The sequence below is a fragment of the Rutilus rutilus genome (assembly GCF_951802725.1).
Source record: "Rutilus rutilus genome assembly, chromosome: 15".
Taxonomy (NCBI): Eukaryota; Metazoa; Chordata; class Actinopteri; order Cypriniformes; family Leuciscidae; genus Rutilus; species Rutilus rutilus.
The window spans coordinates 8108140-8180228 of NC_140220.1; the positions used below are offsets into that span (position 1 = coordinate 8108140).

Genomic DNA, 72089 nt, shown 5'->3' on the forward strand with positions numbered 1-72089 from the left:
AGTATAACTATCAAACATAGGCTATCAAACAGAGCAGTTACAATGTACATAAACATGTCACACAGATTTACTTCTGCAGGAGTAGCCAACACACACCATGTTCATACATGCACACATGTGCCCTAGTCATCTTCAAGTGACTTATTGTCACAGTTTACACACTGACAGAGGTTTGTACATGGCAGCTCATGCAGTTTACATGTGCATCTACCCTTAACACAATTTGTTTTGTTTTTTTACACAAGCAGTGCACAAGTTCCAGTATGGCCTCTGGAGCTGGACGTGTAGAGATCATGGGCGTAAGACCTCAGAGCCCGTGTTTTTACTGGAGTTGCCTCACCATCCTCTGCCTCTACCACTAAAAAAAGTGCAAAACAATAGATCTAGGTTCTACACCCTTCCCCACATCACTGATTAAGGAAAAATGGTTTGCAACTTTCAGCAGGGGAAAATTCATGCTCTATATATTGGTTCCACCTGTTCCCTTAAAGGGATACTCCACTTTAAAATCATATACTCACCCTCATGTTGTTTCAAACCTGTATGAATTTCTTTCTTCTGCTGAACAGAAAGGACAGTTTTTGGTACTATTGACTTCCATAGTAGGAAAAAAAATATACTATGGAAGTCAATGGTACCAAAAACTGTCTGGTTACTGACATTCTTCTAAATATCTTCCTTTCTGTTCAGCAGAAGAAAGAAATTCATACAGGTTTGAAACAACATGAGGGTGAGTAAATGATGACAGAATTTTCATTTTAAAGTGGAGTATCCCTTAACATGGGTAATAGACCAGTTTCACAGCGTTCAGGTGATGCCATAATTGGAAGGGTACATTTTTGCAGGGTGTTTTTATTATATAACTGTTAATACACTGTGTATTATCTATATTATTTGTACTAATCTTATACTGTTACTGCTACTACACTGCACATATCTGTATATGTTGTTCATACTGCATATCCATATCTATTCTGCTCTTTTAAGGCTACTGATAATACATTGCACATTTATATTTAACTTATATTACTGCAAAACATACTATCTTAACTGTATACTACTGTCTACACTGCACTGTATGTCTTATACTGCACCGCCTGTCTATACAATATAATACCAACCTTCCTTTGCAGTTTCTTCAACTTATACTGCCTTCTCTCCTCTCCTTTGTGCTCATTTTATCTTCGTGATATATGTGAAATGGCTGTAGCACTCCCTGTGGTAGCCAGTGTTAGCTGGTTTGACTAACTGGTTTGTATGTTCCTGGCTTTGTAACTTGTATGCCTGTACTGCCTCTTCTGCTATAATACTTTCTCTGCACTCAAGGTCTTTACACAGAAACACGGATTTAATGAATTTATCCCACTTGTGTCTGTGAATGGAATGGTGGGTCCACTTCCCTCAAATATATGCATACAGAACTTCATGTTTTGCCATTTCTACCCAGTAAACATGTGCGGGGAAAAAAAGTATTGTCTGGCTCGTTTTTTATGACGTTGTGTTTCCAAGCAATACAGATCAAATGTGTGAAATCAGAACGGTGTATTTATTAAAAAACACAACTAAATGACAGGACGTCGTATGACAAAAGATGGTTACTTAAAATAAAAACAGTAAGAATGGATAACGTTACCTCTACATTCACATTTTGTGTCAAACTGAATATGTAGCATAAATGGGTAAAATGAGTTAAAGGTACACAATATGTAACGTTTTGGCCCTCTAGCAGTTAAAAAACAAAACTGCATGCATTTTGCATAAGAACATTGGTTTGGTTGTGCTTTGACTCTGCCTGACTTGTGTCTATGAATATGGTTATCTCACTGCTCATAAAACATTCACTACTACAGGGTACCCGCGGATCCTTAAAGTCTTAAATTATTATTATTATTTTTTTAAATGTCTTTTTTTACTTATGAAAGGTTTTAAATTTTAGATGACACTTTGACTTAGACTTATCTAAATGCTTTCGAAATTAAATCTCTAATTAGCGTAGGCCTACGTATTATTTTTTTTAATTCTATCTTTGTGGATTTGCTTGTGCACGTGACAATTCACGGCACTTAATGTCTCCTCTGTAGCGGTCACATATAAAAAAACTGTGTTATCCATCACCACAGATCGTCCGAAAACACAAATCTCCCCTCGGCCCACCGTCTAATGGTTTTTAAGAAATGGAAAGCTAAACACTCCATCAATTAGAGTTAGAAGAACTGTGGCCAAACATATAACATGCTAGAAACAAAATAATCACTGCAATAATGATCCAATCAATGACTCTTTAAACTATTTAAATCCAAACAGTGACTTTTTTAATTTATTTTTTGGCAGGACAGTGTATTTTACCAGAAGAAGAAAAAGTGATAGGCTATGTACATTTTTGTGAATTGTATATGCAGTTCCGACTATGACCACCAGGGGACACACACTCACCATAATCCAAAGCTTCTGTGGAAAAAGCTGTCTAAAGTTTGGGTAGTTCATTTTCTTCCGTCTTTAAAGCAAAATGCAAAGCTACACTTACACAACAGGCAGAGGAAGACCTAAACGTTTGCCGTGTCAGTCTCACTCTCTGCTCTGCCAGTAAATGCAAAGGAGGAGCACAAAAAAGTGTCAGAGGCTTCTTTCAGAGGCTTACCATCTGATTAGCCTTTAGCTTCATTTATTTCGCTGCTTTGCCGATCAATGGGAGATTGATTGAGCTTTTTGTGCTCTTCGTGTTACAATTATCTGAAATTGGAGCCAGACAGGTTAATACCAGGAAATAAAAGACTTCAGACAGTTCGGGGATTGAAAATGGACCGCTTTTTACCCTAATCTCATCATTACAGCTTCTTACTGGTATTGTTTAGAACTTTTCATTTACTTTGCATAGCCTACATTATCAGATAGTAGACTGCATTCAGTTTACTGCACACCGAGACCAAAAGCTCCATATACACCACTATTATAATTGTTTTATATCAGTAACACTTTACAATAAATGTAGAAATTAAATTGAATTGTGATTCAGAAATGCTATAGTCTATAATATTGTTCATTGAGAGTTCATGTTATCTTGTAGTTAACTAATATCAACAAATGAAACCTTAATTGCAATGTGTTCGCCTTGCATTGATAAGATCAGTTATATTAATATAATTTGCTATTTACAAGTTGGCACAGTCTAGCCTACACATTGTGAAAGAAAATGATATCAGCCTCCTAACCATTTCCCTTCAGGTCTCAGTTCAGTTCTAACCACCACAGTCCCTCAGTAGCAGTAAATCTGAGATGCAGTAGGCCCTACGCTGGTTCTGCCTCACTGGGAATCTGATGGATCACCTCCACCCTGCATATAAGCCATGATCAAGAACACTAGCCCACACAACTCCCTGGAATACTGATAGGATTACATTCAGATTTCAAAACTTTAGTTTCTGCAAAACTTCTTACACTTTATTCACTTGCAAAAAGCACCAAAACATGGTAGGGCTCCTATTGTAAACTTGCATACATAATAATAATAATACCAAAAAAATGTTTCAAAACATTTTAGAATAGGCTACTGTAAGACTGTTTAGACGACATGACATGTAAAGGGTTGGAATCTGATAATGTCTGTTTCTTTTTGTGTTTTATGTAACAAAATGTTGTATTTCTATTTGGATTTAAATAGGCAAATGCTTAAGAGTTTATGACTGGATCATTATTGCAGTGATTGTTTCTATCATGTTATATGTTCTGCAACAGTTCTTCTAACCATAACTGCAGCTTTTCATTTCTTAAACAACCATGTAGGAAGACACATTATGCTCATATTCCAGGATGAAAATGTCAAGATTCATCAGGCTCAAATTGTGAAAGAATGGTTGGGAGGGAACATGAATAATAATTTTCTCTCATGAATTGTCACCAGACCTTAAACTCATTGAAAGTCTTTGGGATGTGCTGGAGTAGACAGTTTGTATGTCCGCTGAGGAAAGTGATATCTTTGTCCTTTAAACACTTAAGGGGATTTCCCATGACAGCGCTTTTCAATGCATTGTCAACTGTAAGTTGCATCTTATTGTTTACAAGTCCCCCTTGTTTCAGTCCATTTCAATATAAAAGTCTTCGCTACTGACTCACTCATAAAGACAGTCTTTGCTGCCATCTAATGGTGTAATAATGTAGCTAACTTTCACTGAAGTCGAAATCACAATCACTCACCAACCAATACCAATTACTCAATACCAAATGAAATGGTGATACTGGTAGATTATCGCATGGCTGGAAAAGGCTGTCAGCCAATCAGATTCGAGAACCAGAAAGAACTGTTGTATACATATTTTATATCAATTATTAAAGACAAATGTGAGTGAGTCAAAAATGTGAAAAGGATAGACATTGATCGAGTGGAGAATGTGTGTGTGTGTGTTGGCATGGTTAGTGGGAGGATGGGAATCCAAGGCTATTTTGCGAGTGGAGAGATTCTGTATTAATAATGCAATGTTGTGATTGGATGCACTCAAGCCCCATTACTCATCGCTGAGCTGATATAACTCGCCAGTAGTGTGAAGGTCACTTCACATAATGTGCTGGCTACTTTTGGTGATAAAATGTGCTGTTTTGTCACCTATGGCCAAACTGCATCTTCTTTTTCTCCTGGGGCCTATACCAAGAAACCGGTTTAGGTGGATGATAGATAGCTATGTGTCAGTTTAGTTTGCGCCAACCCTGGTTTTCATGTACCAGGAAATTGGCTTAGCTTTTAGCAGTGTTCATCGTGCAACTTACAGTCCACGGCTAACCTTCTCCGGGGCAGGTTATGTTCTGTGTAAGAAATCTCAAACCCAAATTGAACCAATCAGCTGTGAGCAAAGTGACACATCTCTGATGCAATAAAGTCACTCCCCCAGTTACTCTTGCTCCAAATTAATTATGTTGGGTTTTCATGTTTTATGGGCTTTCCATAGACAGTGATTTTTATACTGTACAAACTGTATATTCTATCTCCTAACTCGGTACCTGTCTCTGAAAACTTTCTGCATTTTTGCATTTAAAAAAGAAGAAGATTTATAAGCTGTTTTCCACATGGGGACCAAAAAAATGTCAACACAAGCTCAAAGATTTGTCGTGTTGCCATCTTTGTGGGGACATTTTGTCATTTACACACACACACACACACACACACACACGCACACGCACACGCACACGCACACACACACACACACACACACACACACACACACACACACACACACACATACACACACACATACACACACACACACACACACACACACACACACTCTCACTCTTCTGATTTTTAAATCTCATAACTGGCAATAAAATTGGTAATTTTTGTTTAGAAGGAAGCACTATATTCAGTCACGTAATATATGCAATGACTCCTAGATAGAGCAAATAATTTTCTCACATGCAGGTTCAAATAATGTTGGGAGTGGAAAATGAAATGTATAAGAGCTGAAGTGTTTTATGACACTTTTTTAAAAAATGGATGAAAATGCTTCAGGCCTCCTTTTTAAGAGACTCCAATACTGTAGCCTATATAAAATGATTTTTGCTCTGGAAGATAAAGTAGAATAATTTAGAATTACTTACACAGTAGCGTTTTATAATCTTCAGATATGTATTGTAGATCAAGGCTCATTTTTTGACGTATGCATATACGCATAAGCTTTGATTTGAATTATACAATAGAAACATGTATATATAAACAACTGTGTATATTACAATGGCGACATTAGTCACCATGAAATCAAAATGGGCAATTCTTTTTTTATGCAGTTGCAGTATTTATTATAAGTTACTTATCCCTGCACATCATTACTATTATTTTTAATTCATCTGTCTTTGTAATTTTTAATCAAAATAACTTCCCCTCCCTCTTGCAGCATTGGTTTCAGACATCTCTTCTCTGATGGCGTCAGGGCGGGACAACCTGTCACTCATATGACATCATAGCAGTAGCAAACCCCAACCATCTAATCAGTTCCTGATGGACAAAATCAAAAACAATCAACATTTTTTTCTTGTTCCATCACAATAGGAAATAAAAGACTATCACAACTCCCGTTTAATGCCTCACTTTAAAGTGTCTCTATTCCTGTATTAAAGTATGCATAGTTCTCTACAACACAATCAGCTGGGAATATATTTATTTTCCTTACCTGCACACCTATAATACTTCACTAAATACATCACAGACTTTGAAAGTATGATGATAATTTATGTGTATTTAGGCATAGTCCCCTTTGAGATTGCAGCTGTGCAGAGCAGTGTCTCTCTCCCATCCGCTCCATTCAGCTGCTTTGAATCATATCATTAGAAACCATTAGAGAGGAAAATCTGTGTCACCTGACCATTTCAGCAGTTCAGTCCCTCTGGCTTCTCCAGAACTGATATGCATCACTATACTGTTCTCCACTCATACAGAATATCCTCATCTCTTCAGTCCACTGCAGGATTTCATGATTTATTACTCTCACAGCTTCAATGCTAATTCCCTGGTGCTTGGCCAATGAAGCTCTTCATATTCTTCTTCCATACACATCCCTTGTAGCAGCTCTGGTCCTCTGTGTTTTATGATGATAAGCCAGACTTTGACTGCAGGAATAAAAGAGAAATTTTGAATGAAATACTTTATCTAAACTACAGTACATTACATATAAATCTACAGGATCTAAATGTCTGAGACCACATCGAAAATCTGGGATGCAAAATCGAATTTAAAACATAAAAATTTGACACAATTTAAAGCTGCAGTCCGTAGCTTTTTTGGGTTAAAAATTATCCACAATAATTTTTTGAGCAAGTACATAACCATTGGTGCAGCCAGTGTTCAAAACGATCTGCTTGCCATAGCTCGATTCAAAACGGTAAGCTTGTAATAATGTTTTTAATTCCAGTGGTACTGGTGGATTTCTGCGGGAAATTCGAGCATGTCTTTGCGTCATTACGTCACATCTGTACACATAAAGAAGGTGTCTCGGCTCGTAGGCTATACTGCGTGTGAGGATGTTGGTGGTGGAGTGACAACTGGAGATTCACCCGTTGTAAAAAAAAAGAAAAAAAAAAAAAGAAAGAGACTGCAACCGGGCCCATGCGAAAACAAGGATAAATATCAGAAGGGCATTAAATGTAGTCACGCAATGCTGATGTTGTTAACATTAACAATTTGAGAACAAAGTATAATTTGCACGGTATGACGTGATATGATCGGCGCGATTTACTGAAATGCTTTTTTCCCATTAGTTGGTCAGAACAAAAGTGGATATTACTTACATGTTCAGACGACATTTTCTGTTGAAAATTCTTATGTTGGTCATACTTCCAAAAAGTAGAATCTGTGATTGCGAATGACAGGATCCACACCGGCGCGGCGATTGACAGCCGCACATTCTCCTCAAAACATTGGATTCATCCGCGCTGTGCCATGCCGAGGTACAACGCACATACAGTTGATAATTCCGCGAATAACTGCAATTGCAGATTTCGAACAGAGATGGCGACAAAGAGGAAAAACTGCGGACTGCAGCTTTAAAGGCACAATATGTAACTTTTTTGCTTTAAAAATAGCAAAAATCACTATATCTATGTTATATATTTTTTTTTGTTGTGTACTTACATTATCCTGACTGTTTCCAACAACTTTCAAACCAGGAGAAATTTGTAATTTAATTCGAAGACACGTCCCGTTTCTTTATTTCCGTTTTGTCGCCGTCAATGGCGTCATATCCGCGTTGTCCCTGGTTTCCGCTCGTACTGCCATAGCAACCAGAGCTATGAACCAGAGCCCTCTGATAGTAACCAAGGCGACTGACATGGACAACTGTGTAGTTCGTAATGTCTGTTGTTGCTCGCTGTTGTTGTTTCGTTCTAACATTATGGACCATGGCAAGCAGACTTTGGATAAAAAAGAACTAAAACGAGAATCAATATCAGCGCGGTGTTTTCGAGATGCCGAGAGCTCCCATAGACAGTATATAAACGAGAGCTCCACGTCCGAGACTTCGACCGCTCCTACATGTACTTTATTAAACAGGTGAGCACATTTACATAAAACTAATCAATGTTATATAGTTCAACAATGATAAAATGTTAGAATATGATCTGTATGTTATTCTAATGTTGATCTAGCTCACTGCTAGTCTCATACAGACAAACTAACACATACATTTCAACCAGAGCATGTGAGCGGAGTGGAGCGGGAGCGAGCGGGGAGCGCGAGCGGGCGGATCTTGGACAGAGCGCAGAGCGGCAATTTCAAATGGACGGAGCGTCGCATTTCCCGCTCCAATTTCGCTCCGCTCCGCTCACACCACGAGTCTGAAGCATGCTCAGTCAAGCCTGACCCTGAATCCATTTGTCTTGCACAGTCATCAACAGTAGACTATTTTCAGGCAAAACTCGCCTCAATAATGGAGTTCAAAAAGTAAAATGAGAATTCATACCGGTGTAGCCTATCAATATAAGTCGCTCCGGAGTAGCCTATAAGGCGCATCAGTCAAAAAATGCGCCATGAAGAAGAAAAAACATAGGCCTAGCCTCGCACTGGACTATAAGTCACATTTATTTAGAAATTTATACAAAAAAAAAAAAAAATATTTATGGACGGGACAGTTCTCCGTTACGGACGTGAGCGCTCTGAAAGCGGCACTAAGACTGCTTTAAAACTTTCACTCAGACCTCAAACAGAAAGCACAAAGCCTGTCTTTAATTTTAATTTCGTTTTGTATTAATTGTATCTTAATTTTAATCAAGGTTTCATCAACCAATTGTCTGGATTTAATAAGAAGTAAATATATTAGAAAATAGATAACCACGATACGAAGGCGCCGGCGTGAACCTGGAGTATGTCTCATGAATGAACCAGCGTATAGCCTACTTGCCTCACACACCTGAGCAACCCTGTATCACATGAAATACGTTCTGAGGAAACTATTTTGCAAATCGCAATTACGTTACATGCCAACATATAAGCAGTGCTATTACGTTGGTCCTTAACCTAATATAGCCAATCTATTGCAGTGCTATTACGTTTGTCCTGAACATAATACATCCAAAGCAGGTTTCTTTTCACACGTAGCAGCTAATTCTGTTCATTTTGTTTTAATTATTTACTCCCTTTTTTCTCATTGGGCAACAAAATATTATCTATGCCAGGGCGAGTCAAATGGCGGCACCCAGATCATTTTTATCTGGCCCTCAAACTGGTTTTTGATGTTTAAAACAAACCCCTCGCAATCTGATATCAAAGTCCCCGCAAAGGTTTAGCGCGTTCAGCGGTGAGTTTAACAACGCACGTGATCATTCAGCGGTGAGTTTAACAGTTCGTGATATGGTCACGTAATTTAATCTATTGATTCGTGCCACGGACACGTTTATTTCGTTATTTTCGTAATACCAGCACGTTTTTTTAAACTAATGTATTTTCAATGGGAAGCGTCTTTCGTGATAACAGCACGATTCTTTCTGCCTGGCTGTCGGCTGCAGCAGAGAAGCTGTTTAATCAACATTTATTCACGAGATCTTATGTATTTTTATGTATTTTTTTAATGTTATTATTTCGGTCTTATTGCCAGGGAAGCTGGATTGCTTTGCTGTTTATTGATATTTTTAAAATTATATTTTATCAGTAGGAAATCGCGCTGAAGAAGTCTCGTTCCGAACACATCGCGATATTTGGCATCAGTTCACGTGTGTCAGATGTTGGTAAGTAAATACCTAAATACGCTATCCTAATAATGTGTGATATCATGTCTTTTCTGTTTGTCGATATTAATCTGCCATTATATCTGCCATCTCCACGGAGACTTTGCGTTTCATTGCTTTCTAATTCAAAACAGGGTGATTAACACTGCCTGTCACGTGACGTGCTATAGGCCTAGATATTCATATCAGATTAAAAATAGTACAATTAGTTACAAAGTTGTATTTGTAGTAGAAGCACAGTAAAAACAACACTTACCATGCTTTTACCACGGTAACATTAGTTTTACTGTGATAAGTGTAGTAAAAAGACAGTAATCACAAAACTTACCATGCTTTTACCACACTATTTGTAGTTTTAATGTGGTACTTATTGTAAATGCACAGTAACCACAACACTTACCATGCTTTTACCACAGTAACCATAGTTTTACTGTGATAGGTGTGGTAAAAGGACAGTAACCACAAAACTTACCATGCTTTAAACCTCAGTAACCTTAGTTTTACTGTGATTGGTTTAGTAAGGACAGTAATCACAAAACTTACCATGCTTTTACCTCAGTATTGATAGTTTTAAAGTGATATTTGTTGTAAATGCATATTAACCACAACACTTGCCATGCTTGTAAGGCTTTATAATGTAACATCCAATATTTGTAAGGTAAATCAGTACTTTTCCCTTTAAATAATCCTATATATTATACATAATGATATTTTCTTTTCTCTTTTTTCAGCTGAAAAGACCAAAAGGGCCTTTCGGACTCAGTCAGCCCATTATTGTTTGAGGAGAAGTAAACGGAGGAGACGGACAGCTGCAAAGGCAAATATTCGCAATGGTATGTATGTGTTGGTTTTAACCCTAAATCAAACATTTTATCAAGCATTTGTTGTTTCTTAAAACTTTCCTCACAAAACCCATAGCCCAATCAGTACAAACATAGACTGAAAGTCTTAATCCGTCCTTCGGATGAGACGTAAAACCGAGGTCCTGACTCTCTGTGGTCATTAAAAATCCCAGGATGTCCTTCGAAAAAGAGTAGGGGTGTAACCCCGGCATCCTGGCCAAATTTGCCCCTTGGCCTCTGTCCATCATGGCCTCCTAATCATCCTCATATACTGATTGGCTTCATCACTGTCTCCTCTCCACCAGTAAGCTGGTGTGTGGTGGGCGTTCTGGCGCAATATGGCTGCCGTCGCATCATCCAAGTGGATGCTGCACATTGGTGGTGGTTGAGGAGATTCCCCCCTTCCATATGTAAAGCGCTTTGAGGTCTCAGAAAAAGCGCTATATAAATGTAACTTATTATTATTATTATTATTAATAATTCACAAGATTTAACAAGTTGTCAAATTCGTACGATACTCGTACATATTTGTATACTCGTACACAATCCTGCAGCTTTTACTCCTACTGCTGTCATTGGCTACTGCCTCAATTCCTGTACATATTTATCGCGATATTTGTAAACCAGTTGCGCCACTTCTTGGAAAGTGTCACACACTGTCAGAAAGTTTATATTAATTGCAAATTGGTCTCCGTCTGTTTATGTTCCAGTGATACATGATGTCTCTCCACACCTCATAACCTACCTCTGTTTGCAAGAGTGGAAAAGCTTATCTGACTTGTCACATGACATCAGATACTCGATTATTTATATATAACTGTCCCGTTTGCATGTAAATCATTTTTATGATTATTGCTTGCTATTAAAGACATACTTTTATTCATAGAAATTCCCACATATCAGTGAACTTATTACATAAAAATGCTTTTAACATTTAATTATGCAACACTCTTTACAGAAAACATATCCTACAGTTATAAACTGACTATTTGCAAGTAATGTATTAAAATGACCTTCCTTTCTGTTTTGCAGGATTACTTAGTCCTTTTTTTAAAGCTCTACCAATATCAAACTCAACAGCTCTTTTAAGAGCCAACCATTACAAGAGCTACTAGTGAGTCGCAGCGAATCTTGCCGTGATCAGCACTTCCCAGGTGAAGTTTCTAGAATATTGCAATCAGTATTTACTCATCAAATGTTCTCTCCTGAATCATATGGTAAATTAACTTATTTATAACTGTCTTAATTTGTGTTTCAAGAACAATAGTAATTGCACATAGAGTAAGTCGAGACTATCTTGTTTTACAGCAGAGAAGGAAGACCAGCCCTTATATCAACGCAAGCTAATCGAATAAGTCCTTTGTTTCGGGTGAGGAAGGAACATCTGGTGCCCAAAGAAGACAGAAAAGTGCGCGAGTCCATTGGTATGTCTTGTATTGAAACAATGCTGTAATATGTAGTACATAATTTGATGTTGACAATTTTACATTGTACAGGTTATCACTTGGTTTTTGACCAAGTGAAGCTCTTGAAACAATTGACAGAAGATTATGTTGTCTGGAAAGAAAACAAGCATCACTGGCAAAGGCTCAAAAGAGACCATGCCTTTCTTAAAAATCTTTTAAAATATGTTGCTGTTGATATGGGTAAAACTGTTTTTGTTCAGTACTTAGCCTATTTTGTGCTGTAATATTTTTGTATATGTGTGTGTGTGTATATATATATATATATATATATATATATATATATATATATATATATATATAATACAATACTTCAATGTGTATATTATATAACGTACTGACTGCTGCTTTGTAAATTTCTGTAAGGAACAGGCAACTCTGGCCCTTTGCATTCTACTTTTTGAGGTTAGTTAAGAGTTAACCTCCAACCCTAATAGAGCACATCTGAAAATTTTAACCCAAGTCTTCAGGTTTACTTCTAGACAATAGGCAGGAGGGTTTGAGGTCGGAGCTAAATGTGCAGGACAGTGGACGCTGAGGGCCAGAGTAAACCATCACTGCTTTAAATAACGCAGAACATAAGCTGACCCGACTGTCCGTTAAACAACTTTATTTGAATGGTTTCTGTCTTTTGTTTTACTTTCAGACCAGGACTGGAGAACGCCTGACAATGGGATGTTGAGACTTCTTCTTCCTCTGGTTGAGAAAAAGCTACACCACATCAGTGATCACATCTTCTGTTCTTCTGTTCTTCAACTGAACAAACTGTTTAGACGAGGAAGAAGAACACGAACACGATAGAGACATGTACAGGGAAGAGCAAGAAACCAGTTTAGCTGTGATAATGAATCATTATTTTCCAACACAATATCAAATCTGTTTTCTGTATCATATGTGACTGAATATGATTATCTGGCACTCGTTTTGTGGCTTCAGCAGCTGTGAATGGATTCCTATGATGTTAACGTGTTTTTGAAGACACATTTTTATTTATCTTGAATCTCATTTGTCTTTATGCTACTTTATCAACTTTATGCTTTGTCCTCCAATAAAGTGTTGTTTAATAAAGTATGATGACTATTGTGTATTGAAAGTGGTGTTTGGTACAGTAAATAGACATTTTCTTTTGAGAAATTTTAATTTCTTATTTCTTTTTGAAAGGATAACACCGCACTCACGAACAACAAGGTGCCAGACAAACAAAACTGAAGATCTCAAAAGATAAATAAAACTGTCTGCACACTTGAATCCTTTCAGCAAATTTAATAGCCAAGCTTTCGGTCAGACGACCATCCTCAGGGCAATTTCTTATTTCTTTAAAAATAACTACATGTAATTAATAACTTATAAATAACTAAATATAATTAATTACCATGATTCTTTTACTTGGGACATAAAAATTTAGATCTGGTTAATGATATTTGGGACAACAATGCAACAAAAGTTGCACATACTTGCATGTATGCCAGTTTCCAGTGAAATAAAAGGAAGCTATGTGAATAACAAGAGGCTACAGTGGGCTATCTTGCTATAAATACTTAACGCTTAATTGAAGATGATCCATGTTGATCATTCTAGTATACTCTATATATCACTGATGTCAGGAATATAAGCAGCAATCAGAGGGGGTGAAAAGGAAATGTTGGCACTGTTTTTTTGTTGTTTTACTGAATGGTGCATTATCCTTGTGTAATAGTAATAGTATGTGTAGATCTGTGTAGATTATACTGTCCTTCCACCCCCAGGGCCCAGCAACGGCCCCCATAAGAGCAAACAAATGCACATTTCAAATGGCTGTAACTCAAAGTCTGGTTAGTGTATCAAAGAGAAAATCGGCTGGATAACTGCTTATACTATGTTTAATAAATAATGTTGGTCACAGTTTTCAGACATATATGGAAAGCTGGCATAAAGGTTATTTTTAAAGTGCTCACAGTAAAATATCAAATTTCAGCCTGTCCCTCATATATGTCATAAAGGTTTGCACAATGAACAAATTTAGATATCCAGTTGTCCATTAAATATATAATTTATTTAACATTTATTGTTTTATTACTAAACGTTTTAAACTACATTACCCACATATCTCTGTCATTCTATCAATGGAACAGAAAGCATGGAGCTGTAGTTCATTGAAATGTGCAGACATGCTTAGGGTTAGGGTTAGGATCTCGGTAAAGGAGTAATTTCTCACAACATAGAGACACTTTATAGTTAGCTTAATGTATAACTAACGTAATAATAACACCAAAACATACTTTGTAACATGAAGCGCCGTTTTATATGGGTTAAACGATTGTCCAATCACAGCGAGTTCTGCGATAAAGTCAAAGCCAATAACAACCCAGCTGAACAGATGCATCACACTTACATGCCCATTTATGGTAAATGATGACAGATCTCTTCTGGTTCCGGCTGCGGGGATAGATACCTTAAATATTTTATATTTAGGCTGTTAAACATGCATTCCTTCTAATTAAATTATAAAACTCATATTTAAAAACAAAAGACTCCTTTGTGTGGTTACCATCCAAAAACGAGGTCACATGATCAATGACACAAATTTGCTTAGACTGATGCATAAATAAATTTGAAAGAGAAACTTTTTTCTAAGCAATGTCCTACAGCAGGGGTAGTTTTGCAGTATTTTAATTAAAGATAATTACATGTACTAAAGTGCTTCTAACATTTACAGTGTATGTATAGTATATTAAAGGTATATCAATTATATTCAAATAAATGTAACAAAAGCACAATGAATGGACACCATTTTGAAAGCTTATTCCAATATTTAATGTCAAACTGTTTAAAGACAAATGTAGTGCCAAAACTACTGCACAACAGTATAAAAATCAGTTAATTAAAAATATCCAGATACAGGAGCAATCTATTATAGTGACACATACATTAACGTTAAAAAAATTGCCATGATGAAGTTGAATATATTTACAAACCAAGAGATGAGATTAAAGTTTGTTATGTGAACATACATTTGTTTCTTCGCTTTAAATAACAAATAGGCAAAAACATAAGCACAACATTTTACATTCTCAACTTTCATTCTATATCCTTGTGATTATTGGTCACTTTTATTGTAACTATGCAATGAATATGTCCTTTAGCAAAACACCTGATGAGCACTGACACTTTTTTGAAAAAGGCATTAGGCAGAAATCAAGTACAGTTTATGAAGCTGAAAAGAGAAAACAAAATGCTTTAACAATATGGAAAAAGATAAATCACTATTTTCAATATTGGTTCTGCATATATCAAAGAGATCCTGAGGAGGAGTGAGACTTCACATGAAGACTTGAAACTGTGACAGAGCAAAGGGTGCACCTCGCTGAACACATCCTACGCATGCCCAAACAACAACACCCAAACACAGTGATGAAGTGGACACCGCCAGGAGGATGCAGGAGACAGGGAAGACCAAGGAAGACACAGAGACAGATGTTTCACGAAGACCTGAAGAATGTCAGTGTCCCATGGGAAGATGTGAAGAACCTGGCCACGGATCGAATACGTTGGAGGACAGTTGTTGCCCAATGTGCCCAGCACAGCACTTGATGATGACGTTGTGAGTTTATAACTGTAGGATATGTTTTCTGTAAAGAGTGTTGCATAATTAAATGTTAAAAGCATTTTTATGTAATAAGTTCACTGATATGTGGGCATTTCTATGAATAAAAGTATGTCTTTAATAGCAAGCAATAATCATAAAAATATAGATAATATTAGATATATATATAGATATATAGATAAGCTTTTCCACTCTTGCAAACAGAGGTAGGTTATGAGGTGTGGAGAGACATCATGTATCACTGGAACATAAACAGACGGAGACCAATTTGCAATTAATATAAACTTTCTGACAGTGTGTGTGACATCCGACAACTTTCCAAGAAGTGGCGCAACTGATTTACAAATATCGCAATAAATATGTACAGGAATTGAGGCAGTAGCCAATGACAGCAGTAGGAGTAAAAGCTGCAGGATTGTGTACGAGTATACAAATATGTACGAGTATCGTCCGAATTTGACAACTTGTTAAATCTTGTGAATTATTAAGACTTTCAGTCTATGTTTGTACTGATTGGGCTATGGGTTTTGTGAGGAAAGTTTTAAGAAACAACAAATGCTTGATAAAATGTTTGATTTAGGGTTAAAACCAACACATACATACCATTGCGAATATTTGCCTTTGCAGCTGTCCGTCTCCTCCGTTTACTTCTCCTCAAACAATAATGGGCTGACTGAGTCCGAAAGGCCCTTTTGGTCTTTTCAGCTGAGAAAAGAGAAAAGAATATCATTATGTATAATATATAGGATTATTTAAAGGGAAAAGTACTGATTTACCTTACAAATATTGGATGTTACATTATAAAGCCTTACAAGCATGGCAAGTGTTGTGGTTAATATGCATTTACAACAAATATCACTTTAAAACTATCAATACTGAGGTAAAAGCATGGCAAGTTTTGTGGTTACTGTCCTTTTGCCACACCTATCACAGTAAAACTATGGTTACTGTGGTAAAAGCATGGTAAGTGTTGTGGTTACTGTGCATTTACAATAAGTACCACATTAAAACTACAAATAGTGTGGTAAAAGCATGGTAAGTTTTGTGATTACTGTCTTTTTACTACACTTATCACAGTAAAACTAATGTTACCGTGGTAAAAGCATGGTAAGTGTTGTTTTTACTGTGCTTCTACTACAAATACAACTTTGTAACTAATTGTACTATTTTTAATCTGATATGAATATCTAGGCCTATAGCACGTCACGTGACAGGCAGTGTTAATCACCCTGTTTTGAATTAGAAAGCAATGAAACGCAAAGTCTCCGTGGAGATGGCAGATATAATGGCAGATTAATATCGACAAACAGAAAAGACATGATATCACACATTATTAGGATAGCGTATTTAGGTATTTACTTACCAACATCTGACACACGTGAACTGATGCCAAATATCGCGATGTGTTCGGAACGAGACTTCTTCAGCGCGATTTCCTACTGATAAAATATAATTTTAAAAATATCAATAAACAGCAAAGCAATCCAGCTTCCCTGGCAATAAGACCGAAATAATAACATTAAAAAAATACATAAAAATACATAAGATCTCGTGAATAAATGTTGATTAAACAGCTTCTCTGCTGCAGCCGACAGCCAGGCAGAAAGAATCGTGCTGTTATCACGAAAGACGCTTCCCATTGAAAATACATTAGTTTAAAAAAACGTGCTGGTATTACGAAAATAACGAAATAAACGTGTCCGTGGCACGAATCAATAGATTAAATTACGTGACCATATCACGAACTGCCGTGAGATCACGTGCGTTGTTAAACTCACCGCTGAATGATCACGTGCGTTGTTAAACTCACCGCTGAACGCGCTAAACCTTTGCGGGGACTTTGATATCAGATTGCGAGGGGTTTTAAACATCAAAAACCAGTTTGAGGGCCAGATAAAAATGATCTGGGTGCCGCCATTTGACTCGCCCTGGCATAGATAATATTTTGTTGCCCAATGAGAAAAAAGGGAGTAAATAATTAAAACAAAATGAACAGAATTAGCTGCTACGTGTGAAAAGAAACCTGCTTTGGATGTATTATGTTCAGGACAAACGTAATAGCACTGCAATAGATTGGCTATATTAGGTTAAGGACCAACGTAATAGCACTGCTTATATTAGGTTAAGGACCAACGTAATAGCACTGCTTATATGTTGGCATGTAACGTAATTGCGATTTGCTAAATAGTTTCCTCAGAACGTATTTCATGTGATACAGGGTTGCACCTGAGACATATATATAAAGCTTGAAATGTCTACTTTTAAACAGAACAATTCAAAACGAAAGAAAACAGACTGCTCTCCCGTATGAAATGTGCATTTCTCCTTAGGCGCGTTCACTACTGCGAAGATCACGAGTCAGCATCTTTCCAGCCGACAGACATAAAAAAAATTAAAATGTCTTCTGCTATATTTTACATATTCATAATCATTTTGCCGGTTCGTTGTGACAGCTTTTAGGTGCCCTTACATGTTACGTGAACGCATCAGCACTGAAAACATAGAGATTTTTTTCTTTTGGGGGCATTTTGTTTGTTTTCAGACTTTCTCATTTGCCTGCGCGATGTTAGAGGACGCTGTTAATAAAGTTGCGAGTAGGCCTACACATTGGATTCACGTTTATTATTATAGGCTATTTAAAAAAAATACCCCAGTTTTTATGCCAGTCGTATCATTTTAATCATTTTTGTTGTATTTATCCGCCACACACCTTGAAGGCCGGTCCGTGTCTGATATTGTCTGATTTTAAACCGGTCCGTGGCGCAAAAAAGGTTGGGGACCTCTACAAGTGATATGCATGTAGATTTTTTTTCCTTTTTTGGAGCGAGCGGGGGTGATTTGAGTGGAGCGCGAAGCAAACTGCGTTGAGCGCTGAGCGAAAATGAGCGGAGCGGCCTGATGTAGCTTTGAGCGGGGGAGCGGAGGGGTGAACAGTTCAGTGAGCGATGAGCGGAGATTCTCACCGCTCCACTCCGCTCACATGCCCTGATTTCAACACATTCAAATGCAGTTTAGTGTGATAGTGTAATGTTAGACCAAGTGAAACAGCGCTGCGTTACCTCACAAGTTTAATTTGTCTAATAAACTGACCTGTGAGTTGTAATTCTGCACTTGCGTGTAGTTCGGTAGAATGAAATGTCCTTATTCTTTTTATATCCGCGGGACTCGCGTCGCGTGTGGAGCTGATAGCTGTCTCTTAGCAATCCCGAACTGCTTCATATCACAGTCATGATAAAAACATCGATGTATTCAGTCATCCATAAACATCATTAGATCGGTCGGCTTGACGTTGACGACAAGATCCATAATTCTTAGCAAATGTTGTGTCATCAAACTACGCCTTTGTTATTGTAAGAGGTTAGCGACCCCTAGTGGCGAAAAATTCCATACTGTACGTTTAAGCAAAGAACATGAAATAAAATTAAGAAATGAGTAAGATTCTGCAGTATTACATGGTCTCTATGCTACATTCACACTGTCAGTTTTTGGGATTGACAACCGCATTTACTCGAAGGTGTGTCTCGAAATGTCCTGTTTACACAGCAACTTAAAGTAGTGTCTCAAATACTGTCTGTATAGACATGCAACAGGAGTCAAGCCTGTATTCTTTTATTTTTTTAAAGGGCTCTTAACAAAAGTTCATCTGTCAAATCTTCATTAAAGAAACACGCCGACTTTTTGGGACTTTAGCTTATTCGCCGTATCCCCCAGAGCTAGATAAGTCCATACATACCCTTTTCATCTCCATGCGTGCCGTAGCTTTGTCTGACGCACCCACCGCTAGCCTAGCTTAGCACAAAGACTGAAGGTAAACGGCTCCAGCTAGCATACTGCTCCCAGTGACAAAATAACGCCAACATTTTCCTATTTACATGTTGTGATTTGTATAGTCACAGCGTGTACAAATAACAAGGTCGGATGAGACACAGCCATCCTCTAACCGTACTGGGAACTATATTCTCAGAAGGTGAAGCACTGCTACTTCTGCGGAGCTCTCTCGCACTGTGTGATGTGACGGACGACTAGTTTTGTTCACACAGCACACGTTTTTCAAGAATGCGGTTGTAAGACCTGAAAACGGGTGTGAGTTCGGTTATAAAATGTGGTTGTCACTCCTGTAAATAACCAAATTGCGTGTGAACGTAACTGTATTAAGGATTAAATCCAGGACTGACAACCGTATTCTGTTGCTGTGTAAATGTGGCCTTAAAACAAGTTAAAGTGTGATGTTCTTGCTTCCAGTGAAGCAGAAGATTCTCTTTGGGACATTCTCAGATCATGCTGGAGAATATGATCATCATTTTGTTTATGAAGCTGAAATGCTGTTGTTATTAATTAAAAGGGGAACAAAATAAATACTAAAACATTTTGAAATTCATGTCAAATTGTTATGCTGATAATATAATCAGAAATTATGTTTTATTAACAAAGTTCAGGAGGAACACGTTCCAATTATCCATCCAATCAGCAACAATATGCAGCCTTGGTGAATATAATTCTTTCAAAAACATTTAAAAAGCCACAAATTTGTAATGGTATCTTATTTTCATTACTGGGTGAATTTCTCTCAGGTCCAAAATCAACCATATTTGAATGCATAATGTCTATCAAAGCTATAACAATACAACCTTTACACAAACAATTAGGAATTTACTTCAACAGAAAGACATTTTAGTTGCTCAAGGGAAGAGAGAGTAAGGTTGAATGGGCCTCATTCACGAAACATCACATTCAATTAGTGTAAAAATGGTTCTGTGAAAGATTTAGACTGAAATCCATTCTGCTCGTGCTTCATGACCGAGGCCAAATTAACATAAAAAGTCCCACAAAACTTAATGGCCCACATGCAGGGTTTTCAACCAAGGATCTGTAGAGGTACATAAAACATGAATTGTCTTAAACTTGCATGAAATTTGTATCTATTTGATTGAACATTATCTAATGTACCAATAAGCATTATTTAAGGCAATTATTTTAGTGTCTGTTTTTAATGAACATTATAACATGCTACAGTGAAAAAAATCTAGATTTTTTAATATGATAAAATAAAGGTTGAAAACCCCAGCTCACATCATTGCATCTATATGAGAATGTCAGTCAGTACTAAAATGCATCAGAAATCATCATCATCTCCACACTGATTTTCTATCATCTTTTCTCATTTTATGCTGCCATGCAGATGTGACAGTGCAAAAGCTACAGTTTTCAAAGCATCTCTATAGATTTCAGAGTTCTGTTCATTTATTCATCAGCACTGCTGGGACTCACTTCACAGAAGCAAATCACTGCTGGAGGAGGACATGTGAAGACTCTTTTTCAAAGTGTACCGATCGGGTGCACCAATGGTCCTATCTTAGATGCTTTTTAAAAGAGATTCTAAACTTTCTTATTATTATTATTATTTAATTTTTTTCACACAATTTCAGGATCATTTGTAAATTATAGATTTCACATCTGGAAGAGAATCACGTGTACGCACATTTGAGAAATGATCTTAGATCAAATGTAGGATGGTTTCTATGCACCTTTTTGTAAATATATACATTTTATAAATACACCTATGCAAACCCGACAAGACTTTGTCTCCTCACAAACATCTGCAAGCGAGAACGAGAAAGGTGTGCGGGTGTTACAGCAGCAGACAACTGTGACAATTGACTTACATTATGGAGTTGTATGTAGCATATATGAGTGTGTGTGTTCCTTTGAAATATTATAATCAAAACAATTCTTCCAATAAAATCCTTAAGTACTTTGAAATTGAAAACAGAGAGAGAGAGAGAGATCTCAGAGGAGGTTTGTGGAAATCTGAGCAACAGAGAAAGAGCAAATGAGAACTGATTCTCTGTCTCCTTCTGTTTTGAAGTTGTGTTCCTTCTATAATTGTTCATTCCTCCTCATCATCCACGTTTGACATTGCTTTTAACTTGTCTCTTATGTACCGGTAGTTATTTTTTTTTAACATATAGAGTATATCTCCACTGAACAAACCCTCTTCCAGCTACTACTTATTTGATGAAAAAAAAGCACTTTTCATTTATACAGCACCATCACATCTAAAGTCAAATTATATGGTATCAAATGAATTTGAACAAGGGCAGTTTGAGCTGTGGGAAAGTTTAGAAGGCGTGTAAGAAGGCGTTTGACATCGAATAGGTTTTAGTGAGGGGAAAGATAGCAATTAGTTTCTTAGATACGCTTGATTGAATCTTAAAAATGGATTAATAGTGAAAGAAATGGAATTTCCCTTCACTATAATAAAACTAAAATCTTTGCTGAGCAGTAAAAGTCTTTTTTAATGGACCAAAGGTGGGGGGAAAAAACTGAATATTGAAGACCTTGAGAAGTGGTACATTCTCTAGGCGATATCTTTTTATTTTATTTCAAGGGATATAAATGTTGTGGAGTGATGTCAAGATTTCATTCCCCTGTTGAATTAAATGTTGCACCCGTGCACCTGTTACCGTTGCCATGAGCAACGACATTTAGCCAATCACAAATGCAAGCAAAAACACCTGCAAGTGATTAAAAATAATCAGGACGAATACAAAAGGGCGACGGCACTTAAGAAAAATGCTTGCTTAGGCAAGTGATCTGTCAGTCGGCAAAGTCATGACATTATTTTATTGTAATCATGGCATTTACAGTTCAGGTCTAATTGTGTTGAGAACATGAACAAAGCTTAATATATATGCTCATAGCTTACTCTAGGTAATTCCCTAGTTCCAAATCCATCAGCATTATCTCTTTTATATTAGCAATATCTCACAAGTAAGAGTGCTGCACTTCCCGATCAGCATAAGCAGAAACAACAACAGCATGACTGCAAGTGTGATATTGCTTTAATATCTAACAGTTCAACAAATAAGACGTTAACATTTAGTAACCTACATTTTAGTCACAATTAGCTTATTTTGTCTCTTATTTTTCTCTGTCAGAAAAAAGAAAAAAAAAAGAAAAAACACAGCAGAACCAAGCTTAAACAGTAGAGCATGGTGCTAACCAGATGCCAGACCTGCATAACAAAACTTGTCTAGTGACCAATTGACTAACCCAAACCAAATAATCTTCCAATTATTTCATAATCAAATTTTATTTGATTATTTATAGAATATAAATAGGTCAGGTAACTCAATAGAAGTATATTTCAAATAAAATGAATGCAATATGTCAAACCTTTACCTTGCATGAAAAATAAATCTACCTACCTGTGGCAAAAGTAGCCAATTCCCTGGAATAACAACAGCATTCACATGGGTTCGATTCCCAAGGAATGCATGAATGAATAAAAAGTAGGCTATACCTTGAATGCAAAATAATTCGCTTTGGATAAAGCATACCTGCCAAATGTGAGAATGCAAAATGTCTCTAAACAATATGCAGTAGTGGTGTTGCTGAATGAATCAGCGTCTTTGAACAATTCTGTTGAGTGAATGATTCAATGACTCACACTTGTTTTATTCATAGATAGTGTTTCTGAACAAATTAATGATTCAGTGTCTTACTCATAAAGAGTCTGTGACGCACAAACACAGACTGCCACTGATAAACACTGTGAAAAGTCCCAGTGTACTGTATATCAGCACTCTTAGTTTGCCTCTTTGAGGACCTGAACAAACTAGCAGCACTTTCTTCCCAAGAAAAAAAAGGAATCTTTTCCTATAAAGAGAATTAAGTTGTTTGTCAGTCTGTGTTGAAGATAAGAGTTCATTTCTAGAGAGTCTGGCACTTGAGTGGTGACTTTCTTTGGCACTTGAAGAGAATGGATGAACCCATGACCATGATGAACCCAATTAATTGCTTTCTCCTGCCTGTAAGAGTTCAATCAGGAGATGCACTCTTGTGCGCTTGTGGTCAACTTCTAACTTTAGCCTGTGATTTCCAGAAGTATATCAGTAATTATGTATGTATGTATTTATGTATGTATATATACACAGTATATATACTATGCACACACACTCACATTGATGTGATATATATAAATACTGTATATAAATCAGCAAAAACATTACTGATAAGAAGAAATATTTCTTGATCATGTGACGCATTAAGACTGGAGTAATGATGCTGTTAATAAATTACATACATTTTACAATATATTAAAATAGAAAACTGTTATTTTATATTGTGATATTTCACAATATTACTGTTGTACTCTATTTTGATAAAAAAAAAACTTTAAAAATCGCAATGATTACAAACTTTTCACCGGTAGTGTAAAATATAACCTAATTTTAACATTTACCCTTCCCATCCAGTCCCATGCAAAGCTGGAAGCTATAGAAATCTCCTACCCAGCTTCTGTTACTGCCAACAAACCCTATTCATGTACTGCCAATGCAATTATACAACTCCATTTACAGATTTTACAAAGTGGATTGGACAATTAAGTTGTGGGAAAAACTTTTATAATTGTGTTATCAAATAATTTCAATTAAGTGAATTGAAAAAGCAGCAAATATCTTCTTCTTTTTTTTTTGCTGCCTTCAAAAAAAAGAAAAAAGAAAAGAATTTGGGCATGCTAGCTGTGTCCCAATTCAGATGCTGCATCCTTCGAAGGATTTGGACTTCAGAGGCTGCATCCTTCGAAGGCCGCGAAGGTCGTACTGAGCGTTGTTTAATGGGATGGTCTAGCCTACGGAGGACTGTTCTTCTAACTGTGACAGCTCCTGTTGATAAGTGGCAATTGGACTTTTTTGAAAGTTATATTAAACTGTATGAAAACCAATCAGGGTTCACAAAATGTGTTCACTAAATATGTTAGATGTTCAAAATATGTTAATTTCTGTATATAATAAAGAGTATGAATTATATATATTTGCATCTTATGTCACCATTTAACCAGCTTGATATATATATTTTTTTTAACATTTGTATCATTAGAAATTTGAGCAAGCTGAAAAAATCCTGTGACCCATGACCTTGGCATTGCAAGCGCCAACACTCTACTATTTGAGCTACAGGAAAGCCTTCATTGCATTCAAATTGCAAGGAGCCTTCGAATTGGGACAGCCTTCGCCGCACCGCTGTGACACAATCGGCCTTCAAATGCAGCCTTCATAGGATGCAGCCTCTGAATTGGGACGCAGCTGTCTGTCTTACGTCTGTATACTGCCTTTTTTCAGCATTTTTAGTATTCAGACAAAGCCAGTTCAACTTTCAGAATAAAATCAAACACAATACTTTAAAACACAAAATAATTACTCTATACTTTCTAACAAGGTTGATGCAAAGGTTCTTCACTTAAAACCCTGCCAGTCATGTAAACAGAGCAATCTACAGAGAATCAGAGGCAGTTCAGAGGTCAGCCTGACCTTTAGTTATCTGTCTCTAGCCTCTTCTCTCATGCGTGGTTCAGGACACGCTGAAACCATACAGCTCCTCTGCATACTAATACTGCCAAGTCAGGATCAACATGAAGACCCAAGAGCAGGTGAGAATACAATGATGTTTAATGCCAGTTAATCACATCAGAAGCAAAACAGGGATGACAGCAGTAGCACAGACCAGTGATGTCCAATTCTTAAACGAATTGTTCTTTTGAGGAGTTTATAAGAGTTTATTTATTCTATATACTTTAGACATGGAGACCACGTTTGTGCATCAATGTCTTTAATGTGTGCTGTAGGAGCAAAACCTTTAGTAATGTTATCCAAGATGCAGGATTCTCTAGTCGTATCCGACATAAAGGATCCGCGAATGAAACTGGGACCACAAACACCCTTAACTTAAGTGAATGCAAGGCAATAATCAGCCATATATGCATTGACACAAATGACTTTATTTGAATGTTTCATTGATGACACTGATTTTTTAGAAAAGTGCGAAGTGACATCATTGCGTGATGACGTAAGGAACCGATTAATCGTTTTTTTTTTTTTTTTTTACCAATTCATTGAAACGAACTGTCCGAAAGAACCAGTTCGCGAAAATGAATCTCACAGACGAGGCAAAAGGAAGCTAAATGGAAGTCCCCACTATTGCAATAGCTGTCATCATCGTACACATGTTGTACCCAAGTTTATCAGATCAATGTCGTAGCAGGCATTACTCAATAGGAAGACACACAAAACAAACCTGCAACACTCCAGACACCTGTCAAATAAATCATGAGCTGCTCGGATCTGCATCTTCATCCGTCTCTCTCATCCCTTCCATTCACACGCAGCCTGATGACTGAGGAAACAGAGAAGTGTTAGTAGGTAAACATATTTATGAGATATTTGGCAGTTGTCTTTGCTTCTATTGTGTTAAAATACTGGCAAGGCTGCAATATTATATCATTTACATTTATAGTTATACAGTCATAGATATTTCTTATGCATCTCATGTATATTTGAAGTAATCAATGTCAGTGTGTAGAGAGGCTAATCTGATTGATTGTCATGGCAAAAATGAAACGGGGAAATTGTTTTTCACCACTTTCTTATTTAGAGCACTGAGAAAATGGTAAACACAGTTTAGTTGACAGAAATCCATTAAGAGTATGTGAGGGAAATGCTAATGCTCCACACAGGCCTTTGTCTCTAGATAGAAGATTGCCATTTTGTTTAGCTATGTGCATACATTTAACAGTGAGTTGAAATGTGCTGAACACACACCGAGCTAACAGAGACATTTCTCAGAACTTTGGCTGAGATTTATGAACAAACATCATTCCAGTAACGTTAATAGAACGTTTGCTCAAAGTTATCTGGTCTTTAATAATGAAACGCACTTATTTTACATAGACAGTAAATGTGTCTTTTTACATGAAAGTGCAGTAGGCCTACTGTTCAACATTTTGAGGTTGGTTTGATAAAAAAAAATAAAAAGTTTAAAGAATATTTTGAGGATTCCTGGAATCAACAAGTTTGAAAACCTGTGATAGAGCACCCATCACCCTTTGATTAGTGCCATAATTTCTTAAAAGTCTGAGCTTTTTGAAATAGCATTCCAAATTAATATGATTTTCACTCAATGCTTTTAACATTTTTTTAATGAATCCTTGTCATACTTCACCAAAAACGACTACAAAGGAAAAAAAAAAAAGCTCACTTTGATCAAAGACACATCAGTAGCATTCAGAAGAGGTGCTTCAAGCGTGTTTGGAGGCGTGTTCTTACACATGGAGTGCTGCTCTTACACACTGAACTACAGCTGCTCTCCTGGACTATTTTACATTAATATCTCAGTGCCTCTGATCTTCTCTTGATTAGGGTGTATGTTCTGATATGGAACCAATAAGCTAGTGACTTATTAGAGCAAATCTCTCCCCATGGGAACCATTAGACAAGCCACGCCCATAAACAGTGACATCACAGACACATATACGCATAGAGTGCTGCAGGGATGATGTAGTTAGCATGTTAGCACTTCTGCTTCCATCGTCCGGAAGTCGATGGGTTGCCTGAAATAAGGTATTTAACCTTATTTCAATACCTTATTTCAGGCATATTATTACAGGGGGAGAGATTTGCTATAGCTATAGGGGTGAAATAGTATCGCTAATAGTGACAGTCAAGTTATTTAGAGACTTTTCTCTTTATTTGGCCTTTTTTGAACACAATGGAAAGGTTATTTCTAACTTGTAAAGATCCAGGCTCTTCCTTATTGCTTTGAGTGCTTATATGGATAGAATCAATCAGGTTGTATTTGGACATGTGACCGGAATCTTATAGTAACTGTGGCTTGGATGCAACAGCAATGTGAAAATAATGTGAATGACTTTATTCTGACAAGAATGATACAGAAACTGGAATTGTTACAGTTTTCTCTGGAGGCTAAATATTAAATGAATATCAGAATATATGCTTTAGTAAATTAGTTAAATAGTAGTAAAAAGTAAACTGCTCCAACAATTTTTGACCTCTCATTATGTTGCTTTGCTATTCAGTCCTGACTGTTGTTGTGGTATCTCACCATGTCTCTACATCTGTTGCCTTTCAAAGTCAGAGACGACCAGCTGTTACCGTCATCTTCAGAGAAGATGTTGTCCACACGCTGTATCCATTCTAATCGGGACTGATTATAGACTGCGATTAGAATGCAAGACTTTAACTAACTGAAAGCCCAATAGCTTCAACAAAAGCCAGACTGTCAGTTTCTCCTGCAGTTGGATGAGCTGGAAGGAATCGATTATTGCTCAATTATTGAACATATTTCTCAAGGTTCTTCAAAATCTTCTCATCTAAAGCTTAATGCTTCATACTTGAATCCAGTATAGACAAAAGTTTGTGGTTGGATAAGATTCTTTAAAAATGTTTTTGAAAGTAGAAAAAAAAGTAATATTGTGAAATATAAATACAATTGAAAATAACTGTTTTCCATTATATGTTTGGAAATTGTACTTATTTGGTAAAGCTGAATTTTCAGCATCATTACTCCAGTCTTCGGTGTCACATGATCCTTCAGAAATCATTTTAATATGCTGATTTCCTTCCTTTTTTTTTTTCTTTTTTTTTTCTATAAAAAAAAAAAAAGAATATATATATATATATATAGGTCACCAGGTCACTGCTCATATGAAATAATCCCACCAGTGTAAATGAGGTGCAGGGCAGATCAGTGAGGTGAGTGTGTTTTATATGTTCTGCAGTGATGTGTGACACACTGACTCTGACCCTGTGTGCTTATGCTGGAGTGGAGCAGACTGGATCGATACCACATTAACAGCCATGGGTCTTGTTTCCAATTGCACCCCCTATAAAAAGTTTGCACGTGTGCGTATTTTAGTTCTGTCTCTCTCTCTCTTTTTCACCTAAAGGATTATTAGGAACTCCATACTAATACTGTGTTTGACCCCCTTTCGCCTTCAGAACTGCCTTAATTCTACGTGGCATTGATTCAACAAGATGCTGAAAGCATTCTTTAGAAATGTTGGCCCATATTGATAGGATAGCATCTTGCAGTTGATGGAGATTTGTGGGATGCACATCCAGGGCACGAAGCTCCCGTTCCACCACATCCCAAAGATGCTCTATTGGGTTGAGATCTGGTGACTGTGGGGGCCATTTTAGTACAGTGAACTCATTGTCATGTTCAAGAAACCAATTTGAAATGATTCGAGCTTTGTGACATGGTGTATTATCCTGCTGGAAGTAGCCATCAGAGGATGGCTACATGGTGGTCATAAAGGGATGGACATGGTCAGAAACAATGCTCAGGTAGGCCGTGGCATTTAAATGATGCCCAATTGGCACTAAGGGGCCTAAAGTGTGCCAAGAAAACATCCCCCACACCATTACACCACCACCACCAGCCTGCACAGTGGTAACAAGGCATGATGGATCCATGTTCTCATTCTGTTTACGCCAAATTCTGACTCTACCATCTGAATGTCTCAACAGAAATCGAGACTCATCAGACCAGGCAACATTTTTCCAGTCTTCAACTGTCCAATTTTGGTGAGCTCGTGCAAATTGTAGCCTCTTTTTCCTATTTGTAGTGGAGATGAGTGGTACCCGGTGGGGTCTTCTGCTGTTGTAGCCCATCCGCCTCAAGGTTGTGCGTGTTGAGGCTTCACAAATGCTTTGCTGCATACTTCGGTTGTAACGAGTGGTTATTTCAGTCAAAGTTGCTCTTCTATCAGCTTGAATCAGTCGGCCCATTCTCCTCTGACCTCTAGCATCAACAAGGCATTTTCGCCCACAGGACTGCCGCATACGGGATGTTTTTCCCTTTTCACACCATTCTTTGTAAACCCTAGAAATGGTTGTGCGTGAAAATCCCAGTAACTGAGCAGATTGTGAAATACTCAGACCGGCCCGTCTGGCACCAACAACCATGCCACGCTCAAAATTGCTTAAATCACCTTTCTTTCCCATTCTGACATTCAGTTTGGAGTTCAGGAGATTGTCTTGACCAGGACCACACCCCTAAATGCATTGAAGCAACTGCCATGTGATTGGTTGATTAGATAATTGCATTAATGAGAAATTGAACAGGTGTTCCTAATAATCCTTTAGGTGAGTGTACATATCAAGTAAACACTGAAATCAAAGATTATCATGCTGACAAATTTAACAAAAGCTGCACAAACTGGTACATAAAGATGCTAATGCTCAACATATTAATCGGAATGCGCTTTATTTGCCAAGTGTGCGCAAACACACAAGGAATTTGTTGGGGTTTTTCAGGAGCTCTACATACATACATATGTATTATGACACAAAAACAGAAAGAACATTTAAATAAGACTAAGGGGTAAAATAAACAACAACAACAGCAATAGTAATAATGTGAAATAACTAACGTGAAATAGCTAGACTTCTGACAAGGAGGTAAAAATGCAAAAACAGACACTCCACTGGCTTCCTGTTTGAAGAGGACACTAGAGACTTGTTCAGTGCCATACTGCCAGGCAAAACGGTTCAAGCTCAGAGCACTGCATGCATCAGAACTCAAACTCTGGGACCCTGTGATAATCTCACCTTGGCACAAGTATTAAACTTTAATCACAGTGTCACATTGCATATAAGCTGAAGAGGATATAAGCTCCTCTTAGTCATGGCTGAGGGCCTCTAGATGCGAATCATTCTCAGGGACGAGATTGATGGTGACAAGCCTTAACAGAATAACATGAGGACAGATCTGTTGTTGGAAACCATACATGGCAATCTAAGACAAACATGGCAGTTAAACTGATATAAAACTATAATGTTGGATCTTGAGGCCTCAAGTGAGGTGCTTTTTTAAAAGACTTCTGGGGATAGTTCAACCAAAAACACAAAAAAGGTCTTTTGCAGAAAGTCGGCAGCCAACACTAAAAAAAGGGTGATAATTTACAATATCAAGCTCCAGAAAAGACATAAAATATCATAAAAGTATCATGAAAGTAGTACATATTTTTAGTCATTGTTCATAGAAAATCTTGGTCAATGAGCACTACTGAAAAGTACAGCTAATTTTGTGTTTCACAGAATAAAGAATGTCAAAATATAATTTTTTAGGTGAACTATTCCTTTAAAAAGATGTTGCAACAATTTCATGAAATGTCTTTGTGAATATTCATCACATACTGCTTTATTGCATCATAAGTCAAATAATATGAACCATTAAATATGAATTTGTAGCTTAAAGTCCTTGAAAAACCTTTTGTTCCACTGCCTTGTGCTTCTTAATATTCTACAATTCTAATAAAATTAAAAGTATAATGTGACTGTGGATGCCTGGATGCTACATCTCACATTCTGTCTTATTATTACCCCAAAACATTCCCGGGTTTGCGTAGGGTTTACAAAGATCACGTCCTCTGTTGCCTTCATTCACGGCTATTTCATTTGATAGTTTTTTGCCTATTCTCAAACTGTTTCACTGTTGAAATAGGACCACTCATCAGGATAGATCAAATCTCCCATCCATCTGTTAATACAGCTGAAACTGATGGTATAAAAAGTTGCATCCATCAACCACGGGTAAAAAAGTTCAATTTAATTTCTGTAGAATCATATTAGAATCTCAATTGAAAAATAGAAATCTGAACCAGACTTTTCCTGGCATAAAGGTCATGTTTTTAACTTGTGTCAAGGTCAGATGCTGGCAACGGCTTGTACATTAATGTACATTTTGGGTATTACAAAATAAATTAACTGAATATCCAATGGCAACAGTACTTAATACCCATACCAAATGTCAAGAGTAATGAATCAAGAATAGAGAAAATAAAGATTAATGAAACATGGCAAGGCACAAACAATTAAGTTAACTAAAATGTGGATATTTCCTTGTGAATTTCCTTGTTAAATGCAGTTGCATTATACATTTGCAATACCAATGCATGTAGGCCTAATTAACTATTTAAATTTAATAAAAAAATAAAAAAGGATTTAAATAAATGTTTGTATAAATGTGTACTCAGTGCGGTATCAAGTACTTTTTTGACAGTAAAATAATAAACAAACAAACAAACAAATAAATAAATAACAGTTTGTCCCAACTGGGTGATGAATTTTAAACATTAAGCTTAAACATAAGGCCATCTTTGGGTGTTTTTTTTCCTTCTTCTTTTCTTACAGCAGGTGTTCAAACCAAAACACCATGGCAAATCCATATCTCTCATCTTTAATCCAGAGTCCATCCACACCACCGATCCATGAGTTATCTATGAGAACATGCTTACTGAACCGAAGACTCCACTTCACTCTGTATTTACCGCAGCGGTCAGAGCTCAATTAAACAAGCTGGCCTGTTCATGAAGACATCATCACTGACCTGAGCAGTGTACAATGACTCAATGTTTGTGCTTTATGAAGCAGGAAAGCTTTGGAAGTGTTTACCTTCACACTCTCAAATCGATCTGACTTACAATGACCTTATCATCACCTGCAATCATTCTCAGCCCTGAGTGGTAATATGCCTCATGCCCGGCCCTGGTTTGTTTTCACAGACAAATCACCTCACTTCCGACTTACCAGAATGCTGGTGTGTGTGTGTGTGTGTGTGTGTGTGTGTGTGTGCAGTCATGCCTGTCAGTAGAATTAGATGGTCCAATGGTGAAGGCTGTACTTCCTGTGATAGATGCGACATTTTAAGGATCTTATTTTCTGATCAGTCCTTATGGAGGTGAAACTGCAGGTCTTTATATTATGCTGAGAGAGCAGGTCAGGGCCGTCCGCTCGAGCTGTGGTGGTATATTACTGCACTGTCAAGGTTTTTTCTTTTTCTTTTTTACTGTGCTCTGGCAACATTGTAGGACTTACCATTTTTTTTATTTTAGATTTTATGTTCTTAGTATTGCAACAGTAATGCCTAAACATTTTAGCCACACATGCATTGCAATACATCAAACCTATTGCATGTATTTATATATTTATTTTACTGTTTTTACTATGCTAATTATTTTTATTTACATTTACATTATTATAATTATTTTTAAATATCATAATTTATTTCTGGTTTAATTCGAAAGTAAATAGTTCCCAATTTAAATTCAACTAAGTCCAGTCAGCTTAATGAATTTTAGCTTAGAAAATTATCTTAATTTGTAACTATTTTTCATCATGGCAATTTATTTTTTTAAATTTACTATTTAATTTTTTTAATTATATATATATATATATATATATTTCAAACATCATTTATTTGTATTAATTTATTTTGTTTATTTTTTTGTTTGAACTTTTAACTAAATATTCAGTTAGCTAAATTAAATTAATTCCAATCATCTTAATGAACTATATACAGTAACTTGGTTACAAATCATAAAATAGCTTATTCTCATTATTTAGTTTCACCAGTCTTATACTGTTACTGTCATGAGCCACTTCAGGCAGAGCATTACAGTGATGTTTATGTTTTAATACCTTCTGCTGAAGCTACACTCTTAAAATTAAAGGTTGTGTATTAGAATCTATGGTTCCATTAAGAACCTTTAATATCAATGCAATCTTTCCATTGCACAAAAAGGTTCTTTATAGTGAACCCTAACCCCCCCCCAAAAAAAACATTCTTTAAGTTATTAAAATGCTCTTCACTCTAAGAAAATAACAAGGTTCTTTTAAAGGGGACATATCATGCCAAATGCACTTTTTTAGCCCTTAAATGCATTTTGTTGTATATTTGGAGTGTTTACTTTAGAAGTACAGAAAATATGAAATTATTCTCTTCAGGTGCTTCGTTGATATCTTTATATTCTGTTTTGGTCATATTTTTCAACCTGTTCCGATTTTTCTGTTATCTATGACGTTTTTTGAACTATTACGTCACAGTATTTGCAGCGGAACTGCCAAATAAGGACATTGACTTCCGGCCCAACACTTCGAGCAATCCGCCATTTTTATTTCTTGCTGCAATTTTGTAGTCCAAGCTAAAGGATGCAGAAGTACGGAAGCGTATTGCATTCACTTGAGGAAAAAAAATCTACTCTGTTTTTCTGAATTAATGACTTAATTATCTCAGAATTACGAGATAATTTTCATGAAAATTTTTTTTTTTGCTCTGTTTTTCTGAATTAATGACTTTATTATCTCAGAATTCTGAGATAATTTTTTCTTGAAATAAAAATATTTGCTCTGTTTTTCTGAATTAATGACTTAATTATCTCAGAATTCTGAGATAATTTTTCATAAAAAAATATTTTGTTCTGTTTTTCTGAATTAACGACTTAATTATCTCAGAATTATGAGATAATTATTCATTTAAAAAAAATTGCTCTGTTTTTCTGAATTAATTACTTAATTATCTCAGAATTCTGAGATAATTAAGTCATTAATTCAGAAAAACAGAGCAAATATTTTTATTTCAAGAAAAAATTATCTCGTAATTCTGAGATAATTAAGTCATTAATTCAGAAAAACAGAGCAAAAAAATTTTTTTTCATGAAAATTATCTCGTAATTCTGAGATAATTAAGTCATTAATTCAGAAAAACAGAGTAGATTTTTTTTCCTCAAGTGAATGCAATACGCTTCCGTACAGAAGTTACGAGAGGGTAAGTTAAAATGTTCGGTTGTTGGATGTAGTAACCCACACGCTTCATTACACCGTCTAATGTAGATAAACTGCCGCGCTTGTGACAAGGGCGCATGTTTAACTGAAAGAACGAGCAGAGAGAGAGACCCGGTCGCGCGCGCGCTCACTCTCTCTCTTCAGAGCCAGGCGAAAGTGTAAACAAGACATCACCATCTCCAAACTAGACGCTGTCTTGCTCTCTCTCCCTCGCACATATTAATCAAAATAAATCGACACGGTGGTAAAATGTCGGAAGACCAAAGTTTCATGTGTAAATACAGTACACACCAGTGCGATACATCCATATGAAGACGTTGTTCTACAGGTTCGTCGTCTTCATTTTCATCTCGTTCCTGCTCCGACTCCGACTCTGGCTCGAACATGTAAGGCTGGCTGGACAAGTCTTCCGTTGTTGACATTTTGTTAATAACATGTGAATAAAAAGTTTCTGTGCCGCTAGATAATCGTATCTCTGCTATCAAACTACAAAAATGGCCGAAACGGGGTGGAGTTGAACCTCTGCAACCTTGAGAGGGGGCGGGGTATGAAGTGTCTCAATTGTATTTAAAGAGACCGCACCAAAACGAGTTGCTCTCAGATGCACATCAGTAAAAAATTTTTTTAGAAACATATTCAAAAAGTCATACATGTTTAAGTGTCCAAATACTTTTTGGGGCCACTACTGTTATGCACAAGTGTATGAGTGCTACCTAAAGAAATTGAAACTTTTTTTGATGACTTTGGCTGTCTAAATGTTAAAATAAAGTGTGTGTTAGACAGCTGTGACATGCTGAGTAGCTCTATGCTTGCTATAATTGCTTTGGTGGGAGGAGAAAGCCCCATTATTTCCACTTATCAGCCTGACACTGTAACGCCAATAGAAAGAACAGAGGAGTGAGCGGAGTGACAGGTGAACTCCAGTCGACGGTGCTTCTACTGACAACAAAGACTCCTCACATCTGCCTTCAAGCTGCTGTGAAGAACAGGTCTTTTATAGATATAGCTATCATTACGGTAGTGTAACGTCCCTCTTGTGCCATGAGCTCAGTTTGTCATAGCCTCAGAAAGCAATACTGTAATCCACAACATCATTAATGTTTATGTCCATAAGGGAAGAATAGAGTTTTATGTTTACTTGGATCTCAGTATTATTGGCTTGGTGTATAAGGCTCTGTCAAGCAAATGACAAATCTGAAAACAATCTGACCCCAAAACAAAAGGCTTTATCCTGAAGAGATGCTTTAAATTTCCTGGAAATATATAGCCAGTGGAAGTTTGGGGTTTTCAGCATAAACAACATCTGATTGCCTGTCATCTGTCTGCCTGTAGATGTCAACACAGGTGAGAAAAGACACAAAAATAGCAGGTGGAAATCATTTCTCACTTGCACAATCACATCTTTTTAAACGGTGAGATCTCCGTTGAGTACATCTCTGTGTTATTTCCCGTTATCAGAAAGAAGATCTCACTTTCTGACTTCAATTTGCAGCTCTACCATAATCAGACCTTCTCCATCGAATGGTTTATGACAGCCACAGAAACCTGACTGAAATTGTTATTCTGGAGGAGTTGTGTATGTGTGATGTACATGTTAAAGGAGCATTTCACCCGTGGGAACATTAATCTTTATTGAAAGTGGGTCATATATGTAGTCGAAATGTAACATAAATTTCGAATTTGGTGCCTTCTTGACTGAGGAAAGTCAAAGTAACTTTAGGGCGCATATGTATGGAAGACAACAACTCCCACAATGCACCACATTGCACAGCTCCGCAAGCCACTCCCACTAATCCAGAACACCGCCTATGAGGTTTCCGCCTATCAGAGAAATCACTCTTCCGTCTACAAGGCTAGCAAACACCAGAGCTTGAAATTCATTTCACATAAAATTTCTAGTTAGTTGGCGAACTCATTAGTGAATTACTCCTTGTTTGTATTTCTTTCGAAATGGTGAATTATTGCATGGTACCGGGATGTTCAGTCCGCGACAGGCAGGTCTTCTGCCTCGGCTGCAGAAGCCGCCTCCTGTTCCTCCATCAGCCTCAGCTGCTCTTCGCTATATTGCGGCTCGTAAAGGTAGCCACGAACATCTGATTCAAGCATCAGACTTTCGAAATCCTCTTCTTCCATATCATATTGAGTACCTTCCGCCATTGTTGTAACTTCACATCTGGCTCCACAGTGCCTGTTAGCTTAGCTTCAAACAAGATGGCGGATATTGCTTTTAGTTTCTGCAAGTGAAATCCCACCCACTGATTTGTAATAGGTCTGTAGCGTGAGTGGGTCCCACCCCTTGGAAAAATGAGGAACGAGTGTTTGTAGTCTCAACCCCTCTACAAAGATATGGGACTTCCTGCTTAGATTGACGCAAAATAAAGATTTTTACATCATTATAAGCAGGAACTGCAAAACTGAAATCCGTATTTCTCCCGTCTCAGGGAGACCATTCAAAAATATGACTGGGTTTCTAACGATACAAAGCTAATGCAAATGGGTGAACTGTCCCTTTAAGGACCCTTAAACCATCAAAAAGCAAAGCTTTTTCACTAAAACCAATGTTTGCATCTATTAAATGCCTGAAATAATTATTCAAAAACTCACTTAATAAAATGGTCACTTGTTTAGTTCCTGAATGAATCTGTGTTTTTTAACAAATTGTTTGAAAAAATGATTCAACGACTCACTATTGTTGGAACCATGTGACCTGCAGAATGAGCTCGTTAAATCCATTTTTTCAGCATTTAGATGTAATATCACAGTGGGATTTTATCAAACAGCAATAAATACAATTATGAAGGAATCATTTTCATTACTTTATTTGTCAGATGCTGAAACGTTAATTTTATTAGTATACTGTATGTGGCAAACGAACCAATGAACTCATGGTGATAGTACCATTTTCTATCACATAAATAAGTCATATTGTCAAATTGTAATTGTCATGCGAAAAAAAAAAAAAAAAAGTAAACTTTTACAGTAAGCAGAGGCCAATCAGGATATGACTATCAGTAGCATGCCAAATACATCACTGCATATTTTCTTGTTAAATCAAACCAATGACTTGACACAATTGAAGACGGTTATGTATAATAAATGGGGTGAGGACAGGACCTCTATATGACAGATATTATTATCACAGGGTTTCATTTGTAATACAACAAGGCCATGAAACATTTATCAAATTCTCCTGCTGTAATTCAGCAGCTCGTCATATGATATGGCTCTCTTCTTTATGCGTGTCTCTTTCTCCATTTCTTCTGTGTAAAGAGGATTCAGTCTATGTGTGAAAACGTCTCAGGTTACGATTGTAACCTATGTTCCCTGAGAATAGGGAACGAGACACTGCGTCAGAACGCTATGGGGAATGCCTCCACGTGAACCGGTGTCTGAAACGCTTATCTAATCACAGCAATCCTATTGGCGGAAAGACGCAGTGTCTCGTTCACTGTTCTCAGGGAACATAGGTTACAGTCGTAACCTGAGATGTTCCCTTTCGAAAGGGATATCGCACTGCATCAGAATGCTATGGGGAACGATCTACCCACACTGCCATGCTGAGGGGAGTGCGTGCCAAATTATGGCTGTGACAAAAAACGGCAGTTGCACTGAAATGCCAAAAACACTTCCCCTTCGGTTCCCTACGGCCACTGCCCGAGCTTCATGCTAAGCGAGGAAGTAACTTTGTGCTTTCACACGAAGGGCTTAACCCTGAGCCAGCTCAAGGGCATGGATGCCACAGCCCGAATTTAGAGGGGGGTTCCTTTAAGGGAATAAGGCCAGGGGGTCCAAAGGAGTCCTGTCCAGTCACTTTCTGAGGGGGACATGAAGTCAACCCCAAATGCCACCAGGGAGGCTGACCTGGTCTAATTTAATGACCTAGTCTTGCCAACAACCTATCTGTTTCTTATACAGAGCCTCTAACACTATTTGCCTCACTAGTGGAGGCATCCGATAGGGAGGACTGCAGATAGTGGCAGGCCCGGATCATTGAGACGGGCATCCTGGAGAGTAGAACTCAGCATAGAACTCAGCTCAACTCTAACCCTTGCAAACGAGGGGAATGACTCTACTCGACCCTGGATCTACACAGTGCTTCAGAGCCCTGTGGAGGCTGGGCGCTCTGAAAGGGACCCCAATAAGGGGTGCGCCTCCAGCTCTAAGGTTTACATTGCCAACAAGCAGTGTACTCAGCAGAAGTGCTATCGACCCTTTAAAGCAAGGGGATTACAATCTTACGCTACTGGACTATCGAGGAGGCCTACTGTAAGGCCTACAGCTTCGAATGTCACGGGTGTCAGCTTAGGCAGTGCTTCGGCTCTAAGGGAGCATACTCAACCATCCCAAGTGGGAGGGAGTAAGTAATCTGTCTCTTCCTGAGCCTGGGTGGTGAAGCGTGATATCATACGAGCTAGGGGTAACAAAGTACTCTAAATAAAGACCCTAACAAGGGAAGTACTATCAGCATGACCCTGAGGAATGTATCAGGGTCAAGGCTTATTATCTTGTATTTTTACAAGACAGATTTTACATTCTCTACTAAACCCAAGGAAATGGAGGCCACTATGAGCGGCCAATGACATTCAACCTTATGACTTGAATTATTATATTCAAGGGGCTCAGCGGATAAAATTGACCTTTTTCAACACTGACCTACAACACTCAGCTCTAAAGGGCGGAGGCCTGAGCATACTGCTTCTTACTTTCTAGAGAGAAAAGGCCTGACAACGCCCATGAGATATCTGCATGGGAGGCTTTTTGAAGATAGCCTGCTACCTATGTGGCTATCTACCCTGTAACACCACTAGCATTTTTACGCCTAGTGCAAAAGGCAGGCCATTGGCTATACGACTCTTGTAGTAAGAGGAGGCCAGTACTAGGAACAACTAGATCAGGGTTCACCAATCTCGGTCCTGGAGGGCCGGTGTCCTGCAGAGTTTAGCTCCAACCCCAATTAAACACACCTGAACCAGCTAATCAAGGTCTCACTAGGCATACTAGAAACTGTATGTGTGTTGGAGCTGGTTGGAGCTAAACTCTGCAGGGACAGCGGCCCTCCAGGACCGAGATTGGTGAACCCTGAACTAGATTTACAGAAATAAATTATCCTGATGGGCTCTAGCTCTAAGGAGCCTACACTCAGATACCGAGAGGCTCGAGGCGAGAATGCTTAGCAAACCGCCACCAATTTCCTAGTTACTAAACCTAAGCCATAAATCGAGGTGACACACAAATATAGTGACTGAAGTTCAGAGCTATAATCTCAACGACTCTCTAAAGTGAGGGGAGAACTGCGGCTCTAGTATAAGGTGGCTATCAAGGTGGCCTGAAGAGGGCCAATGCTTGACTTTGTAGTTCAATCTGGAACTTGACAGAGCAGTGGCCTCAGTAGAATAACTCCTCGGTGGCCTCACTAAAGAATTTTCCATACAGCCAACCTGTTCACTACTAGAGATTGGCACTACCTGTTATATAAGCCTGACGACTCTAACATAAGAGGAGGCCTATGGGAAGGGTATGCATAGCCTACCTATATGTCGGAACTTCAGGGCCCTAATTCACCATTGTATGATAACCATATTTACCACCCCCTTTATACTTCCTAACAGGGAACCATGGCCTATTATTCAACCTTACTAAAAACTCACGTAAAGGGAGAAGACCTACAGAGCTCAACCTGCTGCCCATAGAGCGATGGCCTAAATGACATTCACAAAATGGAGGCCTATCACCATAAGAGCACGAAAGAGCACCCATGCCTTTCCGATCTCATTGTGTAGATCCGGCAGGAATGGAAGGCTCACAAGAGCTGAAGCTTTATGGCTGGAGAGAAACCATTAGTGAAGTCTGTCACGAGCAGTCTCTTCCCTCACGCGCTCCAACAACAGCAGATGCCTCATTGAAGCGTGTTCCATAACACTCAACAGCTTAACATACGCGGTGCAGGGTGGCTGTAAGGGTTTGGGTTGTATATCCTCTACACCCTGATCAGCCATGTCCTGCTCTTTTGGGCTGGTTGTTTTTATACACAGTAGAGCACTTGCTGCTGGATCAGAGGATGTTAGTGACAACACATCCTCATCCTGCAGCCCACTCTCGTGAGTCTCTGAAGGGCGTAAGAGAATAACAACTCTCTCAACCTCCTCAGTGAGCTCCCTCTGAAAATCCCCACGATTCCAGTCTCTGCTCTGCCTCAGCGCGAGCTGGACCTGAATCGCCTGGTATTGATGTCTGTCCCTCTTCCCTCGAGAAGAGAGCAGACGAGAGTGGAGTTTTCTCAAGGGAAAAAACTCACAGTGGCACAAACAGATACCTCAGGAACAGATCGTGCATGCTCTGAGCCCAAACAAATAAACACACAAGTTGTGTGTCATCAAGTATCAATATCTTAGATACGGATGCACACACTTCCTAAACCGTTTTTTCACAAGCCATGATTACCCTTTTTGAAGTTTCAGGTTGAAGCGTACAAGCAAAACAGTCCCTGAAGACGAAAATAAGTTGTTGACAAGTTCTCCAGGCTCCCCTTATATACTTCCGGGTCACACTAGTGATGATGTCATAGGCTGTCGCCGGCCAATAGGATTACCGTGATTAGATAAGCGTTTCAGACACCGGTTCACACGGAGGAGTTCCCCATAGCGTTCTGAACCCATGAGTTTCACTGCATACATCATTTCACTTCAACCCTGATAAACCCACACACCAAGCAGGCAAATCAATGCATATATTCTCAGTTTGATTACCTCGCTATCACTGCTGGTGTTTATTAAAGGTCATTGCCTCCTCACACTACAATACAAACAAAATCGAGATTAATAAGACCTTTGTGCATAAAATGTATTCCTCTGCTGTGCCTGGTAAAAGTGTCGTTATTTTTAATATGATGCTGCTGGGGTTCTCTGCGTGCTTGTTAATTGATTGTCTTGTTTGGGTTTTTGGACAGCTGGAAGGCCTGAAGGCACAGAACCATCTGAGTGCTGCGAGAAAACTGGCGTCACCCTTCGCTTTTATGTGGGTTCACAAAGGCCCCATTTAGATCTGTTATTGACAACCGACTCAAGTGACGCAGTCATTACAAAGCTATGTTTAACTATATTTCTCAGTAACACAGTGGTAGCGTTTCTTTTGTTGAATCATGAATAGCTTTTCAGTATTTCAGCAATCATGTCCTGTACTTTTTGTCAGCTGTTAATCAGAAATAACAGTGTCTGCTGAATGAATGTTTTGAGTCGGTTCTTTTCAAAGAATCAGTAGCTGCGTTTACAATCGACTTAGTCTTACAATACTTTTGGGAGAGACAATTGCTGCCAATGGTTTCTTCCATAGGCTTACGATGATTTTTTATGTTATTTTTTGGAGACGCAGCCTTGGTTAGCAAAACTGAATCGGTCTTGTTCATTCTGATGGCTCACTTCAACACCAAATCATTTAGCTCATTTTCTCACTATATGTAAACAGGATACTATAGGGCTAAACAGCATTTTGAATGACTTGATCATTCAAGCCAAATTGAAAAGTAATCAAAAATGCATGAGACAAGATTGTATTTTTAGTGTAAATGCTTACATCATATCAACATGCAGCACATAGTAAATGATGTATGGAGTCATAAAATCAAAGACCCTCATCACAAGTGGTCACAAGAGACAAATTTGTGACTACATATGTAAACAGCAATCTGTCCCAGCTGTCCACTTGTGATTGGATCACCGAGATGGATGATAATTTCATGTGTAAACAGGCTCAAAGAAATTAAATTTAGTCCTTCCTTATTTTCCTAAGGTTGGAAGACTTCTCATGGGAAAATATTATATGCATATTCTTTGTGAGGGGATTTTGGAAATATATCTTAAGGATTTATTTTAAAACAGGCTTCCATTTGGCCACTTGAGAAACCAATTGCATCTATTGACAAAAAGATTGAAGAACCCTCAAACAGTAATTGTGTTCTGCATGATGCCGAACTCCACAGGCTACACTGGTGCATATCAAAACAGCAGAATAATGTAATTTTCTGTAACATGATGTGGAGGGAGAGGAGTCAGACACAGTGGGATTAGTGATGACATGCCCCAGAAAGGCTTTTATTTCAAACAGAAATATGAAGTATAAAGTTGATACACAGGAGAAACGTGCCCTTGGGTGATTAAATCTACGGGGTACAAAGAAAATGAGCCATGGTGTCTTCTAATAAATCGGACTTTTTGTGTTTCGGGGCTGTGTGCGCAAAACGAGCAACTGCCATTGAGATGGATGGGAGTGTTGACAGATTTCTCCAGGTATATTAGACCTTCTTGGTAGGCAGAAGGTGAGCTCATCTCACACACACACACACAAACAGCAAAATGTTCTGATATGCAGAACTAGACTGATGATCATTAGAAAGATGAGGTATTTCCATTTCAAGCGTTATAGTATTATATACCACGGCTTAAAAATACAGCTCGACCGCTGTATAACTTCAGGCTACTATTGCAAATTTCCATTTAATTAAAATATATATATATATATATATATATATATATATATATTTTAATTAAATGGAAATTTTAATATAATATATATATATATATATATATATATATATATATATATATATATATATATATATATATATATATATATTATATTAAAATATTATTCTCTTTTTAAAGGAAAATAACATTTGACAAATATGTGTGTAAAAATACGGAAAATGCTATTTTAATAACAATAATTGTAAAATAAATATATACTAGCCTATATTTTCATTAATTTTTGGGCTGAGTAAAAAAATGTTAAGCATATATTATATTATATTATATTATATTATATTATATTATATTATATTATATTATATTATATTATATTATATTATATTATATTATATTTAATTCAAAGTTTGGGGTCATTACAATTGTATAAAGTTTTTGAAAGAAGTCTCTTATGCTCACCAAGCCTGCAGTAAAAAAGTAATATTGTGAAATAGTATTAAAATACAAACTAACTTTTAATATATTTTAAAATGTAATTTATTCTTGTGATGGCAAAGCTGAATAGAAATATTTTGTCTCACACACACACACATAAACCTGTGAGATTGCATGTGCATTGTCATCTTTGTTGTAGTCTTTCCTGTCTTTGGGAAAAATCCAATGGGAATCGAGGCAGGTTGTGCATGCGTACTAGCATTCTGGTAGCGTACATAAGTGCGTATTCGGCTCAGACACTAAATCAATTAACAGGAAACAAAGGCCTGCTGTCAGATGCTGTGATGAAACGTTCATGCAAAGATGCCCATGGCCTGTAGTAGCGATTCGCAGATGAACTCCATTAAAGTTTCTAAATGGTTTTTCAGGGTGTGCAATGAAGCCTGTTCCCAGATTTTACATAAAACAGGTGAGAGAGTTATGAAAACAAAAGAGGTAAACAATGAGCTGTTACATCCCATGAGTAGCCTGATGACAGATGCCTCGAGGGAGTATGGAGAAATGCAGGCTCCCCGCAGGACTCGCTTTTTCTCTCTCTCACTCTCCCCAGGTCTCTGTCTCTCTAACACATTCATACACAAACACAGTGGTTCAGGCAGACACCTGCTGGTAGTTTTCTAGCTGACTGCTCTCAGAGTCTGTCGAGGCATACATCTGGTGGAGAAGCGGGCCGTTGTGCTCTACAGAGCTCAGCAATGTGATAATTTGCAATCGTGAGCTCGGCTACATTCTACAGGGCATCAGGGCTCTAATGAAAATCACAAGTCTACAATGAAAACAGGCCCAGAAGGGGATGTAAATGGCTCCCATCATGCATATCAGAAATACTGAAGACAGATGTTCTTTTTTCACATGGGTCACAGGGCTCTGCCATTCACTATAAAGTTCTGTTAGCTTGGCTGGCCACAGTGTTTCAAATACTGAACGTAATTTTTTACTGTTATTTTTTTTTTATCTCATCTTATTGTGCAGCAACAATTATAAGTAAATAATTCATGAATTTATTTCATTTTTTTGAGTGGCCCGCCATAGTAATATGTGTAACCAATGGTGTAAGTTCTGGGTGGGACTCTCTTTTGACCAAACAACAGAGTGTTTGAAAACATTTTTTGAAAGAAAGTAATAGCTACTTTTATCCAGCAAGGATCCATTAAATGAATCAAAAGTGCATAAAGACTTTTATTATGTTATGTTATATTATTTATTCTATTTCAAACAAATGCGGTTGTTTTGAACATTCTATTTATCAAAGAATCCTGAAAAAATGATCAGTTTCCATTAAGCTGCACTTTATTGGTTTGAACACTGAAAATGATAAGACATGTTTCTTGAGCAGCAAATCAGCATATTAGAATGATTTCTGAAGGATCATGTGACACTGAAGACTGGAGTAATGATGCTGAAAATTCAGCGTTGCCATCACAAGAATAAATTACATTTTAAGATGTACTGTATACAAACAGAGAACAGTTATTTTAGACTGTAATAATATTTGCCAATTATACTGTTTTACTGTAATAAATGCATGCCTTGATGAGCATAAGAGACCTTTTTCCAAAATAGGATTAGTTCACTTAAAATTTTTAATTCTGTTATCATTTACTCACCCTCAAGTTGTTTCAAACATGTATGAAATTCTTCCTTCTGCTGAACACAAAGGAAGATATTTTGAAGAATGTCAGTAACCAAACAGTTGATGGACCCCATTAACTTCCATAGTATTTTTTGGTTACTGACATTCTTCAAAGTTCAGCAGAAGAAAGAAATTCATACAGGTTTGAAACAACTTGAGGGTGAGTAAATGATAACAGAATTTTCATTTTGAAGTGAACTATTCTTTTAAGAAAGTTTAAATCACACCTACTAGTGCACTTCTTAAAATGTTTACGTACTAGGTCAGTAGGCGGTAGAGTACACCGTTTTGCGGCTGTTCAACCACATTCAACCACATGAGCATCTACTCTATGAAAGCAATCTGGTCGAATGTGTTGGACTACCTCTGGAAGTGGCCAAAAATAGACAAGCTCAAAAAAAGAAATAAAAAAAATGTTTGCCCCTTTTTTACACCTTCATTTACCACAGTCCACTTGTGATCCGATTTACAAAAATGCTTCTTAGTACAAGGTGTAAACAAGGCCTTGGACAGCTACCTAGTTGGGATACAACAGTTAAGGGATTAATGCTTAAAGTGTAAGTTGCAGGTTAACCACCACAGCCAATTAATGTGTAAATTAACGTGCTCTATTTATATATATTAAATTATTTCTGTCTTAAAATGCGTTAAAATAACATTTATTGGGGTTTCTTCGAAGGTAGCGTGTTTTTTCAGTTACTGGGTGATGACGTCACAAGAGGAACTCGCAACCCATACTCTGCTAGATTCTTACTGTATTATGGCTGTTTGGAGAACGACTGAGGATGTGGGAAACCATCAAATTCTTTATGGACCACAGCTCTACAATTTTTAACCGGTCAGGCGTGAGAGAGGGGAGCCATGGCACTCAAAGAGTTATTAATGCTTGGTGTGAGGAGAATTAGTGGAGGGCTGGCCAGGTGTCCTGGCGAGTAACGTTAGCTACGTTAGAGCTAGTCTAGCCTGGTGCAAACTTAACCCGGATAATATAACGGAACAAGCAAGTCTTTTCAAAATATTGCCGTCATGTAGAATAGCAAGGAGGGACAACGACTAAAGACATTATATACTTACAGTAAGTCAGTCCAAATCAGAGCTGTAACGTTAGAGATGCACACACTGCACAGGCACCAATCGCTAGTCTCATCGACGCCTCAAACGTCATGTAATACCCTTCCTCAATCCACGCGTTATCAATTTCTCACGATTTAATTAGCGATGTTTATTGTCAGAAAAGAAAAAGAGAGATCGATGTCCCCATCACTGTGTTTGTGTGGGCTATGCCACCCAGTTGAATCAGCAGTGGAGAGTATGTGCTGCCGTGAGGTGAACGCGTTTTGGAGTTTAGTGGAACAGCTCGACCTGCGACCGGCTGATCTGATGTGCCTGAACCCGTTTGTTTTGCGAAATGCTTATTCTCATTTCAGGCAGGATCACGGTCCCCTTGAAGTCAGCACACACGAGTATGTTTACAATGGAGTTATTTTATCCATAATTTTTTTTATCAAATAAAACATACAACCAACTTTTCTGAAGTTATGTAAGGCGAATAGCTGCTAGCGTATGGTAACTCTACTAGTGAGTTCCTCTTATGACGTCACGCCCCATCTAGTGGAAGGGAGCGGTTAAAACCACTGTTAAAAGTGCCAACTTTTCATATTATATCAGCATTTTGGTATAAAAAACAATGGTGGGTGGTTTTTATCTTTGTTTAATAAACACATTGCATTACTTAGTGAAAAATTTAACCTGCACCTTACACTTCAAATGAAAGCAGTCTACATTACTGGGACTAGCCTGAAATTAAACAAAAAAAAATTAAACAAAAAAAAAGCCTATCGCGCCGGCGTGATTGTCGACCCCAGGGGATTAAATGAAAGCAGTCTACATTACTGGGACTTTAAAAAAAAAGTAAAAAAATTAAATAAACTAAGTTCAGTATCACCCAATCCTTTATCCCAAGATATGATTCTATACTTGCGTGACTGTAAAAAAGCATTACAAAAAGCCAACAAGTGACCTCAGAGGGGTTTGGCCATCAATATATGCAGCTAGTCCAGCCATAAAGTCCTATGTAAAGCCTCAAACAGACAGAAGCTAAATCCTTAATTTGATCTGTGATACATGAACAGGGGCCCAAGTTAATGACTAGAACTTGGCAAATACAGCACTGCACCTCATCGTGTGCACGGACTTAAACCGGCTTACCGGTGAGGCCGATTCAACGCACACAACATTGGACTGGAACACACACTAACATTTGTAAGTATATATTGATTTTCAGTGCTTTCTATTTAATATACTTTAGGTTGTCATTTGATCTTGCTTGTTTTAGTTTACATTGTGAGCAATTCTATCCAATGCTTTCATAGAGGGTCTAGAAGGTATATTTTGTGGTGTATCCTGCCTTGTATAGGCAGAACGTTACAAAGTTAGATGGCTTAGGCAGAAACTTGGCTTGTTTAGTTCAAGTTAAGAATCTCAATGCACAAAAGAAAAGTTTAGTAGTGCAGAAGTCAAACTAAGAACAGTCATGAAACATCCAACTCCAGACAGAAATGAATACCAAAGAGAAAAATGTTGAGTTTCATGAAGTTTATTAAAACAATACAATTCACTTGACCAGGTTAACTTGTCCACTAGACACCACAGTTTGCCCACTAGAGATGGTCTTGACGTGCATGTCTCTTCCTGTAAAAAGTGGTAGAAGCATGAGGGGCATTTAAATAAATGCTCAGTTCCTGAAGTCAACTTACAGCAAGCACTCACTTTTCCTAGTGCAACTTTGCTCACAGGAGCCAGAGGAGGGATGGCACACCGCTGTACTACAGTGGATGAAGATCTAACAGAGGGGGAAGGGTTAAGCCATAGAATTCACTGTAAAAAGCACTAATATTAAGAGTTGAGGTAAGGCTGCAGAGCATACGGTTTCCTGCAGAGGAGCCAGTGATGCTGGATCTACAAATGTGAACATCTTCACAACAAAGCGCTTGTAGTGGGTCGGGAACTGAAGACCAGATGATCCAGCCACTGGAACCAATGTGGTCAGGTAACGATCATCCCGGTAAGGGCATCTGAAAGGCAAAGAGGCAGTCAGAAGGGCCTTACAGCACACCAGATGGATAAAGACTGGCCTTACTCACCCATCAACCAGAAGATCCCATTGGGGTAGACTGAGTGGACTGGGGGTTGATGTCGCCCAGCAATGTCCCAGCATCAGGACAATGTTGGGGTCGGTCCTCTCCAAAATGTGCACCTCAACATACACAGGCTCCCGCAGGACTTTTGTAACTGGATAATCAGCGTCACTGTAGTAGGACGTGTACGCCTCGTCCCCTGAGGAAGAATACAGTGTTTAACTAGAAACTGGAGTTTTAGAAAGGCTTTAGGCATACTTGGGACAAACACTTACCTTCTGCACAGCCTTTGGTGACACATTGACCATTTGCCAGTCTAAGCTCCACCCTGAGGGGTCCAGGAGCAGCTACTGGTGGAGGTGGAGGAACAGTGTTGACCTCCACAACCAGAGCTTCCACAGAGGTACCAGAGTACCTACACTGGAAGAGAAGCCTGGACAAACAGTGAGCTTGTAGCATTTGTCAATGATTCACATTTATGATAAAGCATACATCACTTACTCAAAATGGCTGTCCCTTGTAATGGAACCAAGTGGTCCAATACCCACTTCATATGAGGAGGTCATTCTGTTTTCATACACCACATATCCACTGTCCTCCTGCAAATAGTAACATTGTTGGCATCCAATCCATTCTAACCCATGCAGAACAAAACCACAAGCAGCTACTCACCATCATGCTTGTGCCACATGCAGTGACAGGGAACTGGTATATAGCAAAAAAAGGTGTGGATCCCACAGGACTGCAAGCTGGATCACTTCCACCCAGGAGACGGACTGAATCCAGGCTCAATCGAGGCAGCGTAACATCTCTAGCCACCACTACCACAAACTGACCATCTCTTATACACTGGACAGTCACTGGAACAAGTTACAAGAGCAGGTTATTGCTGAGGATCAGTTTAACATGAATGCCTCTACATTGACTCTACACTCTTACCTGCCTTCCCATAGTAACACTGCTGTCCATTAAAGCAGCAGTTGATAGCAGCACACTCAGCACCACTGATACCAGGTGGTCCACATTGAATCTGCTCATAATCAGCTACAGTACATTTGTCAAGGGGCTCTGCCTGTGCCACTGACTGCTTAGGCTGAAACTGCTGAGGAAACTGTTGACTAGCTTGCGGTTGAACTGACTGAGGAAACTGTTGACTAGCTTGCTGTTGAACTGGCTTTTGAACCTGCTGAGGAAACCATTGACTAGCTTGCTGTTGAACCTGCTGAGGAAACCGTTGACTAGTTTGCTGTTGAAATGGCTTTTGAACCTGCTGAGGAAACCATTGACTAGCTTGCTGTTGAACTGGCTTTTGAAACTGCTGGTCAGTTTGCTGGAACATCAGAGCTTGAGGATTCTGGGGCAGAGCACTCCACTTCGGAAAAGCATGACTGAAAGCACAGAACCAAACACAAAGTGCCAGAGACTGAACAGCACACCAACTTCCTGCCATTTTTCAACAGCTAGTCACACTGCTGAGGTGCTGCCCTTTGGTCCTTTTGTACTCTACAGACTTTGGCTAATTAATGATAATCCCACCCTCTTCATTAAGTCATGATTCTCCAGACTTGCACGAGTGGGAGTTTATGCAACTAGGTGATTCTATTGTTTCTTAAGTCAGTTTTTCCCTTTTGAACATACATAAAACCACATTGAGCTGAATTCAGAATAGTATGCTAGTACTATTTCTGCCATTCTGAATTCAGCCTTTTTTTATATTAGATGATTTAGCTAATCTGGATTGTTTTTTTTTCTTTGAAACACATCATAGTTTTCTCATGGCAACAGGCCTATATATTTTAAGAAAGTTTAAATCACACCTGCTAGCGCACTTCTTAAAATGTTTACGTACTAGGTCAGTAGGCGGTAGAGTATACCGTTTTGCGGCTGTTCGAACACATTCAACCACATGAGCATCTACTCTATGAAAGCAATCTGGTCGAATGTGTTGGACTACCTCTGGAAGTGGCCAAAAATAGACAAGCTCAAAAAAATAAAAATAATTAGCCCCTTTTTTACACCTTCATTTACCACAGTCCACTTGTGATCCGATTTACAAAAATGCTTCTTAGTACAAGGTGTAAACAAGGCCTTGGACAGCTACCTAGTTGGGATACAACAGTTAAGGGATTAATGCTTAAATGAAAGCAGTCTACATTACTGGGACTAGCCTGAAAAAAAAAAAAAAAAAAAAAAAATCAGTATCAACCAATCCTTTATCCCAAGATATGATGCTATACTTGCATCACTGTAAAAAAGCATTACAAAAAGCCAACGAGTGACCTCAGAGGGGTTTGGGCATCAATATATGCAGTTATGCTAGTCCAGCCATAAAGTCGTATGTAAAGCCTCAAACAGACAGAAGCTAAAACCTTAATTTGATATGTGAAACATGACCAGGGGCCCAAGTTAACGACTAGAACTTGGCAAATAGTAAAGTTGTAGCGTGGCCACATAAAGGGAATATTTACAAGACGGCTTATTAAACTAAAGAGTTATATATGTCAGATGTTCTTATATTACAGAATCCCTGGGTTTTTGTTGCCCCTGTCAAATGTTGGTCTTACTGTTTTTTTCTGAGCGAGAGTCTTGATCGTTACACCTGGGAATCCCCGTGACGTCATACTTCAGCTGATCAACTTCACTTCCGTTAAAGGGAGCCGGCTTACCGGCATTCAGGAGTAACTTTACTATTGCTCTTTTGGATTAGCGATCGATCGCACTACACGCTTGGCTGTCATTGACTCTTTGTGGAGATATACTTGCTGGATTATTTCACCTTGGAGATTGCTTCACAGGACAGCACTGTTCCTAATCATGTGCACAGACTTAATGGCTTACCGGTGAGGCCGATTTAACGCACACACATACACAACATTGGACTGGAACACATACATTTTTGTATATATTTGTAGCGTATGAGCATATCATTCATTCATTGGTTCTGAATCATGGCTCGTTGAATCTGAACACAAATGCACATTCCTTTTTAAAATCCAAGCTCTAGCCTCTGAACTCCCAAATACAAATGATGCGTTAGGCGCCAACCAGTCGGCGCTGGATAGTCTTGGTGGCAACTTTTATGGCTCTCCCGACACTTTATGGCACCTTGGAGTATTACCAGAACAACACGACACAGCGTCTTCTCCTGGCTTTGCAAGCTTCAAAGGAATTCCAATGCACCCCTCTCTCTCTCTCAGCCAGAGAGATAACGGAACTTTCTACGTGACATTCCAGACACACACACATACACACGCACAACACCAACCATGGACCTTTTCAGATAAAATTACCTTTAAATGTATTAAATGTATCCCTTTTTGTGCTTCGATGTCTTCACATGTCATATTGGAGTAGCTACAATTTTTATTGGGTGTTAATCAGACTCTATATGCTCGTAATTATGAATAATCCTGTATCTCTGTATTCCTGCCTTGCAAAATTATAATTTGTGGTGTCCTTGTAATCGTAAAAACCTAACTGAGCCGAATCTCGACGACAAATTACAAAAATATGCATTATTCTAGAAGTACCATCTTCCTGAGAACAAATGCTGAAATTGTGACACCGCTGTAACTCAAGACAGGGGGCTGTTCCGGACAAACAAAGGAATCTTCCTGCTCGAAAATCTCGGGAGATGATTTGCCCTCCCCGCAAAAAGGGGCGTGGACGGGATTTCCTCAAAAGATGGAACTTCCTGTTCCGCTCTTCACTTCGGTCAACTTCGGGAAAACACCATCTTCGGACGCGCACCGCAGCGTCACTTCCGACCTTTCTTTTCTTTACTAAGTTTTATTTTCATATTCGCCTCTCCCTCCACGAGGGAGATGAACTCTGAATTATTTCTCTGGCAACAGTTTACATTCGAGTGAACTTTCGAGTTTCCCGCACCTCCATCTGATCCGGGAAAGACCCAAGAAAGCTGCGCTCAAGGACACGCACGTTTCTTTCTTTAGTAACACACAAGAGTGCCACAAACAGCAAGTATTTGATCTCTTTAAAAGCTGATTCCAGGTGTCTCTCCGAAGGTTCTTTGTAATAATTTGCCATTCACTCTCTCTTCATTCTTTCTCTGTTCTCACTGATATTCATTATCTTGTATTGTTTAACTGTTTGTTTATGTTTTTACATCTTTTCCGTGTTAACCTTAGTCATATGTAGTTTTGCATGTATTAAAATCCATTATATCCTGTGATTGTCTCTGTCTAAATGCTCATATTACAAAGTCAATGAGACATACGATTCAGCTACAAAGCTTTTATTATTTACTACGTTGAGTAGTTTAATTTTATAAACACAGGAAAATTAATGTTCATGGCCAGAAAATTAATCTTTCTTGGAGTTTGTAAGAAGGGTACTTTTGATATTTGATAAGGAAGTCTTACATAAAGTTTGCGGGACAAAAAGTTTAGATAACTACATTAATTCCATTAAAAGTTACCCTGACAATTGATCAAATATTCCCTCTTTGGGTAACTTAATCTGTGTAGACGATAAGAAAATCATTCATAAACTCATGAATATTCCCTTCATTTGAGTTAGTTATTCCCCAGAAGTGATTGTCACTACAGATTATATATTGATTTTCAGTGCTTTCTATTTAATACACTTTGGGTTGTCATTTGATCTTGCTTGTTTACATTGTGAGCAATTCTAGCCAACGCTTTCATAGAGGGTCTAGAACGTATATTGTGATGTATCCTGCCTTGTATAGGCAGAACGTTACAAAGTTAAATGGCTTAGGCAGAAACTTGGCTTGTTTAGTTCAAGTCAAGAATCTCAATGCACAAGAGAAAGGTTTAGTAGTGCAGAAGTCAAACTGAGAACAGTCATGAAACATCCATCTCCAGACAGAAATGAATACCAAATAGAAACATGTTGAGTTTCATGAAATTTATTAACTTCAAAATTCACTTGACCAGGTTAACTTGTCCACTAGACACCACAGTTTGCCCACTAGAGATAGTCTTGACGTGCGTGTCTCTTCCTGTAAAAAGTGGTAGAAGCATGAGGGGCATTGAAATAAATTCTCAGTTCCTGAAGTCAACTTACAGCAAGCACTCACTTTTCCTAGTGCAACTTTGCTCACAGGAGCCAGAGGAGGGATGGCACACCGCTGTACTACAGTGGATGAAGATCTAACAGAGGGGGAAGGGTTAAGCCATAGAATTCACTGTAAAAAGCACTAATATTAAGAGTTGAGGTAAGGCTGAAGAGCATACGGTTTCCTGCAGAGGAGCCAGTGATGCTGGATCTACAAATGTGAACATCTTCACAACAAAGCGCTTGTAGTGGGTCGGGAACTGAAGACCAGATGATCCAGCCACTGGAACCAATGTGGTCAGGTAACGATCATCCTGGTAAGGGCATCTGAAAGGCAAAGAGGCAGTCAGAAGGGCCTTACAGCACACCAGATGGATAAAGACTGGCCTTACTCACCCATCAACCAGAAGATCCCATTGGGGTAGACTGAGTGGACTGGGGGTTGATGTTGCCCAGCAATGTCCCAGCATCAGGACAATGTTGGGGTCGGTCCTCTCCAAAATGTGCACCTCAACATACACAGGCTCCCGCAGGACTTTTGTAACTGGATAATCAGCGTCACTGTAGTAGGACGTGTACGCCTCGTCCCCTGAGGAATACAGCGTTTAACTAGAAACTGGAGTTTTAGAAAGGCTTTAGGCATACTTGGGACAAACACTTACCTTCTGCACAGCCTTTGGTGACACATTGACCATTTGCCAGTCTAAGCTCCACCCTGAGGGGTCCAGGAGCAGCTACTGGTGGAGGTGGAGGAACAGTGTTGACCTCCACAACCAGAGCTTCCACAGAGGTACCAGAGTACCTACACTGGAAGAGAAGCCTGGACAACAAACAGTGAGCTTGTAGCATTTGTCAATGATTCACATTTATGATAAAAAAATAAATCACTTACTCAAAATGGCTGTCCCTTGTAATGGAACCAAGTGGTCCAATACCCACTTCATATGAGGAGGTCATTCTGTTTTCATACACCACATATCCACTGTCCTCCTGCAAATAGTAACATTGTTGGCATCCAATCCATTTTAAGCCATTAAAAAAAAAAAAAAAAAAAAGCAGTTACTCACCATCATGCTTGTGCCACATGCAGTGACAGGGAACTGGTATATAGCAAAAAAAGGTGTGGATCCCACAGGACTGCAAGCTGGATCACTTCCACCCAGGAGACGGACTGAATCCAGGCTCAATCGAGGCAGCGTAACATCTCTAGCCACCACTACCACAAACTGACCATCTCTTATACACTGGACAGTCACTGGAACAAGTTACAAGAGCAGGTTATTGCTGAGGATCAGTTTAACATGAATGCCTATACATTGGCTCTACACTCTTACCTGCCTTCCCATAGTAACACTGCTGTCCATTAAAGCAGCAGTTGATAGCAGCACACTCAGCACCACTGATACCAGGTGGTCCACATTGAATCTGCTCATAATCAGCTACAGTACATTTGTCAAGGGGCTCTGCCTGTGCCACTGACTGCTTAGGCTGAAACTGCTGAGGAAACTGTTGACTAGCTTGCGGTTGAACTGACTGAGGAAACTGTTGACTAGCTTGCGGTTGAACTGACTGAGGCAACTGTTGACTAGCTTGCAGTTGAACTGACTGAGGCAACTGTTGACTAGCTTGCTGTTGAACTAACTGAGAAAACTGTTGACTAGCTTGCAGTTGAACTGACTGAGGCAACTGTTGACTAGCTTGCTGTTGAACTGACTGAGGCAACTGTTGACTAGCTTGCTGTTGAACTAACTGAGAAAACTGTTGACTAGCTTGGTGTTGAACTGGCTTTTGAACCTGCTGAGGAAACCATTGACTAGCTTGCTGTTGAACTGGCTTTTGAACCTGCTGAGGAAACCATTGACTAGCTTGCTGTTGAACTGGCTTTTGAACCTGCTGAGGAAGCTGTTGACTAGCTTGCTGTTGAGCTGGCTTTTGAACCTGCCAAGGAAACCATTGACTAGCTTGCTGTTGAATCTGCTGAGGAAACCGTTGACTAGCTTGCTGTTGAGCTGGCTTTTGAACCTGCTGGGGAAACCATTGACTAGCTTGCTGTTGAATCTGCTGAGGAAACCATTGACTAGCTTGCTGTTGAAATGGCTTTTGAACCTGCTGAGGAAACCATTGACTAGCTTGCTGTTGAACTGGCTTTTGAAACCGCTGGTCAGTTTGCTGGAACATCAGAGCTTGAGGATTCTGGGGCAGATCACTCCACTTCGGAACAGCATGACTGAAAGCACAGAACCAAACACAAAGTGCCAGAGACTGAACAGCACACCAACTTCCTGCCATTGTAGCTAGTCACACTGCTAAGGTGCTGCCCTTTGGTCCTTTTGTACTCTACAGACTTTAGCTAATTAATGATAATCCCACCCTCTTCGTTAAGTCATGATTCTCCAGACTTGCACGAGTGGGAGTTTATGCAACTAGGTGATTCTATTGTTTCTTAAGTCAATTTTTCCCTTTTGAACATACATAAAACCACATTGAGCTGAATTCAGAATAGTATGCTAGTACTATTTCTGCCATTCTGAATTCAGCCTTTTTTATATTAGATGTTTTAGCTATTCTGGATGTTTGTTTTTTTTCTCGTTGAAACACATCATAGTTTTATCATGGCAACAGGCCTGTATATTTTAAAAACACCAAACTTTTAAACAGTAGTGCACCTATTTTAACTTTTCTTTTTTATTCCATTTAGTGCTGCTAATGGCACAGTGAAAATATTTAGTCTTAAATTCAGATTGCAACAGCATTCACAGCACATTTTGCTTCCGTAATCAAATGCATTTCTGATTGAAACATACTGCATGTAGCCCTAGCCCATACTGACCGAGAACAAAAATAATATCTTATGCATTACATTTTGAAAAAAAGATTTTGTTTTTCCCCTTTGGAATAACTTTCACCAAAGAATCATATAAGACCAAGAACATGCATTAAAGGGATAGTACTCCCAAAAATGAACATTCTTTTATGTCAACAAACCTGCATGAGTTGATTTCTTTTGTGGAACACAAAATGAGATTAGCCTGACAGCCTCAGTTACCAACAAGAGGTTGAGTAAATGATAACAGGATTTCCATTTTTGGGTGTACTATCCCTTTAAGAAAGTATGCTTGCTTTAACAAACTATTTGCCAAGCAACTTTTTGTTCAGTAAACAAACTTCTGTCCCTATAGAGCAATATGAGGTTAAACACAGGCTGCCCTCTTGGAATCCCACCTGCAGTGTTTGTGCTACATGAACTCGATGGCTTCCATCCACCAACCAATAGTTGATCCATTATAATTCTACCCATTCAGCAAGAGCTGAGGATGTCACATGTCTCTTGTTCAATACCAATTAGTTGAACAAACCAGCAAGAGTATATCATTAATAGGTTTAGATCGCTGACCTGACAGCAGAGACGTTTCTATTCATGCATGAACAGAATTTGTTCACACAACCTCGCTTTAATTAATGCAACACCTGCATATTGTGGATTGAAGGAGTGCACTGCCAGAACAGTTCTTATGTGTGGAGATCAGTCAATTCAGTTCAGGCCTTTTGTCAACCACCTTGGGATTTCGGACGTCTCTTTTTAGCCTGACTGACATTGCAGAGGCTAATCTAAGACATATTCATAATTATCGGAGCAGTCTATTTAATAAATAACTGTGACATAAATTCCTGGGCTACTGTCATTTCATGGAAATAAATGTAATTACTTAGGCTTTTAATGGTTTTTACTTCATTAAAAGTTTTACCCCTTGAGAAATTAGTAATACCTCTGAAATCAACATGACGATACATCCACAATGCTCTGCATAATGACTGTTACAAAGATACTGCACCTTTAAGAAAAAAAGATGCTATTATCTAGTATGAGTTTAAACAAGGTACAAGATTCTGCATACTCTCTTAGGAAGGGCTATAGATTTTTCGCAGTTAATTAGAGCTGAAAAACCCCTGACACCAACCAGCCGCTTCAGAAGTCAATATGATCACCCAGCTTACACTGTAAGCTTTTAGTGCAAGGAATCATTCCTATATTGATTTGACCATCCAGAGAGAGGGTTAATTACCCTTCAACTTAATTGTCCTCTAGGTCTGATTTAGCATTCATAACTGATGTTAATTGATTATTTTTTGTCTTTGTTTCATGTTTATCTTGTCATGGGTTCTTACAGAATAAGACTGATCTGAATAAGAGCTCCTCTAAAATGTACTGTAGAAATTCATGATGAAATACTTTTAACTATCATGCATTATCGATGGAGGAAATAAATAAAGGAATGTCTGCAATTAATAAAAATATACATCTGGACCAACTTGAGCACTCTTCCCATTCTTATAATTTCTTCAGGGGAAAGGCCACTGTCAACTCCCAACAACCTTTATATCAAACTGCTTATCAAGCTGTATCAGATCAGAGAAAGCAGAGAATGGATCCAAATCGAATGTGAAAATCATAAAAATCCAGCAGACAAAACTTAAAGATCAACCAGAGAGTCAACACAAACCAGCAAACAAATCCAAATCAAAAGTTAAAGGTAGATCAAGACAAGGTAATAAGGTTCAGGGAATGAGGAAAACAATCACAGGCTACAAACACTCAGAGTTGCTGAATGCGCAACAAACTTCTGTATTCTGCAAAACAGGTTGCATCTCTTCCAGTTCAGGTCTTTTGTGTGTGCTTCGTTAAACATAGAGACATTTTACTCAAGATACCCTCAAAGGAGAGCGCAAAGATGAGAAAAACCGGTCGCATATGCAGATTGATATCTAAAAGTGTCTTATTTTTACTTCTTCTCACAAACATTTCGATTTTTAAAAAGAATTAAACGCCAACAATAAATAGAACTAGCTAGGTTAGGTTTTAAGAGGCTTAATTTCTCGATCCCTACCATAGATATCGCCGTCAGTTCGTATTGCCGTTAACACTTTCTCCGACATGCGGATCCAATGCAAACTGTTTTCCTGTTTGTTTATGTTATGTTCCACATAAAGCCTACTGTCAAATCAAATAACAAAACCTGTATACACACCAGCAGGAACTGGTGAACAGATGAGTTGAGTGCTGTTGTGAACATTGTCTCTGGTGGTGGGGAGGCTTTACTGTAGCCGTTCATTTACAGTATGCCCCGGGTAGCAAATGACATCTGGCCCAGTTGTGCCCCACATCTCCCACATTCTTCTGGCCGCATGGAATCACGGCGATGAGTCATCCTGAGTGTGGCTAGCAATAGCATACATATTCAGGCCTCATCTGGGCCAACTATGGCTCATATGGTTCAGTTCTTGCAGCGGCAAAGGTCACATGGACCACATCTGGGCCACACACAGCAAGCCACAACTTACACTAAAACCAGTTTGATGTATGTGGGCCAAATACTGCTCATATGACCTTTGCCGCTGCCAGATCTGAGCCATATGTGCCATAGTTGGCCCAGGTGATGCTGACCCGGGGTATGTATATTATTTGGAGCTTTTCAAAGTTACTTAAAGAGCATTTTTACTAGTTAACTTCCTGAGAGATGAACCTACCATCTTTGGTTACCAGTCCATATGTTAAATCACATAACCAATCACCTCTTAGCAATATGATTCTTTTACAGGGTTGAGGTCAATATTTTTGGAGTTAAAAGGGTTGTGTTTATGCATAAGAAAATTAAACCAAGAAGCAAATCTTCACAATTCCTTTAATTATAATGAAATTATACACATGCGAAAAGATTGTTCTGATTTAATGAAATGATGTTGCCATTACTGAGTAGCTGAAAATGTTGAACAACAGCAAGATGGAAATATATGCATATGCAATTACTCCTTAGACAACATATCACTGCATTCAAGTTGTCTGGAATAACCACACTCTGATTTGAAATGTAAAGCAGAAGTGCCACATGCCAAAGTTTTCCCTGTGTTTGGCAAGATAATGTTCTTTTTTTGGTATCCTTCCTACAGTCAGATTTTCTGGCACTCGAGTTACAAAAAGAAACATACATTCATTTGAATCATTTTTAATATAAAACTGAAGAAAAAAAAGAAAGAAATATTTGTTGGCATCAGATTATGATGACAGCCAACACTTTTCTTTCAAGCGTTTAAGGTTTTACATTAAAATGCAGCTGGAATTCATCAACAACATCACTGTGATTGCATCGTGCATCTTTGTTATAGAAGTTAAATATATGCTTTCCCCACATTTTTTATTAAAAACAAACAGATATATGTATATACATAACAATTTCCACATTACATGCATAACAATTTCCATCACCGCTATCTTAGCAATACAAGCTTCTATTCTAATGGCATTCAGACATTAAATTAACATCATAAAGATAACACAGTGCATAAATGAACAAATAAAAACAAAAGGAAGTATCTTTTTTTTTTTTTTACTTCTAAAAACTTGCATAATAAAAGTTTGCAAGATTATTCCCTTTTCATGCACATTAGGAATGAAAGATAATGCAAATAAATTCTCTTTCATGCTTTTACACTTGTGTTGTTGATTTGATATAGCCTTAGAGAGTTCACTAAAAATGAAAATGCTGTCATCATTTACTTTCAGCATCTTCTGAGCACCATGAGAAGACATAGTTTGAGAAGGAAAAGAATAAATTAATATGAAGGAAATCAGTGTCTGCTGATTAGACCTTCAGTGCATCTCTGGTGCAAAACACAAGACCATGAACAGCTGGACAACAACAGCTCCAATCCTGAGCTGTCCAGATCTATCATCTGCCAGCGGTTCCCGCCATCTGTTCTGGTGTATATGGGTCACTTTAATCCCATGTCAAGAGGACATGACAGTGAATGCAGCATGCAAGACATCTGAAAATTGCCAAGAACCCAGTTTCATCCATGCAGAGCATAACTCTTGCATGACTTACGCTGGAGAAACCGTGTGTTGGGTTTCAGCCAGCTCATATCATTGCAGCTTCACTCAAACAACCTGCTGATTTATGCCTGAATTTAATAAGCCTGATTTCACCTCATCAGTCAAGATGGATTGTGATATCAAACCTGCTGTCACGTCGCCTCCTGCAGGGTTAGCACTGTCATATCAAATGCATCTCTTCATTTTATCATTTGAATAGGTCAGGTTTCCTTCATTTGCATTCTCCATCAAAGCTGTGGCAGTATCTGAATAACCTCACATACTTCCCTACTATAGTAGGCAAAAACAAGAGTTATAGAGTATAATTGAGTATAATCGCATACAGTACTTTGCTACTATATAGGCGAAAAACAAGAGTATATGTGACAAGAGTATATGTCAGAATTAGCAGTACTCATAAAAAAAAGTAGGCAAAAAGTACCCGAATGGCCTCTACTCCAGCGAGATACTGAAGTGCGCATTCGATGAACACTTTACTGTCCCATGAGGCCACAGGAGAGGATTTGTGAATGGCAGTGAAGCGACACAGCTGACTATGACATGACAGTGACAACATGGCAGATGTAGTACGTACAGATTTCAAAAATAAACACAATCATACTATATGGAACATGCTTTTTTAGTGGTCATGAAGTAATTCAAAAGTGATTTTGGATGCAGCCTGAGATTGTGCATGTCTGTGTTGTGAATGTACTGTCGTTATTCATTCAGCATTAACACACAAGCTTTTTTCACCAAAATTCAACATGAAGAATTACAATACCAATGAATACCAAGGAAGAAAAGCATCCACCAATCAGAGAATTGTGGCAGATCAGCAGCAAAGAACAAACTCTCATGAAGTATTATGACTGATGTAATCAAGTTTAAGTTCTTGAGAAATTCATTAAAAACAATGTAGAATAATACTTTTTGGGAGAAAAAAAAAGTTTAACCTGCCTGACTCACACACGCATGATACTCATTGTAGCAAAAAAACAAAACAAAACAAAAAAACCTCCATGAGTATAAGATAAGTACCCTATAATCTGGTGACAGTGATATAATCTCTCATCAAGACCCCCTGCAATTATCACATGTGCCTCTAATGAATCTGGGCTCGAGTCGAGATAGATCTGAGAAATGGATTGTCTTTTATTTGTGCCCCCTGCAGAGATTCTCATCAGTCTTTGTCTAATCATCAGTCACAGACAGTGATGTCAGAAAAACCAATTAACCAATTAATGGCTGTGTTTATCGCTCCATCAATTGCTCCAAGAGCCCCCAAAAGCCCAGTGGATCAATAGAGAACACAGAACTCCTTCCAACCAGATTGTTTATGTTCTCAATTCAGTTTCGGCAAACATCCGATATTACTCCCATCAGTAGTCCTGAGAGGTCTAAATAACCAAGGATGACTTGTCACGTCTCCCCTCAAAATATATGTGTGCAATGGACATAATCTTTATGTTGTGGGTGGTGGCCTTGCGGCCAGAGAAACATCTCTCTGGAGAGTAACTGGCTCTTTTCCCAGATAGCTAAAGCCTAGGCTTCTGTTGCTGGATTCTCTTGGTGTAATGTCTTTGAGAGAGCTTTAAAGACCCTATAAAGTTTTGTGTGTTAGCTTTGCATGCTAGTGAGCTCTAAACAAAATTCACCCCCAGCAGATTTTCACATTCAAAATTTGCTACCAGAATAAGAATGTCCCTTTTCCTAAAACATTTCAAGCATATATATTATATAGGCGATAGGCTAGTTTTCCAGCATGTTGTTATTTAATACCATTGCAAAGTGGTCAGAATAAAAAAAAAAATATATATATATATATATATATATATATATATATATATTTTTTTTTTTATTCAGCAAGGATGTATTAAATAAAGCAAAAGCGACAATAAAGATTTTTACATTGTTACAAAAATCTTTATTTCAAATAAACGCTGTTCTGTCTAGTTTTTCAAAAAAAATTAACAGTGATAATTTGAAATGTTTCTATGTATGAATGTATCTTACTGCAGACAAATATTAGTAGAGTACCTTGAAAGTTGAAAGTGGATCAGGCCGAGCGCCACAACACTCTTGTAGCCAATCAACAGTATGGGGCATGTCCACTCATGATGGGGGATGAGAGAGAAAGAGGGAAATTTGAAGAAAGACTGTAGAAAGAGAGATGGCTGAGAGACATTACAAAAGAGAAAAGGTCAGAGGAATATCACTGGGGAAAAAATGGGTCATGATCAGGCAAGAGCTTAAGGACCCGTGTTAATAGAAATCGCTTACTGCTCCTTTAATTACATTTTTAAATTTGCATAATGAAAACTTTTTTCATGCAAGATATGGAGACTTCAATTAGTCCTAAGAGGGAAACCTGCCATTTTAACAGCTTGTACGGTATGCCTTCATGCATGCAGCTTAAACTGTTCAGGTTTATGTAACTGTAATCTTCCAGTTGCATTCAGTCTAATCTAAGAATTTTCCATTTCAGCCAGTGATAAAAAATATGAGGCATTTTGAATTCAGTTTCGGCTATTTTACTCATTTTATTTCTAAACACTGTTGGCAGTTCCATTGCCTTATCTCATTCTATAATGCCCACAGGAGCTGTTTTTCCACCAATATAAGCATTTGCCTTCACTTGTGAGAACATGTCAGCCATAACAGCTCTGTACCTGCGACCTCCTGGAATCAGCATTGCTCTAAATACCTCTGTCTGGATGACTGTGAATTGCACGGCGTGTAAATAGGGGTTGTGTCATAGCGCGGGGAGCAGCTCACAGCAGCTAACTGCATGAAAACAGAGGTTCATATTAGCATGTTGAAGAAATGCTGGAGCCATTTGCTTCAGATTATGAAAGATTGTGTGTGAAAAGGACATTACCACAGCTCGGTATGTGTGTGTGTGTAGCTTATCCATGATGAGCTGTATTCAGTTTAGCTGTATGTAAGCTTTATCACCACAGAGTTATTGAGCATGCTGCTGGAAGTGGCTCTCAATATCCCTCGTAAAACAGTATTTATGTACCAGTCTTTTAGGATTGCACTTTCTTTGTGGTGGATTTAAAGGATGAGTTGTACCAAATGCATCTTACTGCCAGTAGGAAAAGTGAGAATCAATGGCTGACAAGTTGAAGACTTTATATTTGAATGAGTTCATTTGCAATTGATTACTTTCACTCTCATATTTGTCACATACAACAGCCAAACCTGACAAACAATAAAATGTAAAAAAACAATCCCATACACTCAAAATGGTGGAACGCATTCAATACATTATAGCAACATCCTAGCAACCTCCCAGAACACTCTAGCAGCCACATAGCAACTACTCACAGCAATCTAGCAATCACCCAGAACACCCAAGCAACGACATAGCCACACTCTAGCAACCACACACAACACCCAACCATCAGAATGCTCTAGCAACCACCCAGACCCCCCCCCCCCCAGCAACCACATAGCAACACTCTAGCAATCACCCAGAACACCCTAGCACCCACATAGCAAAACTCTAGCAACCACCCACAACACCCTAGCAACCCCATAGCAACACTCTAGCAACCATTTATTTACTGACAAAACAACAAACATCAGCAGTCAGTTCTCAGCTCCACACACACAGGAACTCAGACCAACCACATCCACAGCCAGAAATCTTCTCTTCTCCTTCTCTCCCCTCACTGAGGCAGAAGTGTCTAAACGTCTCCTCTCTAGTCATCCTACCACCTGCCCTTGAGATTCCATCCCCTCACACCTTCTACAAGCCATCTCTCCTACACTTTTACCAGCACTCACACACATCATCATCACATCTCTCCGCACTGGCATTTTCCCTTCCACATTCAAGCAGGCTCAGGTAACTCCACTGCTTAAAAAACCCACATTAAACACGTAGATATTTACAGACCTGTCTCTCCTACCATTCATATCGTAAAAACTTAAACGAGTTGTTTTCAACCAGGTATCATCTTTCCTCTCACAGAATGACCAGGCAAAACTCTAGCAACCACCCACAACCCCCTAGCAACCCCATAGCAACACTCTAGCAACCATTTATTTACTGACAAAACAGCAATTGAATTATTTTCCATTTCAGCCAGTGGCAAAATTATGAGGCATTTAGGAGTCAGTATTGGCTATTTTACTCGTTTTATTTCTAAACATTGTTGGCAGTTCCATTGTCTTATCTCATTCTATAATGCCCACAGCATTTTTTTTCCACCAATATAAGCATTTGCCTTCACTTGTGAGAACTTGTCAGCTATAACAGCTCTGTACCTCCTGGAATCAGCGTTGCTCTAAATACCTCTGTCTGGATGACTGTGAACTGCACGGCATGTAAATAGGGGTTGTGTCATAGTGCAGGGAGCAGCTCACCAATCTGGTTCCAAGAATGGCCATTCAACCGAGACTGCATTACTGTCAGTCACTGAAGTCCTATCGATGGTGAAAGCTGATTCCAAATCTTCAGTTCTCATTCTCCTGGATCTATCTGCTGCCTTTGGCACTGTGAAGCATCAGATCGTTCTGTCCACCCTCTTATCGCTGGGCATCACAGGAACTCCACTTGACTGCTTTGAATTCTGTCTCACAGGTAGGTCTTTCAGGGTTGCATGGAGAGGGGAGGTATCCAAAACACATCAACTGACCACCAGGGTTCCTCAGGGTTCAGTTCTTGGACCCCTCCTCTTCTCCATATACACTATCACTGGAACCCACCCTACAGGCCCATGACTTCTCCTACCATTGCTATACTGATGACACACAACTCTACCTTTCATTTCAACCAGATGATCCCACAGTAGCTACACGAATCTCAAGCTGTCTGGAGGTGATCTCGGCATGGATGAAGGAACATTCCCTGCAGCTCAACCTGACAAAGACTGAGCTTCTCGTCTTCCCTGCCAATCCAACTCTACAGCACGATTTCACCATCCAGCAAGGTTCATCATCAATTACCCCATCAAGGTCGGCCAGAAATCTTGGAGCAATATTTAAGGACCAGCTGACCTTCAAAGGCCACATTGCAAAGACAGATCGGTCATGCAGGTTTGCACTACACAACATCAGGAAGATCAGGCCTTTCCTAACTGAGCATGCATCACAACTTCTCATCCAAGCCCTGGTCATTTCCAGGCTTGATTACTGCAATGCTCTTCTGGCTGGACTTCCATCATGTGCAATCAGACCTCAACAAATGATTCAGAATGCTGCAGCTCGTCGTGTCTTCAACGAGCCCAAAAGGGCCCACGTCACACCTCTCTTTATCTCTCTGCACTGGCTACCACTTGCTGCTCGCATCAAGTTCAAGGCATTGAAGCTTGCTTACAGATCTACCTGCAGGGTCAGCACCCTCCTACTTCCACTCGCTCTTACGAGTCTACATCCCTACCAGAAGCCTACGATCAGTAAATGAGCGGCAGCTGTGGTACCATCACAGAGAGGCACAAAATCACTCTCCAGAACATTTTTGCTCACTGTTCCTTGCTGGTGGAATGATCTCCCCGCTTTCATCCAGAATGCAGAATCCCTGACATTATTCAAAAGACAGCTGAAAACTCATCTCTTCCGGGAGCGCTTAACTTCATCATTAAAAAAACCCTATGCTTTCAATTTCCTTTAATCCCTTCCTATTCTAGCTTATGCTACACTGAGCAATGTCTGAAACTTTGTATTTTGAGCACTTCCTGTGTTTATTCGCCTCTTTACGATGAATCGCTTGCTGTATTCCTAATTTGTAAGTCGTTTTGGATAAAAGCGTCTGGAAAATGAGTAAATGCAAATGTAACAATCTAGCAATCACCCAAAACACCCTAGAAAAACCACATAGCAACACCCTAGCAACCACCCTGGATGCTCTAACAAACACCCAGAACATCCTAGCAACCACAAAGCAACACTCTAGCAACCACCCAGGATGCCCTAGCAATCTCATGTCAACGCCCTTGCAAAAACACCCTTAGATTTTTAGATGGTTGCTGTCCAAACAATCTATTTGTGGAAAGCACATAAGAAAAATGATCTGATCTATCTATCTGATATAAAGACGTAGTAATATTAAGCCCGTCATAGAATTTAAAAGGCACAATGAAACTGCAATGAACAAGAAAAACAATTCTAATTGCAAATACAGCGCTAATTATCTGTGTGACTATAAGGGGGAAATAATAGAAACTCTGAGGATTTGTCTCTGAAATAATAATGTCATAAAGCTTCAGTAACAAAACATTGGAGTGTTGTTAACCGGAGCTTTGTGGCACAAAGATTCGGCTTTAATTGTAGACTTTTGACAGCAGGTCTAATTGTAGTTTCCTCTTATGTAACTTGGCTTTTGCCTGCTTAAGTTTGAGGTGATGTTAATTACTATGACTAATTGCCTCAGGCTCGTTTCCCACATGAGACACTAACAGGTGTGCTGATGCTAACATTCCCCCCTCTTCCTCCACCAATCTCACTCTCAGGTGCTCGAGTGGAAAAGGAAGAGATTACATTCGTGTTCCACATGTTGATGGAGAGTTGATGTCAATGGACAGCCACAATTAATGCAAGAATAAATTAATAGTCAAGGGAAAATGAGGGCATGAGGGAAAAAGCTGATTACATGGGGAGCAAAGTTAAGGTACATTTAGACAGCAAGAATGTACTAAAACTGAAATTTTTTTCCTTTGTGTTTTTTGAGTACAGACGACAACATTGTCAAATGATCCCCATTCACACAGATCTGTGAAAGCGATTAGAAACGCTGTATGCTGCCAGGCCAGTAGTTAGCCATGTCACTTTGTGATCAAAAGGATTAACAATAACACAATTATTTTCTCAGAATTCTTTGTTCATATTTTCCAAGGGTGCCAATAAATCTAACCATGACTGTATGTGTGTGTATAATATGTTTGTTTTCATCCATCACAAGTGTTTCTTTGTCTTTGTTTTCCAGCCACTGATCAGTCACCATGGACACTGACACTAATCATCACAGCTGTTCATCTTTAGTTGGTCATCACTGTATTTAAGTTCCTCCCTTGTGCTGTTCATTGTTGGTTGTGCATAGCACACTGTCTCGCATGTTGGCTTTGAGTTTGTATTAAAGGGATAGTTCGGCCAAAAATGATATTTAACCCATGATTTCCCTTAATCACCCTTAAGCCGTTCGAGATGCATATGTCAATCTTTTTTCAGACGAACACATTTTCAGTTATTTTAGAAAATGTCTTCGATCTTTCAGTGGTTATAGTGTGAAGCTATGGGGTCGACGCGCGTTCACGGAGATGAATGCTGGCGTATGACGTAGGGCGCAGCGTAGGAAGCGTCGTGATGTAGAACGAACGTGATAGCGCAGCCAGAGAGCAGAGCAAAAGAAAACTCTACATTCGTTCTACGTCACGACGCTTCCTACGCTACGTCCTACGTCATACGCCAGCATCCATCTCCGTGAACGCGCGTCGACCGCTACCGGAAGCCAGTTATTTTCATTTATAAAGTTTTAAATATGTATATTTTTACGACAAAACCGCACGGATTACCCTCAGAAGGCCTTCGTTTATCCCCCTGGAGCCGGATGGATTACTTTTGTGAAGGATGCATGCACATTTTGGGACTTGGAGGAGGTGGACCCCATAGCTTCACACTATAACCACTGAAAGATCAAAGACATTTTCTAAAATAACTGAAAATGTGTTCGTCTGAAAAAAGATTGACATATGCATCTCGAACGGCTTGAAGGTGAGTAAATCATGGGTTAAATATAATTTTTGGCCGAACTATCCCTTTAAATCTCATGTTATTTTCTAATCATCCTTATCTTCTGTGGATCTGAGTGTTACATTTACATGTTGACCAGTAATTTAACATTTAGCAGAATATAGCAAACATTGCAAAGTCAGACAGATTGACAAACTTGACTGCAAAATGGATTGCTTTGGACTGCAGGCCAGTGAGGGTATTATGTTCAATGATATAAGAATATATATAAAAAATATTGTAATCTAAAGCCACTTTTAAAATGTCTATTCAATGATTTACCCATTGGCCACAATAATGTCTTAACCTGTTAACTATCCACATTTCAGACGATGCTGATACTTCGATGAAACATAACCGATACCTTCATTAAAGGAGAACTCCGGTCAATTTTAACATTGAGCTCATTTTTTTGTACATTTGGAGTGCTGTCAATACAGAGAACAACGACAAAAATCGGTGTTGCCTACACCGAGTTATTCTATTTTTAAAATTTGCACCCTATTGACTTCAATGGGGCAAGTAGTAAGCCTGCTTTTTAGCCTCTTAACATCCTTTAAGTGTCATTACAAGTGCACAGAAAATGTGAGTGATTCCTTCCGAGTGAACACGAGTGGATCTGACTGCAGTAGATGTTAGAGATATTAATAAAAATGAAGTTAATTCAGCCAGCGCTCATACCTTTGTTTACATCCTGTTTTCGGTGGAAGGCCATAGTAATCGATTGTCGAGTTCACGCGCGTGATCATAGGTACTAAACCTATGCGCGTGAACTCGACAATCGATTACTATGGCCTTCCACCGAAAACAGGATGTAAACAAAGGTATGAGCGCTGGCTGAATTAACTTCATTTTTATTAATATCTCTAACATCTACTGCAGTCAGATCCACTCGTGTTCACTCGGAAGGAATCACTCACATTTTCTGTGCACTTGTAATGACACTTAAAGGATGTTAAGAGGCTAAAAAGCAGGCTTACTACTTGCCCCATTGAAGTCAATAGGGTGCAAATTTTAAAAATAGAATAACTCGGTGTAGGCAACACCGATTTTTGTCGTTGTTCTCTGTATTGACAACACTCCAAATGTACAAAAAAATGAGCTCAATGTTAAAATTGACCGGAGTTCTCCTTTAAGGACCTTGAGCAATAACAATTTCTTTTAAAATGTGTTTTATAGATATCTGGTTACTGTCTTCATAGCGGTCAGGGTGTGTGCAGGCAGAAGGCTTCAATACAAAGTGTTTACTTACAAATATAACTTAGGCACCACACAGGCACCACACGCGCACCACACACGCACACACACACACACACACACACACACACACACACACAATGACATTACATAGACGAGAACGGACAAAGACTGACTGAACAGAGGGAACTAAATATAGTAGACATGGCAACAGATAAGTGGCGGGTAAACAAAAGACATTTGACTAAATAGACTAAACAGGAACACAACCGTTACAATAGCCCAGTAAGCCATGAGGAGTGATTTTAATTATTAGCTTCAGCTCCCATTCTGCATGGATTCAATCTAAAATAAAAGTAAAGCCAGAATAAAATCATCCATGCTAATCCAAGCACACAGTAGTACATCAAGAGAGCAAGCTGCCATTGTTATTGTCACAAAGAGCAACAAAATAAGGACTAATAACTCATTCCTCTCCACAATTCCAGATGCAGACTCGACGGGGTCCCTCGGTGGCCAGCTGCTGTCCCACCTATTTTGGGAACATGTTAGCATCACATTTACTTCCTGCACAGATTTGCATCGCACCCGCAAGAGCACTGTCACTCCACCCCATTGCTTTTCCCTGTAAAGTCTTTAATAAATTCACTGTTGGGGTAAAATTTTGTTCGCCTCATTGTTTTTGCTACGAATGGCTCATACTAATGTGGCTGGTTGATATTATGCCTAACTAATTATACATAAAAGCATTGTGTGTAGTGAGTGAGCAGCACACGCTAATTGATTTCTTAACTACATATCGCTTGCACAACATTAGAGACAGAATTACAGGAAATTATATTTTGATTGGCTAATCAGAAAAGTGGATGTGTTTACAGGGCGTGTCGATAAAATGAATTACTACATTGTCTTTTCTAGAATGGAGAAGTTTGTTGAAGTCAATATGTTGTCAGCGGGACCTTGTGCCGTTTTTGCTGACTAAGATCCTGGATGGTTTCTCTTTGTACACGTTTATTGAGTGAACCCTGCTGAGTGTGCGTTATTCTTCTATTAAGAGCATGCGGAGATTCTCACCAGGGCTGCATTTATATGATTGAAAATACAGTAAAAAACTTTATAACATTGTGAAATATTATTACCATTTAAAATAACTATTTTCAATTTTAATGTATTTTTAAATAGTAATTTATTCCTGTGATGGCAAATCAGAATTTTCAGCATCAGACATGATCCTTCAGAAATCATTTGGTGCTCATTATTATTAATGGTTAAATTAGTGGTGCTGCTTCACGTTTTTGCGGAAATCATGAAATATATTTTCAGGATTCTTTGATGAATAGATTGTTTAAAAGAACAGAATATAGTTGAAAGTTTTTGGTAACTGTAAATGTCTTTACTGTCAGTTTTTATCAATTTATTGCATCCTTGCATAAATTACACATTTCCATTTGAACAAGCCGGTGTACTAGGCTATACCTAACAGTAACAGTTTACACTTTGAAACGGACATAATTAAAAATTCAGGGAATCAGTTCAGTGAGGGAATCAGTTGAGAATTCAGTAATGGCTATGAACGATTCACTGATTAAGTCGGATTCAAACTGTTAACTTTCAAGTGAGTTTGAGACATATTAAAAAAGAATAGTAAAGTATCCATCAAATGCACAGGTCAGAATCTTGGCGGAAGTAGTAGGTCATCTGAGGACTTTTCGAAAACTATGTATTCAGACATACTTCTCTTTTGGTATATTGTTCTTCGCATACTAGAGAAGTATTTGATTTCGGGCTCAGCGAATGACTTAATTTAAATATTTATGACATAGAAGTATGGCTTACACTCCTGGTTTAACTGGATTACAGTAAATAAGATACAGATTTTTGTTGTTGAAATACATCTTTTACTTAAAACCAGAGTATTTCCATTGGCCTTTTGTTCTGAGGCATATATTCATATCAACCATATTTTTTTTTTTTTTTTTTTTTGCAAAAGTTCTATTAATACTCCTCTGTTTCCAGCCCCATGACAACGCAATGTTCATTTAATACACATAGAATACATTTGCTGTTTAGTGCAGAATAAATGTACTGTCAGCATCACAAACACATATTCTGCCCAGGGCTGCCGATGCTACAAGGATTATTTTATTTTTTATTTTTTTGTTGCTATGATTATTTGTTCATATGTAGTAGTAGTAGCCTTTATTGTCACTTAGTCACAAGTACCAGTGAAATTAGCCATCAACCTGTCCATACAAACATACATACAATATGACAAGGGGGTAGACAGGACAGGAAGACAGAGCATTGAGGAAAAAAATACAGCATAACATGAGGAGAGGTGAGGAGAAAAAAAAGGCAACCCCCAGACTATGCTCCTGTAAGGAGTACAGTTTGAGAACAGTAAAAAAACACCTCAGCAACATTAGCACATAATCAGTACACTCTACAACATGAACACACAAGACTTGCAACAGGGGAGGGGAGTGGGGGATGGAGGTAACCCAGCACAGGCAAGCAGCCGTCCGGTCCTGCAGCCATTATGCCATTGATGCCATTGCTTGTGTTGTCCTCTACAAGTTTAGCTTCAGGAACATTTGAAAGGCTCTATGTGGAACCTAAAGTGCTCAAAGAACCTTAAAAGTAACTTTATTTTGTTTAAAGACTCCTAACTGTATCACTATGATAAAGGTATAGCGGAGGATTTTCTTTTTCCGGGTGGATCATCAAGACTATTGGTCCTCCTAAGTGTCAATCATTCTGGTGATATGTTTACGTAAGGCCGTCGTACGTGCTCGTGCACACGATTCACAGGATGGCGTGCGCTCAAAACACAGGTTCGGCTTCCCACTGATGCCTCAGTCGCGAAGTTTCTACTTGACAGGTAAAGTTTGGCATGCTATTTGGAGAAATCCATTTAAAATCACTGCTAGTAAAAATTCATGTAAGCTATGATTAGCTCGTGCATGCTCTCTCGTGCACACGTTTAATAGGCGTTCCCTCTCGGGAGCTGGTAGAGTGTTGCGCATGTGCATTTTTTCAAAAAGTGGAGAGGGCGGTTCTTTTCTAAAATTCTGGAAAATCCTCCGCTATACCTTTAAGTAAAACAAGTTATACTGCTGCATTGCTACTGCAGAGATTCTTTTCCAGACCTGGCACATTTCCACTTAATCGCAAGAGGACTGTGAATCAATGCTTGTTTGGATATCCCATTAACATTTCTAGACTAATTAACAAATTAAATAGATAAATAAATAAATGCAATAGTAATGAGGTGAAAAGTGTAAAGTGCGATCGAAGGTCTCTGGAGACGGAAAACCTGACTGCTAGAAAACAACAGATGGAATGTTGCAGCAGGTACTGAGCGTTGGCAAACGGAGCAAACAGCTCAGTGTGAAGCCTCTCAATCTACATCAAAAGATGGACAGAAAAGATCTACTAAGTATGGTTGCTGTGTTTATATGGGTCTATACCACGTTTTTTTTAGAATGCAAGA

The 72089-nt window shown here is 38.6% G+C and overlaps 2 protein-coding genes and 2 long non-coding RNA genes across 6 annotated transcripts; 1 reads left to right on the top strand and 3 right to left on the bottom strand.

The window, feature by feature from the left end:
- The first annotated feature begins 9328 nt into the window (after positions 1-9328).
- On the top strand, positions 9329-11689 carry LOC311305500. Its single transcript, XR_014630016.1, has 3 exons — positions 9329-9699; positions 10431-10532; positions 11574-11689. It is a non-coding gene; the product is annotated as an uncharacterized lncRNA (long non-coding RNA).
- A 3094-nt stretch (positions 11690-14783) lies between these two features.
- On the bottom strand, positions 14784-17752 carry LOC311305608. Of its 2 annotated transcripts, none has more exons than XR_014630034.1 (3): positions 16966-17752; positions 16191-16292; positions 14784-15612 (listed from the first exon to the last, which is right to left on the bottom strand). It is a non-coding gene; the product is annotated as an uncharacterized lncRNA (long non-coding RNA). The 2 variants fall into 2 exon arrangements; XR_014630035.1 differs by having other exon boundaries at positions 16951-17752.
- A 29441-nt stretch (positions 17753-47193) lies between these two features.
- On the bottom strand, positions 47194-49249 carry LOC311304958 (zona pellucida sperm-binding protein 4-like). The gene is made up of 8 exons (XM_084432357.1): positions 48694-49249; positions 48427-48614; positions 48256-48353; positions 48030-48187; positions 47761-47953; positions 47544-47691; positions 47387-47459; positions 47194-47308 (listed from the first exon to the last, which is right to left on the bottom strand). Exons 1-8 carry the CDS (start codon positions 49202-49204, stop codon positions 47232-47234), a joined length of 1446 nt encoding a protein of 481 aa, XP_084288483.1. The 5' UTR covers positions 49205-49249; the 3' UTR covers positions 47194-47231.
- Positions 49250-52629: 3380 nt separating this feature from the next.
- Positions 52630-55099, bottom strand: LOC311304957 (zona pellucida sperm-binding protein 4-like). 2 transcript variants are annotated; one of them, XM_084432356.1, is made up of 9 exons: positions 54753-55099; positions 54129-54395; positions 53862-54049; positions 53687-53784; positions 53457-53614; positions 53191-53383; positions 52974-53121; positions 52817-52889; positions 52630-52738 (listed from the first exon to the last, which is right to left on the bottom strand). In XM_084432356.1, the coding sequence occupies exons 1-9, from the start codon at positions 55081-55083 to the stop codon at positions 52662-52664; spliced, it is 1533 nt and encodes a 510-aa protein (XP_084288482.1). In that variant the 5' UTR covers positions 55084-55099; the 3' UTR covers positions 52630-52661. The 2 variants fall into 2 exon arrangements, with proteins under 2 accessions (XP_084288482.1, XP_084288481.1); XM_084432355.1 differs by having other exon boundaries at positions 54129-55099.
- Positions 55100-72089: the final 16990 nt, after the last annotated feature.

Bases quoted from the DNA above. Each gene is read 5' to 3' on its own strand.
- LOC311304958 (XM_084432357.1), bottom strand. From the start codon at position 49,204: ATGGCAGGAAGTTGGTGTGCTGTTCAGTCTCTGGCACTTTGTGTTTGG. The intron at 48,188-48,255 runs GTAAGTGATGTA...CTGTTTGTCCAG, and splicing joins ACAAGGGACAGCCATTTTGA to GCTTCTCTTCCAGTGTAGGT. The intron at 47,954-48,029 runs GTAAGTGTTTGT...ATTCTTCCTCAG, and splicing joins CACCAAAGGCTGTGCAGAAG to GGGACGAGGCGTACACGTCC.
- LOC311304957 (XM_084432355.1), bottom strand. From the start codon at position 55,083: ATGGCAGGAAGTTGGTGTGCTGTTCAGTCTCTGGCACTTTGTGTTTGG. The intron at 53,384-53,456 runs GTAAGTGTTTGT...TGTATTCCTCAG, and splicing joins CACCAAAGGCTGTGCAGAAG to GGGACGAGGCGTACACGTCC. The intron at 52,739-52,816 runs GTGAGTGCTTGC...CACTTTTTACAG, and splicing joins GCAAAGTTGCACTAGGAAAA to GAAGAGACACGCACGTCAAG.